Here is a 72,089-nt window from a genome sequence, read left to right as displayed (position 1 = left end):
ATCAGGGTCCATTTTGTGTGTTATGATTTATTAGTGTCTTGATAATTGTTGGTAATATATAAACTTGAACTTTAATAGTCAGTTTTAGTGCTCTTCTGTTTTTCACAGGTAAGATATTTATGCTGTAAAATTTTCAAATTTCATATGCACACCCAGTTTAGTTAATGTAAAATGTAGAAAATATATGTAGAATTGTAATTTAAAATTTTTAATGTTATGCTTTGTGACGATTAATAATAAGGTAATTATTTACTTTAGTGGCACCCTCTCCAATTTTCACAAAATTTTGTCAACCTCCCTATTTTCGATGGTGCTGAACACGAATCTGCATTTTTTTGTGCGGTCGAACCTAGTTTTCGAGAAAAAATTTTTTCAAAATTCTAACCTAGATATTTCAGATAACACTACGTAGAACTCTGTATATTTTATGTAGCTTTCAGAACATCTGTTATGAACAATTAACACTGTTCACGAAACACATTTTCGTAAATTTCAAGTAAAAAGATATGTATTTAATAAATAAAAATTTTGTTTGAATCCGCCATTTGTAATTCGTGATGACAACATTGAGTTCCCCCACTCTCATTCAACTCTGTTCATCCCACATAAAGTTACTATAACAGGGTCGGAAAATCCCCATGGTTCATCGGCCGTTACGTGAGAGCGATAAAGTAAGTAATAGAAATCCGTGCGATAGAGAAAGATGGCTCTAATGAAGGCGTTTAATAATCACCGCCCATTTCGCCCTTCCATAAATAAGAAGTGGATCTTATTTGTGAAAGGGCGAAATGGGCGGTGACTATTAGACGCCTTCATTATAGCCATCTTTCTCTATCGCACGGATTTCTATGACTTTTTTTATCGCTCTCACGTAACGGCCGATGAACCATGGGTACTTTCCGACCCTGTAATTTTATTTATTAAATACATATTTTTTTGATTTCAAATTTGGGAAAATGTGTTTCTTAAACAATGTTCATTGTTTATTACAGATGTTCTGAAAGCTACATAAAATATACAGAGTTCTACGTATTGTTATCTGAAATATTCGGGTTAGAATTTTGAAAATTTTTTTTCTCAAAAACTGGGTTCGACCGCACAAAAAAAACTTCAGATTCGTGTTCAGCACCATCGAAAATAGGGGGCTAGACAAAATTTTGTGAAAATTGGAGAGGGTGCCACTATACTAAATTACCAATGTCGTGGAATAAGACCATTTGTATTGGTAACGTCGACATGGGCCCTCGGTGGAGACATCGGAAGTTCTAATCGAGCTCCACGTTGGACGCCATGTCGTGATATATGATTGTTTGTGCCTAATATTTGAGAATTGTGCGGATAATTGGCAACATGGGCTCGCCGCGAGGACGTCGAAGCAGGACTTCGAGCCCCACGTCGAGCACCATGTCGTGGATTATGATCGGATTGTTGTGTTTGGTCGGCATGGGTTCTTAGTGGAGACATCGGGAGTTTTAATCAAGCCCACGTTGGAAACCATGTCGCAACCTGTGATCTGGGATGTCAGTTCCCTTGACCGGGTTCCGCGGCAAAAACGCACGGAGTTCACGGGGATTGTCACTATCGACGCCTGGTCGCACTATATTCTCAGACGACTGGAATCTGTGGTGTATATGACCTACAGACGTGGTGTCTAGGACACGAGCTCGCGGGGGAGATCTCGACGAAGAATGTCGGGCCCCACGTTGAGCGCCGTGTCGGGTTAGACTCTCTAAATATGGACCACTTAGGCGGTGATCGTATGTTCGGGGGAAATCATGAGAATGGACGGGCGACGTACAAGTATTGTTTTGATAAAAAAGGCCGGCTTCGTCACCTATGACGTAGTCGGCTAAGGGGTTTTCGCTTACTATGGCACCCGAACGCGATGCGCATTGCTCCCGCTGGATACCACTTCGTAAAAAAGCTGAATGAACTGTAGCGTCGTCACCGACGGCTAGCTCACGTTCCGAATCACCCGACATCGGAAGTATTCCACTACCGGGGCCAGACCGTGAACCGTGGTTGGACTCATGGGATTCCCCGGACCCTACCAGTTGGTACGTAGGTTGAACCTCGTCCCGAGTATCTGTGGGTGACCCACTTCGTGGTAACTCTTGGTTGCTACTCGGATCCGCGAGTGCGTCGTGAGGGGTGGTCGAGATGGTGCCAGTAACTCGCGTAGCAGCGGACCTCAACGCGTACGGCGCTGTGGCTGCGCCGTGCCGCGTACTTCCGCGAGCCACCATCTTCGGTCCCTCAGACTCTTCGCGGAGCATCGATATAGCGTTGGCAGGAGAGGCCATTTCCTCTTTCACCCCGAATGTCGAGAGATCTTTCGCCGGCAAACAGGTGTGAGGGCAGTTCGTGTGACCGCTGGTCTCTCCGATTTGGGACGAGGTCTCGTCCAGCTCAGTCTTGATCATACTCACACGATCTAATTTATTATTCGTAGTATTACCTTCGAGGGCACCAATCCTCGTAGCACTGGATTTCGTAGTCGCGTCGCAGGGGTTCATCTTCCCCGTACGACAATGTCGGAGCAAGCTCTTTTGCTCCGAAAGTCTTGTAGACGTCTTGTAGTAAGCACTGACTCTACTATTAAATGTGGGTCTCTCGAGGGAGCCCTAGAAGTAAGGATAACTTCTTTACTAAATTTGGAAGTACGCCGCCACAATAACGTGCGTACTATTGCTTTGTGCCCGTGGGTCACAAAGTAAATGCCTCGTAGGGGTTTGACGAGGAAGGTTGCCTCGACGAGTGACCGCCTAGAAGTTTGACGAGGAAGATTGCCTCGGATTTGCAGATCTCAATGGAGTCTGAATTGTAGGTCTCGTAGGAGCCTATGTGTGTACTTTGTACCGAGGTGCGGGTCTCTCGATGGAGCCGGCACAGTCGGAATCAAAGTCTTCGTCGGAGGGTCGCAAGCCTCGGACGGTATGCAGGTCTCTGGAGGAGCCTGAAAGTATCGCTGTTTCGTCGCAGGGGGCGATCGAACAGGATCTTCGCCTCAGGTTGGGCTACCTCGGGCGGGACGCAGGTCTCTGGAGGAGCCTGGAGTATCGCTGTGTCGATGCGAATGGCTATCGCACAGGATCTTCGTCGGAGGTGGTCAGTCTCGGACGGTTTCGCAGGTCGCAAGTGGATCCTGGAGTTTACCGCTGTTTCGATGCAGGGGGCTATCGAACAGGGTCTTCACCTCAGGCTAGGCTACCTCGGGTGGTTGTCTCGTTAAGCGAGTAGTGGTTGCAAAGCACTATCAATATCACGTCGAGGAATGGCAGCCTCGACGGAAGCCTCGTGAAGCGAGCCTGTGAGCTTGAGCTCCAAAGTTCTTGAGCTTGATGACAGGGTTTTTTCAATCAAACCGTGGAAGATATGTTAAAAGTATATATTGAACAGAATTAACAAACAATAAAGATTCACAATTAACATATACAAGTTATTTACCATGAATAAGATTTGTTACACAATTGCTCTGTATCGCTTTCCGTCTCATGTACTCCCACTGAAGTACTGTAAACGTCAAAAGTAGACGTTCGATCACTTTTGTGGGATTTCCATACTTTTGGCGGACCGGGCCTTGAATTGTCCGCCAAAATCTCGAACCAAAATCATCCATCGTCCCCATCAACGCCGGGACTCGTTCCCCTCTGGCCTCTCCGGATAGTCGATGTCGGCGTCGGGGATTTTGGAGTTTTTTCCCGGTTTGGGAAAAACTCTACCCGCGGTCTCGGCTTAGGCTGCCGAGCATCGCATCCAACCGCCAGAGCGGTGGAACCTTCGGAAGACGGTCCTTTCGGCCCAAAGACGGGGAAATTGGAAACATCGGTGAAATTTTCCCCGTCTTCGTAAAAGGGCTTACGGAGGTCTTATTTCTTGATGGATTCATTTGAAATTTTGTCTGTTGATACACGGCATGACATAGTGCCGTGGTTGGAGGGTTCGGCCGAGATCGCGCGGATACTTTCGGCGGCAGCTATAAGGACGTGAAAACCTATTATGGCTTAACTGGCCGTTAGTAGTCGCACGATTCGGCTCGAATTAGGATATGACAACCACCCAGGGTTACTCTAGTGTGGTTGGATGATTCGGCCGAGATCGAATGAGCGGAACGGCTGAAAACGCGGAAAACGTGAATTCCGCATTTCCCCGTATAACGGCGTTTTGGCTCATTCAATTCGGACGAAAATTTAGTAAGATAATGCTAGCGACTTGAGGAGTGCTGCATTAAATTTTGACACCGATCGCTCAATAACTTTTAGAGTAATTGGCGATAGCGTCCTTGACCATTTCGAAAGAGTGGTGAAATTTCTGATGCCTTTCCAAATGTCATCGTGAAGCGTCCCGGGGTTCGACTGCAGGTTGCGAGAGAGCGGCAGTGGTCACTGCGCGCCGGGATGGCAGACCCAGGCGAGATCGGTCGCGATGCGGGTGACACTGGAAAGGTCGGTGAAATTGGTCTTAGCGCTATCGCCTGAGGATCGATGTCTGAAGACTCTCATAGAGGCTTTTTCATTTGCCCGGCCGACGGCGATTGATTTCGCAACCGTGGCGGGTTTTTGGTTTGGATTGGAAAGGTAGGTGAATATGATTGTTTCGCCTCCTTTCAATTCAGCGGTCTCCGGCATATCCGTAGGTACAAGACTACTTCTATAAATATACTGGGTGTTCTGAAATCCTGAAGCTCGCTCGAAGGGTGGAATACGACACCAATAATAATTATAAGCTTTTCTTTTCACTATTAACTACCCAAAATACTGAAAGGATAAAGAATACTCTATTTTGAATTCATTACACGTAACTATATTTTATGCATTATAAACAGTTAATTATCTTAAATTATTACAAGAGATTAAAATAAATATATAACTGGAATTGATTGAACATCTAGGCGTTGTCTAAAACATTTGATACATGTATATAAGATATCCATAATTTTAATAGTGAACTTTTATATAAAATTCGATAAAGGTACAATTTTTATTAGGTTATACCTGCTACAGAATGGTGAGATTTAGGAAGTGTGCTGTGAAAGAATGTGAAGTCACTCAGTCTACTTGGCATCGATTTCCTAATTCGAAAAAGGAAATGGGTAGAAGCTTGTGGCAATCCAGCTTTAACAACCTTAGCACCCAATCTTATATATCGATCATATAGGTTGTCACATTCACTTTAGAACTGAGGATAAATCCACAAATATGTATCTTCAAAAAGGAAGTAAGGTAGTCCCTATGCTACACTTACCTTTTCCTGCACCACCAACTATTGATAGTTTAGAAGTTGACATCCGCCGTTACCCATGGTAAACAATTTGAAATTGTAATATGAAACTATTTGTTATATATAATTTATAATTTTCAGAAATCATAGAAGAAGCATTACTGAAGAGCAAGATGTATCGTTACATGTCTACAGCAAACAAACAAAGATAGCCCATGAAGAAGCCTATCTAATATGTATTTTGTGAAAGATCTGACAACGGAAAAATGCACCTTTCTTAATTAATTGGAGGACTACATTGGCGGGCCTGGAACATTTATTGTATGTTTTGAACAAGAATGGTATTACTTTTTTTAAACCAAGAAATGTGAACCAAGATCCTGTGAAAAACGTTTTTGGCCAAAGGCGAGACATGGTGGTCATAATATCAATCCAACAGCCACTAGTTTTATGCAATATTTTAAAACATTACTGATTAATAATCTTGGCAATATTTTAAAACATTACTGATTAATAATCTTGTCACAAGACACTCGCTTTCTGCAAATTGCGAGGATGATGAGGCAACCCATATGATTACACAAGTCAAAGTTTTCATTACTCAAGGTAGAATACAGAATGAATTGGCACCAAATATAGACCTTTCAAAACTTGATATACCTCCATGTAATTATTCATATATTGACAGTGTAAGTGTGGGGTATATTTGTGGTATTTTATCGAAAAAAATTAAAACAGTTACAACATGCAACATTTGCAAACATAATATATTGGTCAGTAACACTGAAAAATGGGGACAATTTAGTTCTTCAAAAAGAATATTTGTCTGATGTGCCTAACAAATTGCGATATTGTAGCCCAAATTTTATAGAATTTATTTGTAAATGTAACAACATAATAATGATATTGTTGCCGAAAATTTGTCATTTGGAAAAGTGTAAACTTTTTAATTGAATATACGGTGGACTTGTTTTAATATATGTTGCACAAATTGGAAGTTGAGAAATTTATAGTCCAATATTTTACATTTTTATGTGCCAATAATTGGGCAGATGGGTTCAGTTGTAACCCTTTCTTTGGAATTAATCCCTTTTTTTTTGGCTAGTTAGCTTTTCAGTGAGTGATTTCTGTAATTTCTAAGTACCCTCGATCGAAAATTTACTTAGAGAACTATAATGAGGAAACCACTAAACATTCAATATAGATTTATTATAGTATGCTTTGAATATTTATACAAGGTACTTTAAATTTAAATGTATATAGACATTGACAGGTAGACAAGACATAAATACACATCTAAAAAAAATTTGCCAAAGGAGTCTTGCCCTTGCAAAATTGTAACCGGCAACTATTTTAAGTATGGTCGGATAAAGGAAATTCTTATGCTAAATAATCTTAACCTAATTTTATTTACAAAAGTACCAACACTTATGGCTAATATTGATCTGTCGAATTGGTGGAAAAATAAAAAGGTTGAATCTTCGAAATGATTAAGTGTACTTATCTGGGATGCCTTAACAGGACACGCGATGAGGTGGTACCTTTTCCACAAGACGAGGGATGGTCGCTGGAGTGGATTGTATTTAAATTGTAGCGGTTTCTTTTCCGACCGATGACGAAACTCTGGCTTATAGAACTCGTTGGGGGTTTTCCAAAAAAATTATCGTAGGACAAAAAACTACTACCTCCCAGGTAAAACGTCTAAAAGTGTAGATAGAAACAAATAAGTAACGTTGTTCTATAATGAGTTAGCACTTGAATTATATTTTTATAGAAATATTGTGCACGCTTACCTCCAATGCCGAATTCCCTAACAATGGAGACGTAACAGACAAATATGGCTCAATTCAAAAGAAATTCTGGCACGCTCCTCAACTAAAAGTTTCTAGAACTAAACAGTGATGCCTTTTATTGTGAATCGTGGATTTAATCCGTGCAAATCACATATAATAATTAGCAATAGTAATTATTTTGCCAACACCCACGACAGCTAGCTATTTTATAAAACTCGAACAAAAACTCTACGAGAAACGCTCTTTACTTTACGCGAGGCAACGTTTTTTGGCAACCGGTAGTGTTATCTTCTTCTTTTTTTAAAATTTAAATACAAATACCTTTCCACTCTCCCATAATGTCCCTCAGTGTCCGAAAATATTATTTATATATTTAAAAGCGCTTATTATATATATCAATAGATATATACCAAATAAAATAAAATCTTAACACAGTAAACAATTAAAAGGTTTAGATAATAGGAAAAACCTAGAAGACGATATGTATATACAGGCAAGGCAATATTTTATAAAAAAAAAGAAAAATTGAATATCGGTCAGTGATAAAATTAGACGTTATTTTTGTTTACTTTAAGTTTTGTTTTGAAAGTTTGTTTGTGGCAAGATATAACTACTAACAATAATACATATTTATAATGTATATTATCGTTTATGTTTACGATCACTTTAAAATTTTAATAAAGCAGCTATATGAACATGCGCGAAGTTGTAAACAAAATCAAAATAGTTGACAATGACAGACAAATCTGAAAATATTTGAGCCATTAATTTGAAATTAAGATGTATATTATAAAATTTGGTTACTTGTTAGGTGCGTACTTTTAGGAATTTTTGGAATCTCGATATATAAGTTTATATGTTTACGTAAGTGCCCTTATCTCTATTTTAGATGTGTGTTAATTATAATATAATGTACTGATTATCTACTTATAATAGTGTGTTTGTACTGTTTATTTTTTACAATAACAATAAAGAAATTATAAATTCTAATTGTCTCTTTTATTAACATGAATGAATGATCCAAGGAAATTAGGACTACCTGCAAACAAGAATAATGTTTGTTTTAATAAATGTTGGATTTGGTAATTTACATAAAATTAAATAATTAGTTCTGCCTATAGGTGGGGGGTTTAATTGGAGAATTTCTAATGCGCTAAATGCATATTTATCTTAATACATGGCAGATTCCTATCTGCTCTCTGTAATCTATGAGTAACACCCTTAGTCTAAGGAATAAGCGAATGCTTATCAAAGTTTTTATAATATAATTATTACTATTTGTAAATTATATTAATCATACAGTTATCTTGTTTTTGTAATTGTATTTTACTCTAAAATAAAATGTTGGGTTCACACTGTAATAATAAAAATTTGCAATTTTTTAAGTTTGATTCTTTTCTTCTCTGTAAGTAGAATTTTAGGCTATCTTGTAGCTATATTTTTTTCCCAAATAATACACCTGAACTCTGCTTTCATTGGCGGAGTTTGCAAGCTAATTATGCATTTTGGAAAAAACGATTTATGCGTGAGGTTAGGTTAGTTAAGTATTCATTATAATACCTAAATGTTCATACCTTCATATTTTCATTTTAAATTGGAATTTAAATCGTCAGCTCATGGGAAACTGTGTTGCCCGCATCTAAGGGGCACTTTATAGCTATAATTTTCCCATTTGACGACTTATTGGCTCAATAATATCAATCAAATTTCACTGAAATATCCTAAAAAAAGTGATTGTTCAAAGAAAAAAAAAATGAATTATTATTGTCGGCCCGGAAGAAGCAAAATTGTACTACATTATGGTCCATTCCGTTTGCATACACCCAGTAAATAAAGCAAAGAAATATTGAAATAATTTTTAGTTATTAATACAATAAAAACAATAAAAATATATAGCTACTTATTTACAAATAGATATAACAATTTGTATAGTGTATAAGGCTCATTGTTGGACGGTACTTTAGGAATGTGTATAGTTTTTTTGAAAATAATTGTACTTAAATAACTAAGCAGTTAACAATTTTAGTGTTAAATCTACCTGGTAGTTTAGTTACAAACTTCAATTAAATAAACTATATCTATAAAAAACAGTGGTGGAGTTCAATTAGTGGCGGATGAAGCAAAATGTTAATTAAAAAGATTTGTTCTATATTTAAAAAAAGCTTATCTTCAGGACTCACTACTCCACCACTGAGACAACATTTGTATATCAAATATATATATAAAACAGAATAATACTAATAATTTTCACAATATTCATTTATAAAATAGTTCTAAAACTTATAACCTCTTTTTCATCTTTAAACTTGAAAAATTGTATCCTAAGGACACTATAACTTTTTATAGTTTGTTCATTTGTGCATATAATATATATAAGTAAAATATAAAAGTGCTATGATTCTTTGTACCTTAACAGACAAGAAAGTCTTGTATAAAAAGATAAATACAATATTTATTTTCTATAAATGAAGATAAAAAACCACAATCTCATAGATCTAAGTGGAATGTATTATAATTACAGCATTGATATAAACATAAACCAATAAATTTTCCTATACATTTCATCAATATTTGGGAATTTTAAAACTATTTGAATTTTATAAGTGATGTATGTATGTGTTGTCTGCAAATTGTCAACTTGGAAAAGAGAATAAAAATATAATTAATAATTTCAATAAAATGAAATACAGAGACAAAAAAAGGATGTAACTGGTACAGTACTGTCAAGAAGTTTAATTGCATACTTGTGAAGCTGAAAATAATTATTGTCACTGATTAGTTTTTAAATTTCAAGTTGTTTGAGATTATGGATACTATTGTAGAAAAAAATAATTTTTATAGCTACTCATTGTGTATCACTGTTAGAATAAATCACAATACTCTTTAAGCTGCAGCTAGAATAACAATGAAATAATGGTATCACCCATGGAAATATATGAATTTTAATTTTATTATCTTTTTTAAAAATTATTATCTTTCTTAATAATTACTATCTTATAGTATGTATAAACATTTTTTTCATAGTTATAAATTGGCTACAAATATTTTTATAACTATTTCTTGGCAAGTAAATTTAATTATTTAAGACTAAATAGCTGGTCCTTGCTGTTTTTTCATTTTTTTTAACAATTCAAATCTCATGAAATATAGATAGAAAAGTTTCACTTTTTGAAAATATCCAGGATGTGCAATTTTTTTTTATAGTTTTATGGATTTTCAAAAAATATTGTATACTCTGTTACTTTCCAAAATTTTAAGATATTTTATTTTATTATATTTTCATTCTTTTATTAATAAAACTGAAAGATTTTTGACAAAGGTTTCAAGGAACACTTAATTTCCTGAGTTTCAAAATCATCTTTCCAAAAATGAAAACTTTAAATAGGAATTTTTTTAGATAATATATTTTTCCCATCACTGTGATTTGTAAGTACCACTGCAGGAATAGAAAGTGATAGTTCATTTAACAGATTACTATATTTAGAAGAAGTACAGAGACAAGTAATTTTGTTTGTAAAAGTAATTTTATTTTCTTCACGTTGGCTATTAAATTTTGGAAAAATTAAAAATTATTAAAGCAATAGAATCAGGATTACGTTAAAACAGTATTCTGCTTCACCGACTGGTGATTGGTGTAATTTTTCACATTTTATTCAACCAAATCGAAGATTGTATTATTTCAAACGTAGACACAACGGTTTATCATTGTTCATTGTAAATTGTAAACGAATCATTAATATTGATGGTGCTAAGATTTAGGGATTTTTAGTTAATAGCGCCAATCCTGCAATGTTAGTTGTTTAAGATGGCAGTCATGTACCTTGTAATCATTTATCAAGGCTTAAAATGTGCAAACCTTAAAAATTTATTCCTTCAAAGTTTTCAAAAAATGATCTTTCCCAAAGTAAAAATCATTTCCCCTTTTTAAATATTTCTATCTTTCGGGAATGTTCCGAAGTGTCCAAACTTAAAAACTTTGTTCCTGAAAACTTTTCAAAAAAGTGAATTAGCAATCTGTTCTGAGAACCAGCGATTTATATGAAATCAACATTTATCCATGAATAACATAATATTTAATGAAATTATTATTTTACACAACAATCACATTTTAAAACTATTTAGAATGCTGTGCAAGAAATAGTATAGAATGTGTTAAAGAACATGTTTAAAACTAACTGTAACAATGAAAGCTGTTATTTGATAACTTGAATGTATATATAAATTATTGCCCTTTCCAAAATGTGTTCTTTGTTAGTTTTTTTATGAATATGTCAAACATGTAACATAAATAATGTCTACTCTACTAGGCAATATTATACTTGTCAGTTCTTTTGAATCATCAGTACAGTTGAAATAAATTCAAAATTGATGATTATAAACTACCTAATGTTTTACCACCCTAAAAAATCCTTTAAACAAACGTTCTTTCAATATTAAGACATTCTCTGTTAAACCGAGGCTAGTTTGCATTAAATAATACTAATTAATACGAAATATGAGTCATAACTTGTGTTTGTAAAAAATATTACTTCAAGTATCGTGTCAAAAATCCAAAATAAAATTCGCAATGATTTTATCGGTATCGAAAAATACAATTCTTTTCGTTTTGATCTGCAAAAGCAAAGTTAAGAGAATTAATAAAAATTAGAAATAGTATAAACAACAGGATTAATAATGACTTGTAGAGGAACATTCCCAAAACCAAGAACAAAGTTAGAGGCATATTTCCATTACGGACAAAATGCTTTACCAAAATTTATTATTTACTGTATTAGTTTTATTATTATTAATTATTATTAATTTATTATTTAGCCTATTTATCTTGTTCTCATAAAAACACAATTAGGGGGAGCTATAAAGGAATGTTCCAAAATCAACCAAATAAAGATAAACACTGAAAACGCAACTAGAAATGTTATCATATACAGGGTTAGTCAAAATGGAAACTCCCAAAAATCTCAGCAGGAAAGCATTTTTGGGATAAATGGTGATGACAAAAATCTCACAGCGCATCCGATGGTAACCTTGACCTTGAGGTCAAGGTTCAAGGTCATATCAAGATCAAGTCGTTTTTTTCTAAATGGCGACTCTCGTTTTCCACCTCGGAAATGGAAAGAACAGAAAATTCTGCATCTTCCGACATTGAACGTAACCTCAAAGTCAATGGTCAAATGTTGATTTTTTACTGTAATTTTTTTATTTTAACTACGGAATCAGAGGGAGTGACAATCATTGAGTAGATACCTGATGGTACTCCTTAGTGAACTTGATCTAGAGGTCAAGGCCGAAAGAACATGTCAAGGCCATGTCGATTTTTGGAGTAGCAATCCCTTATTCTGACGCTAGAAAAAAGAGAGCGTAGAATTCTATATGTTATTATGATCTTAAACGTGACCATAAGGTCAACAGTCAATGTCAGGTAGAGGTCAAGTGATTATTAAAGCGTCATTTTTTTCGACAGTGGAATAGAAAGGACTCACAATTTTTTTGTGACCTCAAGATAAAGGTCACTAAGGAGTACCATCAGGTATCTACTCAAAGACTGTCACATCCTATGATTCTGTAGTTAAAACTAAAAAATTACAGTAAAAATCAATATTTGACCTTGACCATTGACCTTGAGGTCACGGTCAATGTAATTTTCGGATCGCCATTTAAAAAACCGACTTGATCTTGATATGACCTTGACCTCAAGGTCAAGGTTACCATCGGACGTGCCCTGACAAATGCTGAGACATGTGGGTGTTTCCATACTTTTGACTAACCCTATACAATAAAACCCAGAACAAGTTTTAGAGAAACATTACTAAAACCGAGAGCAAAATAAGGATTGATTCCATAAAGAACAAGAGGAACGTTCACCATACCTTTTTTGCTATAGGAATGTTGTGGTCTAACTCATTCTTGCATTCTTATTGAAAATAAAGTACTTGGATGATTTTGTCTACTGTGTAAAATCTCTTCATTTCAAGTTAAATACAAAAGACGTGAAACAAAAAAAAATTACGAATTTTGTTTTGGAGTTTTTTGGACACTCCCACAGGTTTCTTATATGAAATATTTTGGTACAAAACACGAAAATAAATACTATGGCACACCCCTATTTCATAGGAAGTAGTTTATGTGATTTACGACAGTTAAGCTGATCCATACCCACTTCTAAACTAAACATCAGTCTGTGGAACACCTTGTGGTATTGTCGATTGCGATTTGCTCTTATGTCTTGAGGTAAGTACGGGCGTACCTTTTCTAGGAGGGTCTCCGTTTGGACTGCTGCTCATGAAACCTTGCATTTCTTTCAAGGAAACACTTTGGAAGGAAGAAGCACTGTTAGTCCTAGGTACTACTTTAGAAGAGCCGTATTTGTTTATGTAGTCATTTGGTCCCCTAGTATTTTCTATTCCTTCATTGTCCGTGTCGGCGTCAGGCGGATACAAGTATGGGTTATAGTATCTATCAGACGATCTGTCAAAATAATAAGAAATATTTATTTAAGTTCATTTACCACCATGTCAAAGTCTTATACTCAAATTCAAGTTTTTCGAGTTAATAGTGCATAAATATTTTACACTAGTATGAAGAATAAATTATTTACATGAACACCGCCAACTATTATGATAGATATTGCCTCGCTGCCACGATGTGTTTTGCAATTTAACTACGTCATAAAATGAAAATAGATTTAAAAATATTAGACCCCTATTGTTTCTTTTTTCTAGAGATATGCCGCAGACATGTCAGCTCGACATGTCCATCGGACATGTCGTGAAAAGTGGACATATCCTAAGGACACTTTTCTAGATTGAAAAGTTGTATGCGCATGCGCGGAATTATTTGTTGCATTCATAATTACCGTAAAAAATTTTTGGGGTTGGTACATGTAAAATTAAAGATATTTAGCCATTTTCTTGTAATTTTGATGGTAATTATTTAACTGACACTGACATTTTAAAAATAAAACTTCTTTTATATGTCCATATTTTATTATTTTTGGCAAAGTTAACTTAACGATTAGTAAATAGTTGATTCTTAATTATTTAATACACAAATAGTTTATAAATGAAGTATGATGCCAAAATCAACAGTTTGGTTATATTTTTCTGTATTGAGTAAAAATCATTATAAATGTAACTTCTGCTGAAAAGCAATTTTTAAGAATTCCAGTAGGATGGAAAAACATTTAAATAAGTGTACTGGCTGTCAGGGGAAAATTAGAAACCAATTTATAAAAGTTTAAAGGTAAGTAATAAGTAAAATATATCGACACATATTCATTAGAATAAAAGTAATATTTTGCTTTGCGTACCCTCAAGCAGTGACCCGTGAAAACATGATGGACACGTCCAACAGATATGTATGTAACACACTTTTCCGAAAAGTGCCTATCTACTTTTTTCATTTTGACCTCATCTAAGTTCTAAATAAAATTAAAAATGTGCGCTATGACGTCACGCGCGCATCAGCATCATTGTTTTTTCATTTTTATGACCAATTCCTTCTGTGCTGAGAATTCATCCACTGGCAGACATAAATAACTAATAGCTAAAATATATGTTATAATAAAAAATCTATTTGCAAATAAAAAATAACAAAACATTGTGATTAGAAATTTCAGATATTAGTAATTGCTGGTTTATAAATGAAAAAGGTTACTTTGGCGAATATCGTTAGACTCATAACATGTTAATTAAGTTTCTAGTTATCAAAATTTTCAAATAATATGGATTTAATTAGAATTTTAGGTGTATAAATTATTTTTACAAGTATATTTTTGCAAATGAAAAATCATCTAGTTTGTGATAACTCGCTCAATCTGTGAATAATAAGTTTTTCTTCAGATTTTTCAATTATCGAGGAGACTGTGGGACCTCCAGCAGAAGACATTGAATTCATAGAATTTCACCAAAAAGATTGCTGCAAAAATTGTAAATAGCTATGTCGCCTTATTAGAGTGCCAATTAGTGAATTTCCTAATTTTTCGTTGATTTCATACACGTAAAATAATATTTCAAATTAAAATAAGGAAAAATTACGGATTTAAATAAATTAACTCCATCAAAAATATTTTAAAGATATTTTATAAAAAACGTATCCATGCTTTCACCGTACAACGCTACATAGGGAATTAGCTTCGTTTGAGTTCGTAAATTCGGAACGGTGGGGAGCGCTGGGTGCTGCAACCTGACTGATGTGAGATGTGATTACGTACGCCACAGCGCCGCACGGCCGCGCACCCAGAGATCGACATCCGCACCGCTGAAGCCACACGAGTTTGACCGACGCACCTCCTATATAGTGTTTTCCCGTGAAAGCACGGTATATTATTTTCCCACTTGGAGTCAACTTTTCAGCTACATACAGAGTGAACCAAATTGATTACCACTACAGGGATCTTAGGAATTCTTTTGGAGATAGTTAGAAGCTTGTATGGACAGAATAGGGCAATATGTCCACTGAATATCTTCATTTAAATTTTGTTACAAGTATTTTTTTATTTAGCATTGTTCGTTTTATTGTTTGACTGAATTTTTTTTTAACCATTCTGATGTAATTCTCGCTAGTTTAGACAGTTTCTTTTTTTAATCAACACTTTTGTGATGATAACTTCGTATCGATGTCACATTGGATTTTATTGGTTTTTGTTATTAAAAATATAACAAATTAAAAGATATTTAAAGGAAGTTTAAGTATTTTTTTATTTTTTCTGAGTAAAATCTAATTGAATATTAATAGAATTGAAAAATGCAAAAATTCTTTGAAAATTTAAGAAATTTCCTGATATTTCCCCGACATTTCTAGATCTGTAAAATTTCCTGATAACATAGCCACACACAAAAAAAAAGTTGTCTGTACTTTTCATGCGACATACGTCATCCGTAGTATTTTTGCCTCCTGATCACGAATCCAGTGTCAGAATTGAGCTATCACATCACAGGAATTTCCTAACCTCAAAAAACAGGTCAAAAATAGCAAAAATTCATGAAAAAGTGCTAGGAAAACTACAAAATTTTTTTTTCTATATTCAAATGTTCATTTATATGATTCAGACCCCGCCCGAACGTGAATCCGCGGTCAGAATTGATGGTTCTTTTTCTACCTTAAAAAAAACGGGTCAATTAAGGTCAGATATCAAGAATCTTCAAAAAATAGCCAAATTTGGTATACAGGGGTTTTCGGGGTCGCTGATCACATATCCGAGGTCAATTTTACAAATTTAAAAATGGAATAAATCAACATTTGAATATAGAAGAAAAAATTTTTTGTACTTTTCCTAGCACTTTTTTGCGAATTTTTGCTATTTTTGACCTGTTTTTTTGAGGTTAGGAAATTCTTGTGATGTGATAGCTCAATTCTGACACCGGATTCGTGATCAGGAGGCAAAAATACTATGGATAACATATGTCGCATGAAAAGTACAGACTACTTTTTTTTTTTGTGGCTGTGTTCTGTCTTTCTGCTATCTGTCTTTCAAAATTTTTTTGTGATCAAATGGGCTTAACGCAAGTTTAAATCCTACAGATTTCACCACATTTAATCCTATATATTTTCGATTGTAAGCCAACATATTCAGTCATAATGTTACCATTATTTTCATCCTTCTTTACGCCAACAACTTTTTTATTTTCTTGTCCAATTAAACAGACATTATTTGATTGTAATTTTTTTAAAAGACTGGATATTGCAATTCACTTATGTTTTAGAATTTTTACTATATTATTGGACATTATTTGCAATAGTTAGATGTTACGTATTACCATAAAATAATAAACAAATATTCACAAAACATACAACAGAGATAATACTACGGATGATAAACGTAGTATGAATGAATTCTGATAATGTCGCAAAAGTACAACTGCCCCTATTGATCTTTCTATACTGTGCTATTAGCATGCAATCCAACATCAATTAATTTTATAAGTTAGTGAAGCATGATCTAGCCTAATTTAACCTATGTTATGACCGCCCACCCTATGTTGAGTGAAAATTTTCTTTACCTTCTTACCTCTTTGCATTTCTCCACAACATGCAGCAGACAACTAGCAGTACGATCAGCAATAAACAGAAACCTGAAATACTCCAAAATGCTATCTGCAACGGAGCCTTCGGTTCCCACCAGAACTGAAAAACAACACGTTAATATTTTTCTTTAAAAACTTCACAACCGTACCTCTGTAGTTGGCGGATAAGTTGGCACGAGGTGGCCCACCACCATCGGTATATATTGAGTCCAAAATGCTGATTCCGTCTGCCGGAAATTCCACATGATTGAGGAATTGTATGTCGTATTTAAATTTAGGTATTTGAGCTGCCCATGTTTGGATTCCTCGAAATGCAGTCCTAAGATTTGTGTGTGCGAAGGGTTGCCGTATCTGGCAAAGTCTGTATAAGCTTTCATGAAAAAGTGACTCATATTTCTGTCGTTTCTTGTCCACTGGTCCCTAACAAAGTTTTCCCGACTTGGTAACATTTCGATATCTAAAAACGGTGCACCACACAATAAGTAATGTTCAATATCGTGAGGTACTTTTCTCCATTCTGAGAGATTGAATGATTCGATAGTGGTGTTTAAAACGTACATGTATACTGGTACGTTTTGTTCAACGAGCAGTTTAACCATTTTATCGTTTGGAGCAGTGTACAGAAAATCCGTAAGCAGCTGTAAAAATAATCGTAAGTGATGTCTTAAAATTAGCCATTTGTTATTTACCTGAATATATTTTTCCCTGATAAGTGTCACATTATGCGGATCTGGCCAATACGTGTACATATACTTTATTGCATCGAAAGTTCCATTTGAATTTAACGTATAATTATACCTTAATACCAACTCTTTCACTTTTTGATCAAAGAATTCCTGGTTAACTATATAATTTGGTGCCAAACTTGTGTTTGAGGCTGAAAAAGAGAATGCACCAAGAATTACATATTAAGAACCAAACTTTGTTCTCATTATTGTCCTTCAAGAACTGAGTGAATGAATAACTATAAATATTTCTATAATATAGTAAGTCAATAATGAGATACATAATAACATTTTACGTAATAAATGTAAATCTGTATTCGAATTTTGATTTTAGACAGTTCATCAATACATTCAATAAAAACTAATATTCTCTAAAACAGAACAGAATCAAAGTGAAAATGTTCCTTTTTGGGTTTCGTTGCTAGTAAGAACACATATTTTGTTTTTAATTTGTGCTTTACAACAAAAACCAGAAATATTTCTATGATACAAACAAAATCAAGAATGAAACACAAAAAAAAATTAGGAATAAATAAAATCAAATTTGAAATAAATATACCTTAATTTTTTAATACAACACTTGACAAGAACTGTCAATTTCAGTGTGCATTTTATAACGCATAATTATAAAATATAATTTTTCTATTCTAAAGGGGAAATCAAATTTTTATACCAAATAGGAAGTAAAAAGTTAAATAAATAAGCTTTTTTCCACAATATGACAAATAATTTTGAAACGTCTTCATGACAATGTTAATGGCCTATCTTCGCTGTTCACATCTGGTGATGTTATACTCTGTTATACACATCTAGATAAATTCACTGTTCAATTATTCACAAGGTTTTCAATACAGGTGTTGTGATAAACAATTTAGTGTTTTGAATATCAATCTGTACTAGTGGAGTGTTTTATTTTATTTTATTTAAAGCATATTTATACCATGCACGGATCCAAATGGTCCAAAAAAAATTCTTTTTTAGTACAAAAAAAAAAATCTTTAGAGCTCCATACCCCACAATATTATAAAACCGTCTAGAATTTGTTTTTTGAAATGACTAAATCTTAGTCATTTTTCTTGACGGCTTAACTTTTTTTTTTTTAAACATCAACTGTACAAAAGCCCCCTCCCTCCCCACTCCCCAAAGTTCATGTCTGCATCCGCTCCTGGTTTATGCAAAATCGAAATATGTATTTTTCACATCAAATTTAATATTGGTGAGATGATGTGCATTCACATGGGATGGGGATTATGACAACATTAGCTTGACAGGTTGTTGATTAAATATATTTTGCAGTAATTAATTATTTAAGTGCCTTATTTTTCGACAATTAGGTGAGAATTTATCTGTTAAATTTATATCTTCAGTCAGGGTTGGGCAAGTAGAAAAATGAGTGTAAAATACAGGTATTTTACGTTAGTAAGATACATGTATAATATTAGAACAATTTTTTACATAATACGCAAATATTAGTACCATATGACATTGTTCATTACAGATCAAGTTACAAAAAAGCAGCACTTTTACGTTATAGGGATTATAAAAATAACAAAATAAAAGTAACAAAAAACAAAACACAGCAAAACTATGTAACCCTTGGTTAAACCTTACTGAAAAACAGGGAAATGAATTTATTCAATTTATTACCTATACTCGACGGCCAAAATTATAGATAGTGATTCATCGCTAGCTCTTGGACTAGTAAGGGGGATGAAGCGTGGCGGGAACAAAAATCCATTGGCGTGTCTGCGTAAAAGGCTACAAGATATATAAAATATTGAAAAAACATAATAAAACATAACATCTAATATTTTTTACGGTTTGCTATAACCGGCACTTTGATCTATTTTAATTATTACAGCATTTTAAAACGTCCCAGTTGTGTTTTTTTAATTTGTAAATTTATTATAGCCATGGAATTAGACCCCTCGTCTATGCTTATGCTATGACGTTTCTCAGGTCGGGCAAATCAAGTCCGTATACACCCACTAAAAAACCATTTCCTTATTCCCTACCAAGTGCAAAAGACAGAGATAAAATATAGATTGACGTTCAGTGTAACTCAGTCTATACACGATTATAGATTCTACCGATGTGCATGGCGAGCGGCACAAAGATAAATAATATTGAACCGTATAGAAATCATTTTATATTTTATACGCATTATGGTAATAGTGTTTTTATATTATGTATTAGTTACTCTTTATAATTTCAGCTGCCGAGTATAGGTGTATATTTTTTTATAACACCTATAATATAGTAAAGTTAAATGAAACTAACAAAAATTCCGATATATTAATTGCTGCAGGTGGTTTTCACTCTCCAAGGACCCATCGAGGGTTTATTAAGCTTCTACGCGCGAGTTTCGTCCTTTCTTCGTCTCCACGTTTTCGCAGAATATTTTTTACTTTTTAACGTCGAAATTTGCTTTTTAAAAATATTCTGCACCTTGCATCTCTCTCGCGGAACCCCAATATTTTCGTAAAGCCCGGATTATTTCACCCAAAACGCAATTTTCGCGGCGTCATATTTTTCTTTATGGATACTGCCGGCACTCGCGGCGCCAGTACGGCGATAGGGGATTATTTTTATGTTTTATACTGTTCCGAGTCCTTTGTGGACGATTTTACGGCAGAAAAATGAAATTTTTAACATTGCGAAAATGTTTGTTTACCACGGCTATGAACATTCAATTCAATGAATTCAAATACTAATACGGACAAACTCTGTCTAGAGGCAATGATGGCTCAGTGGTAAAAGTGTCACGATTTGTTTTTTACTTATTGCCATATTTTACCTTCATTATGGAGTTTTCTTTTTAATCTTTCCATAAGAAAATATAACTTTTCAAATAGGTTTTTATACACAGGATGTTTAAAAATATTGCGTTGAACTTCAAACGGTTAAGAGATAATTATGAAATTACAAAGTTGATGACATTTATATACAGGGTGTTCCAAAAAGTGTTACATTTACCAATCGGCGAGGAGAGCACCGCGCAACGCGGTCCGAGGGCCGAAAGCCCGAGAGAAAGGTCAACTCCGCATCAGCGGAGTTTGCCGACCTTTCTAGTATTAAATATTTAATAAAATGCAGTTTCTGAAGTCCTACCTACACAGACAAAAAATTGTCATGTGACATATTCTTTTACTGCAGACTGCAGGTGTTTTCTACACTTTCTATGAATTTTTTACGTTGTCTGTGATTATTCTACATGTATTATTTACACATAAAATATGTAAAATAAACACAATATTTTACATTACATATTTTACATATTTTTCTACATAATTTACATATTCTACTTCCTTTTCTACATGTAAAGTATAAAATGATTTTCTACATGTAAAGTTACAACCCTGTTTTCAGTAATTTAATTTACTGAACTGATAAAGAATGAACACTTACTTATAAAAGTAGCAGCTTCTTGTAGTGTTACGCTCGACATATATCTCAATCCAGCATTAAAAGACCTTTTCTTGATCAAGGTTTCCACGCTTTCGCTGATAAAATGCCAGTCTTTTTCATACCAACCTTCGTAATGTGGCATAGTTATGTTCATGTCTATCACTGGAGCCCAAGGGAAAAGGCCTACTTCAGGTGGAAATTCTGCGTTGCCGATTTCAATAGCACTTCTTGAATTTTTCAAACAATTTACCAACTTCCAAGAGGAATCTATACTGCAACCTATCTGTTTACCAAAAACTCGACTTGTGTTTTGGGCTCTGTATCGGTCATGGGTCATGGCCCAATCTGCGACTGCTGAACCACTCTAAAATTAAAAACAATGCTCTCACTATTGTATGCATTTATGTAAACTATGAAAATGTTGCAGTAAATAAAATATATATACACAATAACATGCTCAAATGATAGGCAGGTTAATCAATGAAATATGCGTTAAAAAAAAAAGAGAAATAACCCTAATACATTGACAATTACGTAATATAATAAATTATACTCCAGTGCCAAAATAGTCGGCCGCAGAGTCATAAATAAATCAAACCACAATTTCTACTACTTCTTAATCTCATAAAATAATTTTGTGTATTATCTGTACAGAAATTGTAATGTGCCGTACATTTCCTATGGTGTTCTCATAACACTTTCAACTTGCGTGCCCGCACAAGAAAATTTGAAAAATGAATTTCTAATAGTAAAAAAAATTCAAACTGTTATCACAGAAGACAAAGATTTGCCTAGATTATCTAGAAAAGTTTTACTATGCACTATGCATGAAATGAATTTTCGGTAATTAAAACCAAACCCAAAAAGCATGTTAATAGAAAAGTACAAAATTGTAGTACAGGAAAGAGGTTTAGCAAAAATAATAGTGGCATACATTAAAACTGAAAATTTATTATCTTGACGAAACATGGACAAATTAAGGACATACAGTTTCAAAGGTTTGACAAGATTCAAAGTATTTTTAGGACCTTCTATGAAGTTAAAGGCACCCTTTGCGAAAGGACAGCAATTAATAATTGCACAAATCAGAAGAAAATACGGATATTTGAATCATGTGTTCGAGCATGAGAATACGGATAGTGGAGGATTTTAAAAATTAAAAGTAAGAAAAAGATTTCTTAGGACATAAATTCAGAAGTGATCTTCTCCATTCTATTTGCCGTCTTACCTGTGCAATAACTTTGGTGACCATGTTACTTGTTTGAGGTGCTACCATCAACAAACCAGCTGAGGCAGCACCGGCTCCTGGGCCGAATAAAGTAATACTATCCTTATCTCCTCCAAATTTCTCTGCATTGTCGTAGATCCACCGTAAAGCCATTGCTTGATCTAGAATTCCATAGTTTCCAGGCGAGTTTACATCTGCTGTACTGAGAAAACCTAAAGCTCCTAACCGATAGTTCAATGTTACCACTACAACTCTATAAAATGTAGCCATTATGTGGCCAGGAAAAGTGTTTGAAGCTCCATGGATAAAGTCGCCTCCATGGATGTATATCATTACAGGGTATTTCTGAGATCTTCCTGCCGTCTAAAAGAATTGTAATAATTAAATTAATATATTTATTTTGGCATAATTTTAGCTTTTTTATTTATTTGGACATTTTGCCATCTATACAAAATTTATTTCATTTAAGTTTTTATTAAGTTGTTCAAAGATAAAAAAATGCAATTTAAAATACATATTCTTAGTTTCGTGTAACATTCAAACATCATATTTAAGAATTTTAGAAAATACAAAACTAAAGTATAATAAACATAAGCTTAATCTGCAATGGTGCAGTAGAACTAACTGGATAGCAAGATTATAAAATCGATAAATTTGTAAATATGTCTGAATAAAAATTTCGAAGTTCACTGATTTTTGCAAAAATTGGTTCATACACGTCATTTTAAAAATGACTTGCTGGATTACAAAATGGATAAGATAATAGATCAACGGTCATCATTCACATCGTTAGAACTAATCAGTTCATGCGCTTTTGTAACCGAGTGAACATCATCTTCCGACTTCACAACCAGAAATGAAGAGATTTGGATAATAGAGAGATCCAGATCAGCAAGGTTGGATAATTGGGTTTATACTGTATTTCTAATATTTCTATATTATCAGAAAAATGTTTGAGTAATAAGTAATAAATTTAACATCAGAATAGTTTTCCAAGTACAAACAAAATGAAAATACTGATTTTTTTATCATTCATATTAAAAAATTGAAAATTATTTTTGGATTCTTACAATGTCTGGTGTAAAAACATTTAGGTACAAACAGTCTTCATCTACATATGTTATACCGAATGTAGCTCCTGTATATTTGCGTGGTTGGGGGCAAGCAGGACCAAAATCAACAGCTTGAAGAGTCTGCCATCCTCTATGCAATCTTGGAGGCTAAAATAAAAAATCTATCCTAAACAATACTCAATCATCAATAAAATATATTACTATACATTTGTTTATATTTTGGCAGCAACGTTTTCTCATTTAAATTTCTCATTTTAAATCACCTGATTAAAATTATAATTAAATGCACCTATTTTAATCAAATGTTTTTTTATCAGAAAAAAATTGAAGTAAAAGAAAATTTTTGATGAAAAATTTAACAATAAAAAAAACAAGTTAAAAAATTTAATTTTATCAAAAAAAAAGAATATTCAATTTGTTATTTCATTGTGTAAATAAAGTGGGTTTGCATCATGTACTGAGATTCGTTTTTTGTCTAGTGTCTTTTAGGTAGTCATAGGGACAGCTACGTCTAAAGTAATAAATGTAATATGTTTTCGTGGCTTACATTGTGATGGAAGAGTAATAAAATGTCATGTTTGTGAAACGATTTTGTTGCCTTGGAGTTTCTATAACTACAGTGTTTTTATTATATGACCTAATTTTTGTGTTCAGTAACTGTAATATTCCAATATGTGTGGTTAATATAATGAACTATTTAAATTATTTTCAGAAGCCATCAATTGCACTGTTACACACATCATGTAAGAGAAGAAACTGACAGTAACATATGATTGGATCTAAGTCGAAAAATGTAGATAACTTCAGAAAAAATTAAAGATGAGAACAGTAATAAAATAATGAATACGCCATATTATAGATCCTTTTCATAGATCTTAAATTTTTTGTAGATGTTTTTTATATAATATTTATAAGTTATACAGGGTGTTTCAGGATCAGGATTAAGTCGACAAACTTTAAGGAGATATTCCTCATAAAAAAATAAGAGAAAAATCAAGTATAAATTTTTTTCCAGATGCTTCATTTTCGAAATATAGGGCGTTAAAGATTTTAAAAAAAATTTTGAATTTTTTAAATAACTTCTAAATGAAGAAGGCTATTTAAGCCAAATTTATAAGATATAATTTTTCCATAGAAGTAGAAGTCCCACAAGCAACCAGTGGCGGAGTTATGGGGACTCAGACTCATTAAATTATAAAAAATAATAATACGGCCCTACTGAAAATAAAAAATGATGCTGTTTTTAGATAGAACAGTTTTTTATTGACAAAAAGTGTATATTCACCTTTTTTTCTAACTCTTATAGTTTCATGGCAAAATTGATTTTTCGGAAGGATGCTTCTGGATTCTGTCGATAAACTTTAAAATGAACCTCAACAAAAATTTTTGAGTAGGCTGCTGTCAAGCAATGTTAATTTGACGTTTTAAATGTTATTTTGCAAATTGTTGCATAAATTATCCATTAGATAAAGCAATCAAACTAATAATAAAAATAAGTTTAATAATGCTTTCCATATTTTTGAACAATGAATATGCTGATATGGTCTTTGTACATGGTTTTTGTGATGGAAATGCCATGGCGGCTCGCCGTGAATATGCAGTAAGATTTCTGCATCACATCGATTTTTTTCTTATTTTTTTATGAGGAATATCTCCTTAAAGTTTGTCGACTTAATCCTGAAACACCCTGTATAATGGCATTCCAATAGATATTAAATTATTGAATCCTGCAGCATTTAAAGTTAAATTTAAGGAATACATTTTTAGTCATGCTCAATGAGACAAATATTCACATAAATTTTTACTTATATTACCTTTTTTTCATAGATCCTCAATTTTTTGTAGATGTTTTCATATAATATTTATAAGTTATATAATGCCATTTCAATAGATGTTAAATTACTGAATCCTGCAGCTTTTAAAGTTAAATTTAAGGTATATATTTTTAGTCATGCTCAATGCGACAAGTGTTGTCATAAATTTTTATTTTATATATTTTTCCTATATTTGTAGTTTCTTGTTCGTACCAATAATAAGCCTACCTCATAATGTAGACAAATTTATGGATATTTCAGATATTCTAGTATTGGAGCTAAATTCTTGAACTTTTTTTTAAATTGATTTTAGCTTCATTTTACAATCTATATTAATGTAACCAATGTTTTCGTTGTCGTTGTTTGTACTTACATTGTAAATAAACATTATTATTATTATTATATTATATTACTGTGTGATAAAACTTAGTCAGCAATGATAAAATTTTCATAGAACATTATCAGAAACAAATCCTTAGGAAAATATGTGCCATTAATTCTTATCAAACATGTAGTAATATACATATTAATGGAAACAAAATATGTTAGACAAAATATTCATCATTTTACTAAAAACTCTATAACAGCCATTTTAAATGAAATAAAGCAATTTGTTGAATGTTTCTGAACACAAAACTACAAAATTCGAAATGTTTACTACGTAACAAAGTATTTTATTACAAACTACCACCTCATTAACCATCAAGAAAATATATTACTGAAGTATTACACAGTATTACTCAAAGCTTATTCACTTACTCCTATGGTTTTCTCTTCGCTTGACTCACAAGGGGAGGGCACGACCTCGGAAATTCATTTCGGGTTGAGACTCTATATAAAAATAATATACCTTTAAGGTAATAGTGTCCAATGGCCAGCCAATTCCGAGAAAAAAGCCTTTGAAAATTCAAACACTGCTTATATACTAATAAGTTTACTCATCATCCAGCGGCGAAACAGGCTAGTTGGTAACATATAAGCGTACCGACTGGACGCTCGGGGTTCAAGTCTCGAGCTCCGCTAACTTTTTTTTTGTTCAATTTGTCAATTTGTCAATTTAATTATTTTTACATTTAAATAAATCTGTTATTTACAAACATCTATAATTTAATTAAAAGTAATTTTAGTTTGTTTAAAAAAAGGCTTTTTCATTAAATATTAAATATTTTAATTATAGTAATTATTTTATTTTTCAAAATACTAAATAGCTCGACGCCATTATATTAAGGGGTGAACATCTTAGAGGTGTACTATGTTTATAGGGAGTCTCGTCCCAAAATGAATTTCCGAGGTCGTGCCCTCCCCTTGTCAAATAAAAAAATTATTTAAAGTGACTTTTTCATAAAATAAAAAACAAAAATGTTTTCCATCTTTCCAAGTCCATCTGTGGACATACTGCGTTTAAATGAGTCCCTTCTTAAAAATAAACTGATAAATTTTTACAAATTATTGTATGTTAGTTGTTACCTTAAACCTCCCATCATTCACCGGAGGCTGTGCATAAGGAATGCCTAAGAACACAGATGTCACCCCTTGTTCTCGTTCAATGAATTCAGCACCTGGTCTATAAAGTGAGTCGGGATCAGGATTATCAAACAAATATACCTGAAACCCTTGCACAGAACCATGTGTTGTTTCAACAAAAATATCTCGAATCTTCTCCCTAGTTTGTTCTCTTCGTTTTCCTTGTAAGTCTTCTCTCCAACCACCTAAAATCCCTGGCAATATGGGATCGGCATTGCCAGCCTGAAATAATATTATATTATCATTTGATAAGCAATAACACGATAACTACGCACCCTGTCGTATGAGAATCGTTCATCTTGACCTCTAATTCTAGGATCTCCAGGGCGACCCTGGCTGTAATTGTAATCAAAATTTTGTTGCCCATAACGTCTACCTTTATAAAGATACGTTGGTGTGTAACCATCTATAGGATTTTGGTAACTGTAAGGTAAACGTGGTCCATATTCATTGTAAGGGTTCTGTTTGTTTGGTGGAAATGGGGTTGGATAGGGGTAGTATTGGTCATATTGTCCCACTGTCAAATCACTCACAAATATTAACAAAAATACAATATTTTCCAACAGTTCAGTAGTCAGCGCCATAGTAGGCCCCTGAGTCATAAGTTTAATAACAAAGGCATCTTTTTTCCACTTTACACAAATTAAATGAATTAAAAGGTACAGGTGGGTGCTTTGGTCAATTATAACAGATATTTCAACTGTAAAAAGAGTAAGAGACGGTTTTCTGTACTTGTTTTCTTAGTTTAAAAGGTTAATCTCCTGTTGACACACACAATTGACAAATACATAGACACACCCACGCACCCCACGGAACACAAGATATAGAAATCAGAAGAGGAAAATAAAGCATAGGGATAACCACTGAACAAGATTATTTAGATAAGGCTGCTCCATTCCTTCTTAATAATTCGTAAGAATAATAGAATGGACGACATCTGTTACATTAAATTAATTAAAATCATCGACATAGGGAAAACTTTTATTGTTGCATTTGGTTGATTTCGTTTTTGTAGCAAAATTCTACGACTGTCGCCAGCTATAGCAATTTTCACCAATCAACGATTTCTATCCACTTTTCGTATCTCCCTCTGTCGGTAACTCGCTAATTGCGTGACTATTTTTCCTTAGAAAAAGGGCCTCCATAGAGTTTGCAACCTCAGGCCCCATCGGCCCTGTCTAAAAACTACTAAGAAGATAGAGATTCTAGTAACTTCTAAGGAATTTAAGACAACGAAAACTTAGGGCGATTCTTGGGATGCTGTCCCCAACTTTTAACACACGACTTACATAGAAAATATAGTGCTCATTACTTATGATGTTGTGGAATAACTTGATTGACAACCCGGATCGGGTTGACTTGCCGCTCCGTCTTCGGGCGATGGCGCATCGGGCTAAGCCGCGCCCGCACGTAACTTTTTGGGGTATCGGCGGTAGCCGCGCCGCGCGCCATTATTCCATGGCTAGAAATTGGCCTCAATGATTTGGGATCGAGGGGGATAATCCCTCTTTATCCTGCCTCATCTCGTGTAGGCCTGGACAGCCTTCGTAGGTGGGCCCCATCCGTCGTCTACCCCGACCGCAAATGCGGCCGGTGTAGGCGCTTTGTGGGACCTCCTTTTGTCCTGGCTGGGCCCCGCCGGCTAGGGCCCTTTCTTCTGGCGCTCTTCTTGCTTCGCCGGCTCGTCTGTGTAAACCCCGGGGGTAGTGTCATGTTTATGTGTGGTATGGTTGGGTAGGGTAGTGCGGCTATGCAGCCTGGGATGCGCTTTGCTAAGGTGGCCCTTAGGCTAGCGCGGGAGGGGAGGGTTAAGGAGGGTATGGGGGGTGTGTGTGTGTGTGTGTGTGTGTGTCGTTGTCTTCGTTTCTTGATCCTGGCTGTCTCTGAAACAGAAAAGGTTAGCGGGCAGGGGGGGGGTCATTGGGGTGGTCACCCAGGGTCAAAAAGTTGGTGTCTAGGTCTTTTGTGTTTGTCGGTCACGTCGGGTACGTAGTCAACGGCTTGCCTGAGGAGGGGATTGTCATGTCTAGCGGCTACGTCAAATCGTTTCTCCGCGTTTTGTCTTATTGTCTGTGTAGCGTTTGTGTATTGTAAGTCTCGTAATATGTCAGTGTTTCTTACGTACCAGGGCGCGTCGGTGGCCGTGCGGAGGGCTATGTTTTCCACAGCCTGTAATGACTTTAAGTGGCTTTTTGCCGCGTGACCCCACGCCGTGGAGGCGTAGGTTAGCTGCGGTTGAAGTACCACCTTGATAAGCGTTCGCTTATTCCTTAAACTGAGGGTGTTTCCACCTTTGAGTAAGGGATAGAGCCTAGCCCTGGTGGTCTTCGCTCGCGCCACCGTCTCCACGATGTGCGGTTTCCACGTGAGACGCTGGTCCATCGTCACGCCCAGGTATCGTGTTTGTCGATTCCAGGAGATGGGTTCCTGGGATAGTGTCAGTCTGTCAAGGTTTTGTGGGATTTTTCGTTTGGTAAAAAGGATAGCCGAACTTTTGTTGGGATTAATTTTGACTTTCCACCTGTTGCACCAGGTTTCAAGTTGGTCTAAGGAGCTTTGGAGGAGGTAGACGGAATATCTAGGATCTACGGATTGGGATGTGATTGTCAGGTCGTCGGCGTATAAGTATATGTTGGTGTTGGGGGGATGTGGGATGTCGGAGTTGTAAATGGTGTATAGGTGTGGGGACAGGACGGTGCCCTGGGGGACACCGGCCTCCATGGGACGGGTGGTGGAAAGGGAATCTTGGATTTGGATGCGGAATTTTCGGTGGTGTAGGTAGGATTTTATGAGTTTGGTAAAGGATATGGGATATTGGTTGGTGAGCATTTTCATCAGTAGGCCTTCATGCCAAACCGTATCGAAGGCCTTTGCGACGTCCAGGAAGACAGCACCAGTGTACTGTCCCCTGTTGAAGGCCGCCGTGATGTGCTCGGTAAGGCGAAGGATTTGGAGTTCAGTGGAGTGATTGGGTCGGAAGGCGAACTGCTCGTCTGGAATGACTTGCAGTTCTTGGGAGTGGGTTCTTAGACGGGTTAGGATAATTTTTTCTACCACTTTGCTCATAGCCGGGAGCAGGCTAATGGGCCGGTAGTTGGATGGGATGGTGTGATCTTTGTTGGGTTTTGGGATAAGGATTATGTTTGCTGTTTTCCAGCGGGTAGGGAAGTGTCTTAGTCTGAGTGTCGCGTTTGTTATGTTTAGTAGGGCCATGAGGCCCTTGTGTGGTAGTCGTTTAAGTGTCGTGTTATGTATATTGTCGGGTCCGGGGGCTTTTCTGTTTTTAAGTCTGCGTATTGTCAGTCTTAGTTCGTCAGGTGTTGCGGGGGGGATTATGTCATTGTCTGGCTCTCTGTCGACGCGTCGGGCCGCGCGCTCAGCCACTATCTCGAATTCCTCGTCTTCGTCGGGCAGCTGAGGCAGTCTACACTGCAGTTCCAGGCTATCGGCGAAAGCCTCGGCCTTTTCCTGGTTCGTGTAAACCACCCCCACACTACCGTGGATTGGAGGAATTTTACGGCGAGCGGTCTGTCGCAGGGCCCTCTGCGTTTTCCAGAGGCTGTTGTCTTGTGGATCCAGCGACTCCAGGTGCCTAGCCCAGTTATCCTGGGCCAGTTCATCCAGAGCCGCCTTCACCCGTCTGTTAAGTACGTTTAAGTCATGTCTGTGTCGGGGGAGGCGGGTGCGGGTGGCAAGCCGTTTCGCACGTCGTCTGTCACGTATTAAGTTTTTTATGTCATCGGGGAGGGTGCCCCGGGGGTTTGTCAGTCGGGGGACAATAGTCTCCGTCGTAGTCTGAGTCAGGGCGTTTTTAATGTCAGTCTCAAGGGAGAGGATTGCCGCCTCCAGATCATGGGTGGTTTCGATGACTGGGAGCGCCATGTTTCCTTGCATTACTGTTCGGAAACGCTCCCAGTCAGTGAACCTCCTCGTGAAGGTGCCTTCATATCTCTGTCTTCGCCCCAGATCCAGAAATATTGGATTGTGGGCGGAAGACCCTTCGTATTGGGTGGATATTTGGGCATTTAACGGTATAGATTTTAAGAGGGCAATGTCGATAACGTCGGGGCGTCCTACGGGTCCGTAATGTGTCGGTTCTGTCGGTCCGAGTATAGTCAAGTCGTCGTGTCTGTCTTGGTAATTCAGCAGGACGCGACCTCTTGTGGTCGTCGTCCCGCTGTGCCATATGGGGGACTTCGCGTTGAAGTCCCCGATGGCAATTGTCTGGGGCCAGGAAAGGATTTTGTCTAAGTCATTGTCAAGTAGTGGTAGTCTGGGTGGGTGGTAACAGGACACCACCGCAACGTCTCCATGCCGTAGCGATCTCACCGCTATCGCCACGGCCTCTGTGTTTTGAGTTTGGAGCCGCTGCAGCGGATAGTGGTCGATGCACTTCTTTACTATGAGTGCAACACCACCCCCGTTACGGTTTCTGTCATGTCTGTATATGTCATAGTCAGGGATGGAGGTACGGGATGCCTCGCTGAGGTAGGTCTCCTGGACAGCCATAACGTCTATGTTTAGACGGTTCAAGATGTCCACGAGTTCCGTTTTTTTGGCCCGGAACCCGTCAAGGTTCCAGGACGAAATTCTCAGCGAGGAGGGTTGGGAGGGCCGACGAGCCATTAGAAGTCGAATAATTTTTGCATATTCGACACCATGGTCGTCAGCTGGACGCAGAAGTCCTGAAGACGCTTTGTTGCGTCAATCAGGGCCGCCGCGCCCGGTTGGGAGGGTGTCGTGTCTGTGTGTGCGTGTGGTGAGGTGTTGTGTTTTTGTTTTTGTGTGTTTTGTGTTTTTCTGGTCATGTCAGCGTATGTGCGTCCTGGGGTTGTGTTTGGGGTGGGTAGGAGGGGCTGTCTGTGTGTTTGTGTAGTGTTTTGTGTCGTGTGTGTGTCTGTGTTTTGTGTTTTTGTGTTTTTAGCTTTGGGGTACTGAGGGCACCCCATATAGCTGGCGGGGTGTGGCCCGGCGCAATTTGCACACCTGGCGGGCGTGTCTTTGGCCTTTTTGCATACGTGCGTGCTGTGGTTTTCGCCACATTTTACGCACTTTGGCTCAGCTGTGCACCGGGTCTGGCCGTGGCCGAACCGCTGGCACCGGTGGCACTGTGTGGCAACCCGCTGCTTTCGCTGCAGCTCTACTCGAACCACGAGCGAGCAGCAGCGGGTTACCTTCAGGATGTCCTCCTGGTCCTGTGGGGCCTGAACTAGGACCAGGGGCATTTCCTGTTTATTTTGACGGCTCGCCATGCGGTGCACTATTGCGCCGGGGAACCCTTGTCTTGCGAGGTCGAGTTGGACCTCACTTGGCGAAACACCCGCAGGTATTCCGCGTATCACCACCCTCAGCGTTTTTTCTTCGCTGAGGGTGAAGGTGTGGTACTCCTCGCCTTTGTCTGTCAGTGTCTTTGTCAATAGTCTGTGGTCATTAGGTGTGTTTGGGTATATGGCTATACCGTCTTTAGTCAATTTGGCTTTTGTGTAGTTAATGTTAAGTGTCGTGAGTATTTTTTGTACTTGCGTCCACCGTTCTTGCTTTCGCAAGATTACCGGGGGGACTTGTTTGGTTTTGTCTGTCTGTTTTTGTGTGTTTTGTGGGGTATTTTGTAGGGCGCTTGTGGAGGGTGTAGGTGTCGGGGGGCGCGTGTTTGGTGTTTGTGGTCGTGTTTTGTTTGTTTTGTCTGATTTTTTAAGTCTGGGGGCTTCGTCCTCGCTAGAGGATTCCGCTGTGTGTTTTTTGCGTTTCTCTGTGCGTGTGTGTGTGGGGTGTGTGTGTGGAGGGGGTGTGTGTGTGCCTGTCTGGGGTATATTGTCTGTCATTTGTTTGTCGATAAGTTTGTCGAGTTTTTGGTGTAATTTAGTGGTGTTTTCGTCCGAAAGTTTAATTGTTTTTTGCAAATCGACGATTTGCTGTGTCATGGTTAGTATTTGTTGGTATTGTCGGGTGTTTTGTTCTGTGAGTTCGTGTATTTGTTGTTTTAGCGTCTCATTTTCATGTTTTTGCGATAGTAGCTGTTCGAGCGGTAGCCTTTCACCCTCTTCCTATAGTATGTACATGGTGTCGGAGGGAACCTTAGAGCATATACTACTGGAGGCAAACTCCCAGTGGCCGAGAGTGTAGCGGTGGTTTAGAGAGAGAGGGGTATAGGAGTGTATATGCTATCCCTCTCTAGTAATATGCAATCGCGTGCTGCTAGAGAGAGAGATTATATACCCTCCTATACCTCTTTCGCTCTCTAACTCGGCTCGGCAACTGAGACACTGCTTCCAGTAGTATATGCTCTAAGGATGGAACGATCTGCTTTGGCTCCTTCTTTACCAACATATGCTCTAAGGGTGGAACGATCTGTTTTGGCTCCTTCTTTACCAACGCTGCTAGGAAGTTAGTCGCCTGCTTACAGATAAGGGTCTTTCCATTTAGCGCGTGCGTTTCCTCCATGACGATACGATACCCGGAAGAGCTGACAGGGCTGAATGGCTCTGAGCGTCGTTCTTCCTCCATGGAGGACGAGGACGAGGTTGTTGGCCTCTTAAGGAGGATGATTATTATTTGTCCAAGACATAGAATATTTGCACTTACTTTGTTAGTTAAAATAGGGTTTCAACTGACCCTGTATAAATTCAAGTTTTAGGGTTTCGACTTACCCTATAGTCTTTTGTGTGGGTTTGATTTCAGGTCTCCATGGAGTACATTCAAGCTTTATGAGTTTTGGTACTGCGCCTCGTAGGAGGGCTAGTGAGTGGCAGCTTTAGGAGCTACTTTATCCTTGTTTAGGGTTTTCGCCGTAGGTAGGACGGACCTAGGCGGAAGGATTGATGACCGGAGCTAAAGAGCTCTTAAGAGTAAGAAATAATCTAATTCGAGTTTATGATTTTTTAGAGAGAATCTAACTCGAAATATTTGTGTATTTGATTGTTAATTTTGGTTAAATAAAACAATAACGGCATGTACTGCTCTTTAAATACAAGGACTTAAGCCATTTTGAGCGTCTACAGACATTGGCCAGGATTCCGTTACTGATTACTGAACTACGGATATCCAGGGTAGACGTTCGATTGCACCCACAGCAGTTTCTACGTGCATCTCTCTCGTAGGGTTCGATATTCTTTTGGGTTGACGAGATTAAATGTTATACAGGATGTTATCTTGTATTCGGTCCTAATTTCGTCGCATTCGGAGAATTTTTTGTCTCCGAAATTCGAACCCAATTGCGACCGTCAAATCGAACTGTTAGGGGTGGAGGCTGCTGCATCAGAGTAATTTGGGCTGTATGGAGCGGTTTTTGGACGCATCTTCTAGAAGGAGCTGTTGGTGGCATCGGTCCTCATCAACGTCGATTATCTTGGATAGTGTTTTGGGGCTACTTGGAGCGGTTTTGAACGCGACGACGAATTTTTGGAAAATAGGTGAAATTTTCATTTTTCTCGCCGCACTGGGACTTTAAGACCTTTGGGACGTTGTCCTTGATCCTGGTTACGGTCAGCCAATTTCATCTGGTCGATGAGATGCGCAAACGTGGGAGAGCGCGCACTACATATATAGTTAGAAGATCGAGTAATGGAAAATAAAGCACTATCGGGAGAGAAAGCGATAATGGCTAAAATCCTTGTTATATTTCCTGCTAACTTTAAATGCAACAATTATTTACATAAAGATATATTTATTTATTATTTTATTATTTCTCTGCATTGCTTGTTTGAAATTTTTGATATGGGCTTCTTTACTTTTGCGAGAATGTGCAACATATAATTATATGAGTTTTTATAACGATATGAGCTACGTGGGCCCTTACTACACTTTACCATTACGTATCCGACCTTCACAGCCAAGATGAAATAAGTTGAACTGTATGTATATGTTTGGACAAACACAGAATATACATATATGATTGTAAAATATGTATTAAAAAACAGTGGCGGCTCGTGACATTGAGAATAGGTGAAGCATATTCATTGATTGAATAAAAAGAACAAAAAAAGCGCCATTGGCGCTGGCGAAAATTTTCAAATTTTCAAGGTCAAACGGCTTTAAATGAATCTGGAAATTTTTAGTTGCATTTGCAATATTACCGAAAAACTGACGTTCGTGAGAAGGATTTTCATTTAGATTTTATAAAAAATAGAAATAACAGGTTATCCATTTCGAGCTTGGGATAGTAAAGCCCTGCCAATTGATATTTGTCAAATTTCATCCAGACTGGTATTTGTTTAGTTAAAGGTTTGCCATTTCACAATATGGAACGTTTTACGACCGAACAACGCGTTAACGCCTTAAAATTATTAAATTATGCTACGAAAATGGTGGATCTTCGGTGACACACAACGTGGCCAATTATAGCTCTATTGCGTGAGAAATTCCCAGGACGCGTAATTTCGAGAATCGGCTTGGCCACCAAAATCCTACGATTTAACGCCTTTGGATTTCTCTTTGTGGGGCTACGCGAAAGACCGTGGTTATGCGAACAATCCCACAACTTTGGAGTAATTGAAGGACGAGATATATCAAGTTATGGCCGAATTATTGCCCGAATTGTGTGAAAAAGTCTTCGAAAATTACCTCAAAAAGATTGAGTCCTGCAAACGGTTCCGTGGAGAACATTTGAATGATATTGTTTTTCACGCATAATGGCATAGTCCACACTTTATTATGAAATAAAAGTTCCATCAAAATTTAAATATTCAGTGTTTTTTTAAATTTTACTTTCTCAAGGAGAAAATGGATAACCCGTTATATTAGTTCGGCTTGCGGACTTCTGCGAACATTAACGCGCACCGTACATGTCTGTTCCAACGAAACTTTGTGGTTACGACAGCCTTGCGTGACGTTCCCAAAATTGTTAAATCCCTTCTTATTCCACACGGCCGACTTTACACTCGCAATTAAACACGACATACAGAAAAGTTTTTTAAATGAACACTTCCACACAACACAATGACTTATATTCCGAATACCATTCATTCCGAAATTTTCGAACGTACACGTTGTCTTTTGACTTCCACTTTTTCCCACATCGAGGGAAACAGGTCTCTCGCAATTTAAAAAATCCTTTTTGTCCTCAATTTTCCATCTGGAAAATAGCATTTCCAATAAAATACATACTGGATCCTACATAGAAAACATTTCTACAATTATTATACAAAACAAATATTAACTAAGAACCGTTACAATCGTGCACTGGACGACGCGTATCGTATGAACTGTTAAAAGCAGGCGATGGGCGATGTTGCTTCAATTTATGCGTCACTCGTTCCCCCACGACGTAGTTTAATCCCGAGTTGGTCGCCTCGTTGCCATGACAACCGCCGTAAACAACTCTACGAAGGGAAGCAGAATACAGACTGATTTCAATCTGCGTCATTTGCGTATACTATACGTGTGGTATGTACGAGGTTGATGTTCGCGCTCAACGAAGGCAATGTTTTTTTTAGAAGGCGTTCACCGCGCAACTATTTATTTCTGCTGTTAAACAAACAAACACAATACATTTTTAATATAGAATTATATCTAAATTATAAAATTTATATAAAATTAAAAATAATTGTACTTGCGTCACCTGACGAGCCGCCACTGTTAAAAAATTAAATTTGATCGCCTGCTTCGCTAAGGTTAGTACCATATTTGAAGATCATAAAAATGTCGATTTACATACTTTAAATTTTTCCTTAGAACATGCAAAAGGAAACAGACATCTATCTATTCGGTTACATATTACATTTTACATATTGAAAATTACTGGTAAATAACAAAATATTTTAAAAATTCCACGTAAAATATCCGAAATATTGTCTCTGTAATTAATTATTTATGTGCAGCATGTTTTCTACGAGTAACTAGTACTTTTTTCAGGTGTTTCTGCTGCATTGAAAAGGAAATTAGTCAAGATTGTTAATTATCCTTTTAAATACTACACATTTCCATTCATTTATTACGCCAGTGTTAAATTGTATCCAGGACATGTGTAATAATTTTTTGGGAAAATGTAAGCAACAACTTTTTTGATTACGTAACGCTTAGAGTTTGGCATTCTTAAAAATGGTACATTTTGAAAAACTTACCTTGGTGAGAATTTTGGTTAAATGTCCTCTTTAATTAATTTATCAAAATACTGAAAACTAGATAGAAATAGAATATAGAAATTTTAAAATGGTTATTTAATATTTTATAAATACGGGTGTGCCATTTAACACTCCCGCTGTCAATATCTCCGAAATGAAGAAATTTATTTTAGTGAAAATTGGGGTTGTTAGATCCCTCGAATAGCTTCAAATTGTAGTTAGAATTGTTAGTTCAAATCTTTCTGTATAGTTGGCGTGGCGATACTAAAAAAATTTTTGATCCCTGGAATGTGGAAATGCAATCAATCTGAAAGATCATTAAATTTTGACTAATTTTTGTAATATAATGTTTTTATTTACCTGTTTTCGAGATATGTCGACTTCAATATGCAATATATGATATAACAGGAAATCTATTATTTTATGTAAATCACACCGAGACAAAATATTCTTTTAAAATAATGTTATAATGACTTTATTCACACCACATACTAACTAACAAACAATAAATTATAAAAAAACAAATGATCGTATAACTAGTATAGCTAAATTGAAAGATGCAAACTGATAAAACTGTAATTACTGGAAAACTAATCTGTATCATATGTCATTTGTCACAAATGACACGAGCCACCAATGACTGCATTTTTAAATAACATTTGATAAAATACGGTTCGTCTCTGCTCCTTATAAGATTTACCATTGTACAATTTTTTTTCTGTAGTTGACCGTTCTTTTTTATAATTTATTGTTTGCTAGTTAGTATGTGATGTGCTAAAAGCCATTATAACAATATTTTAAAAGAATATTTTGTCTCAGTGTGATTTAAATAAAATAATAGATTTTCCTGTTATATCATACATTGCATATTGAAGTCGACATATCTCGAAAACATGTAAATATAGAGAAAAACTTTATATTACAAAAATTATTCCAAATTTAACGATCTTTCAGATGGACTGTATTTCCACGTTCCAGAGAACAACAAATTTTCTAGTATCGCACGCCATCTATACAGACAGATTTGAACAAACAATTCTAACTACAATTTCAAGGTATTCGAAGGATCTAACAACCCCAATTTCCGGAACTAAAATAAATTTTTTCATTTCGAAGATAATCGCAGCGGGAGTGTTACATGGCACACTCTGTATATGTATCCGCGCATGCACTTTTTTAATGAGAGAGAACTGCATATGGCATGCATTGGAAAATTTGTAATTTTAGCTTTCTGCAATTCTTTTATTGTCAAACAGAAAGCAAAAGAGTTTTTTTACTCTTACTGTAAAACTAATTTGGCTGTTAGACTAGATTTCGTGAGAAATTGGGAAAATAAACAAAACCGAATAAATCAATATGACTTATCCGAGGAAGTTGCAGTATCCGGAGTATCCCGTATATCAAAACTTTAAAAGACCCTTTTTATCTGTAAATGAGTTCGAAAAATGCAATGTTTTCATAAATTTTAACATGGAGGCTAATACATGACATTATTTCTGAAAACTTCAACACTCTGTACCTCAAAAAATGAAGACTGCAAGAGCAAATGTTTATTTAAGAAAATATTCTTAAATCTGGCAAAATAAAAGTACGCGTTGCAAATATTGCAGATAACATTTTTTTTGCTTGAAACCTTCATCGAAACATGATGGAAATCAATTAATTTCTAAGTAGGTAGTGCATATTTTATGTACCGCAAATAGAAAAAACTGAAACTGAAACTCGAATTTGTGGTTCCAGAAAGTAAATTTTGTAGATATTGATATAGGTACTCGTACATTCTCCTATCATAACAACGCAGTCTATATACCGTTAATCCAAATTAACTATTAAGCGAGACCATATAAACAATAAGTGAAATTCTTCTGGCTCTCAATGAAAGTAAAAAGCAATACGAAGAAACAAGTGGGAGAAATTTAATGAAAGAAGGGAGTAGCACTTACAGTCACTTTCTTTGACTTGTCTTCACTGAGCAAATTTGGGTCAACGTCGAGTCTCAGTTAGGTGACTTGAATCCGTGAATGTTGTGTTAGTGTGAATTATGCACTTGAGGATGTATTTGCGGATCACATTGACTGGTATGATTTATATTCCACGGAGTATCTTACAAAATACTGCAAATCTCGTTAACACAATATTATTAGTATAAAATTAAATACTTTTCAAAAAATTTTCAGAAAATGTTTATTTTCATAGGCCATTACATTAACATAGAGAAATGTGTAAACAAAAAAGTTTCCGATCTAAAACGTTAAAGAGGTTTAAACGAAATAAAGAGCCTGCTTTATCGAGGACCATGAACAGTTTAAGTTGGAACCTTTTTATTGTTCGCAGCTGTACAATGCTTTTCTGCAAACGTTGATATTTTCAATAATTTTTATATTCTGCTTCAGTAAAATTAAAAGAAATATACATAAATATTAAAAAAAAGATTTTTAAAAACGTATTCTTACCTAATCAAAAATATCTCACTCAGAAACTTTTCCTGTCAAGTTTTTTTTTAAGTTGTCCGTCATACTTCCGCTTTGGAAAACTTTGGAAAACTGTGGTAACTTTATTATTAACACTTTTTAAATGTCCGCCAAAAAGTACATTTTAGATGTCATTTCTCTGTACAGCCAGTGTTTTTTTCACAATAAATTTCATTTAAATATATAACGTATAATTACAAAAAGTTTTAATATAAATAACTTAATTCAATCTATTACATATTATATACTTTAAGTAAAGGTATTTGACTCCTAAGCATAGGTTTTGAAAATGTCAGGGAGGTTCAGCTAAATTGATATGCTACATAACCCAGCTACTTAATTTTGCAAATATTTCAGGGGAGGCTCGAGCCCTTCAGTCCCCCATAGTCGGCGGCTATGGTCCTGACTTACGTTAATTTTAACAAGCATCACATAATCTTGAAATAGTGTAATTTTTATGTAGACGAGACTGTAAAGATTGATTATATTAATTTAATAGTATTTCAGTACGTATTTATTGAAGCTTTGTAATGGATATGTAATTGAAAATTAATGAATTGAATGATTAAAAAATAATTATATTTCTGTCATAGACGATTTTAGATGAATTTAAAATAAACATGTGTGTTTTTGGGCATGCATTTTTAATTATTTTTATTTGCAAATTTTCAATATACTTATGTATATATTTTTTATTTATCTTTTGAAAATTTAACATTTCAAAGAAACCAGTTTTGCCCAATTATACAGGGTGGTCCGAAATTGTTTCCCAAATTTTCAGGACGGATAGTATATAATAAAATAAGTATCTACCTACCTTTTTTATAAACTTTTTTACGAAAATTAATGAATTTTAAGATATCTTATTCGTATGTTAACCTTTATCATTGATAGTTAAGACCATTTATATATTTATCATCGTGTTTCTTAGGGAGTGACTATCACTATTTCATTTCCAACTTTTTTGTTTATCCCAATCTAAATATTTAAAAAAAATATCGATCTCAATATTATAAAGAAAAAAAAAGGTAATATTGTTTATTTTTAATAAATTGAACCGTTTTCGAGAAATTCGAGTTTGCAGATAAGGACGTGTCCATCAAATTTCGTTAGTCGCACATGTTTTGAAATGTCTCACATTTTGAACAATTCCCATAAAACAAGTACATTACTTTAGTTTAGTTATGACTGGAAAAAGTAAATTTGCTTTTAAAAAATATATTTTAAAATTGATATACGTACAGAGTCTTCATAAAGGTTTACAAGCCACATGACCGCCGAGCTTAGGCAACCAACATTGCAGGGCGGGTACTGGTAACGAAAAATCCCAAAATCTTGGCGACACCAATATTAATGATTCATCTGCAATGAATAAACTACATTCGAGATAATGCGATCGCTGATTGGTTGAATAGAATATTGTGAAAAATTGCACCAATCATAGCCGGTTCAACAGAATGTTGCGTTTCAGTGTAATCTTGATCTTATTGTTTTAATTTTACCGAAATTTTATTGCCAACTTCGGAAATAAAATTACTGGTCACGTGGCGTGTAATCATTTATGAAAGCTCTGTACAGTATCTTGTTTTATGTAAATTTTTGGAAATGTGTGATATTCCATGTCGAGAAATTTGTTATTACGCTACAAACGCAAACTTAAATTTATCAAATATGATAAAGATTGATTAAAATAAATTAAACAAAAGAACTGTTTTTTTCTTTAATAATCTAGAGATCAATATTTATTTATATATTTATTTATTTTTAATAGGTTCATAATATAAAATTGAAGATGAAATCGTGGCAGTCACCTCTTGAAACTAACCTTTATGTGACATAGGATTTGAACAATAAGATTTGAATATAATAAGTGTACTATAAAATATTAATGAGATATTTCGAAATACTTTTAAAATATCACAAAAACTGTAATATATGAAAACGTTTTTGTAAAAAGTACTTTTCCTTCGAATTTTTTCAGTGTCGTACTAATTTTTTTAATAATAACGTTTTCGATTTATTGATCAGTTATATTTTTCAAAATCGAAGCCATTGGTCATGGCCTAATTAAAAAGAGGGCAAAATATTAGTTTGTCTTTCGTTGTATACTTAATATTACATTATATTACATTCATGGAAGACTTCTGCATCAATCGAATTTGGAATTTACACGAACTGAAATATCTAATATTTATAGAATTGTAAGAAATATTTTACACCTACTGATTCGTATCACATCAAATGTGGACAATGTCATTACATTTTAGGTTAACAGTAATTTCTAGATATTAATAATTTATTATGTATGTAAAAGTATGATTCGTAAATAGTTACTATAGTTTCACATTAAATGATAGTTCGTGAAATGTTGGAAAATGAATTTTAATTTAATTTTAAATGTTTGTTTAACTATTTTGCACTAGCGCGTAAAGTAAATATTTTAGACAGTAATGCGTCAGGTAAACTATTTTTGTTATAGTGATAGCAGTTGCTGACAACTGTTATTTTAGATGTCACTATTATATTTCATTTTAGGCACTGGTACGTAAAATGAAATATTTTACGCACTAATGCGTTTCTAAATTGTTGTGGGTGTCTATATTTATAAAAAAAATATGGTGTAAATAATTATACTTATGGTCTCGAATTTAGAATTTAAATAAGTAAAAAAATGTTTTTCTTTATTTTTCAAAATGTATTTGTAAAAATTATTAAATATAACTTCATTTTAATTATATGTCCGGAAATTATAAACAAAAAAATTAAAAAGATATTTTACTCGTAATTATAATGATACAATAATAATATTGAGGTAGTTTCAGTTTCTTTAAATAATATTTTGCCATAAATTTCCTTTCATACATTTTATTTAAATTTGGTGCACTTCTTATTGATAACAAACTGTACTTACAAAATCCTTATGCCAGGAATGTTAATGAACAAAATTAGCATTTTATTTAAAGTTTCTGAAAATTAAAAGTTACAATGAAATACATTACATTAAATATCTCACTAAATATTTCTTGTGATAACCTCAGTAGTAGATTACCTACTTATTTAAAATTTAATTAATGTTACCAAATAAACTTAAAAGCTCAATGCTTGTTAACAACAACACACCTTATTTGTGAATTAATTACGGGCTGATAAGCAACAATATTTGTGAATAATGGACCTTGCCAGTCATTACATAAAAAATGTTTTCTCTTTGATATATCTATATGTTCCACAAGAAATTTTATTCTTTCACCAAATCCAGCTTGCCACTTTCTAAGATAATATTTGTTGTTGATGATGACGTTAGTGTACCCATTTAAATATGTAGAAGAGATACAATCACTGCATACGAGTTATTTAAATTAAGGTAAATTTTTCCTAATTATTCCTTCGGTTTTATAACGGAAATTACCAAGCATGATATGAGGTGTTTCAAAAATAGCCATAAAAACTTTTACAGTTGATAGTATTGAAATTAATAAGAGAAATGCTTCGCTTTCGTTAAAATTCTTCGGTTTGCAGGGTGTCAAATTCGCCTGCCCAAAATGATGAGTGACGTCAATGGTATTATAAATCGAATAACGTCATCAATCATTGTTATCTTTGCTAATAAATTTACTAAATATCAGTTTTGATCTGTATTTTTGGAGTTTCTCTGTGTCCTGTATCACAGGAATTGTTCTTGAGTTTATTTTTACTGTTAGTACGTTCTTTAGGTGGTATTTTTTCTTTGAATGATGATCATATCTTGATAATAGTTTCTTCAAGTGCTATTTATTAAATAAGCGGTAAATCGTTTTGAAGGAAATTTTGACTTGTGTATGTATGAGGTAAAAATAAAAAACTATCACTTCTAGCTACCTACTTGATTTCAAATTTTCAAACAATGAACTTCAGCATATAATCTAATATTTTTATGTTATTACATATATGTATATAATATATTATTTAGAAGCAAATTTAATTAAAATATTTTGTTATAGGTTCGAGTTTGATAAGAATATACAAAACTAGTACACGCGATATTTAATTGTTTTTTATTTAGTTGATATTGCTTGGTAACCGATTGTGTATCGCCAAAAATAATAACGAGGTCGACATAATTTGACACATTGTATATCCGCCACTGTACATCTTAAATCTAATAAATAAAAAATATATTGATGTAGCAATAATTAAGCTTAAGTACCTGGTATTGATTCGCAATAATATCTGAACTTGGTTTGTTTTTTGACATTACATTTGTTGGGACACACTTTAGGACAGGTCATCGACCTCGGAGGGTCGTATGTTATTATATCATTCACTTTCCAATCCGTTTTAGAAGTCATATGGAAATTTATTGTGTTTAGAAACTGTATTTGAATTAGGCCTTGACAGTAACTTTGTTAAATATGATATGAAGCTGCTACTAGAGGGCAAGTGATGGTAGTTATATTAATTAAAATACTTATAAAGCAACGTTTAAAGAATGACGTTTACTGAACTGGTCTCCAAGAGACAAGATTTAGATTTATTGAAATTATGTTATATATGTTACATTTTCTCGACATATTTATTTTTGCAGATATATTCTTCTATCACTTTAAACAACTTTTGACAATCACAACATAACGAATAAATTATCGATTTTTTTCAACGTGCCTTGTTACAAATCATAGTTAAGTAAAAACAGACGGCTTTAATTTAACGTTCCTTTCATGCATCGACTGTATTACAATGTCAAGATGTCAAGGTAGAACCAAAGTAGTTGATTTACGGATGTTTTCACTTTCACCGACTTCGGCTAAAAGAAACCTCTTACAACATTTCTTTCTAGGAATTCCCTTTTCGTGTGACGTACGCTTCAGGACAGTCAATTGAATTACACAAGCCTCCAAGAAGTTAAGTGTTTGTTGGGCACAATTATTTGAATTAAAAGTTAATTAGGTAGAAATCAAGTGCTAGTTTTTTCATTTTTGTCTATGCATTATAGTATATGATTAAAGAGAAAATCGAATGGATGTATACAAATTAAGTTTTTGATAAAACCTATAAAAACTTAATCAAAACCGAACAAAGTACCAAAAAAAAAAAACGTAATAGACATTCGAAGTTTAAAAATAACGTAGAAATATAATAAAATGTTATTTATACAATTGTAGTGAATAATTTTTCTTTCAAGCAAGCTATTTTACACACAGTTACAATATTTTAGGTACGCAAATATATACCATTAATTAAAAGACGTTTTACAGATAAATAACATTACCAAATGAACGTTTGTATAATTTAAACATGGAAATTGAAAGAAATATTGCCATATTTCAATATAAATATATTTGAAAATATTAATTAAAAAAAACAAATTATAACGAATTTATGTGTACGCATGATTAGTTTACGTTTCGAAATATTTGAAAAACATCGAAATTTTGGAAATCCGTTTTTTGTTTTGGTTCAGCCTTGTTTGAGGTGATATTGAAAAAAGAAAAATTTTTATGTATAACGTTTCGTCTCTCCTGGACCATCATCAATTTCATATTTTTATACAATCCTGGAAATTTTATTACATTTTTGAAATTCCCGAGGTTTTTGAACGCATTGAATTCTAATCCGATGTCAGAATTGTTCCATCACATTAGGTTTTAAAGATATCTTAACCTAAAAGTAGAAAAACACGGTTAATCACTATATTTGAGGTTACGTTGCGTGACGAAATAATTTTTCTGCACAAAACTACTCTTCTACAAAATCTCTTTATTCTTGAAAATTATTTATTTCCTGGAATACTGGGCAAAAAACCACTTAGTTTATAAAACTATTTTTCATTCAAAAATTGCTTAATATACTTAATTGTTTCGGATTTTACCCCGTCTTCAGATAACAGCATCAAAAGAAAAAGAGTTATACTTTCAGATGCTATAACGAGGAGAAAAATAATTTCGTGGTGTAGGTAACATAACTTCAAATATGGAGAAAAAGCGTGTTTTTGATAATTTACGTTAGAACACATCGAAAACTTGACATGATGGAGCCATTCCGAGAGGTTGGATTCGGATTCAACGCGTCAAACATCTTTGAAAATGTGCTGCTGTAAATAAAGCGGAAAGAGTGGAATAGAAAATTGTAAGCGCGGATTTTTATGGCATGATTGTATGAGTTATTTGTTAAAATTTATCATGATAAATTTAACGTCCTAAAGGTTATGACGTCATTGAAATTATTTTTCCCATTTTCATAAATCAGACAAAAAGAATATCTTTTTATCTGATTTAATTTGTTTGTTAGTTACTTTCGTGAAAACATTGAAAACATTTTTTGGCAGACAGTAATCAAACATTTCTTATATTTAGTATCATCGGAATTTCCTGATGCATTGCATAATGTATATTTCTAAGAAGTGTTCTGATTTTGAAAAAATCTTACTTTATGTATTAACTAACTCTTCAAATTTACGTTATGTAACGCGTACAGGATATTGGGAATTCCATTGATGAAATATTGTTTTAAATTCCAGTTGGTTTCTTGTATCCATCTAACAAAGGTGAAAGCGCAAATAATAATATGTACCAAATTGAATGTGTACCTAATGTTGTTTCAGGATTTCCCAAAAATCGTTTAGATTTTCAGATGTCTCAGACAATTCTTTTAATCTGCTGAAATTTTTGAATTTTTAAAATGAACGGTAAAATAAATATAAATAATTGAGTTATATTTATTTAATTTCTCTGGCTGTATAGTATCGAATTTGGGACACATAAATGTTACGTAAATATCATCGTCATCGTCAATATCAGAAATGAAAACTTCGATGGCGCAATGTAATAACTATGAGACATCAAATTTCACTTCAAAAGAGAAGCAAAAAAAATAAGTTATTTATGCAACAAGTAGGTAAAGTACCTAATTTTTTTTCGCATGAACAAAAAAGTTTGTTTTTCACACGAGTTGCATCCATTATTTTTTCTACAAAAAATCTCGTTGTAAACGTTGACAGAAACTTAACTCCCAGATTTAAAATACACCTTCGGTGAAAATAAACTCAAATTCCGAAACAATTCCAAACTTACCAAGCCACAAAAAAGTGGGTCGGGATGTAGACCAGACCAGTGTATCTTATAGTACTTTGAATACGAATTTAGAGTAAAAATTTCCGAGATCAATTCCTGCTTTGACCCTAACGCCAAGACACTCCTCTAGAAAGAAGTTTCAAAGTGACCTGAGTAGTCAATGATTGGAAAAACATTTGAATTCATCTATTGTATCATAACCAAATAACTCCGCAACCCCATAATCCCATAACTCGAGATGTGCGATAGTGTAGAACCATGAAACTCTGTAGGAACATGGATCTGATACATCAGTGGTCCAAAACTACACGATTTTGTGTTGGCAGGTTTCTCTAACCCCATAACCCAGTATCCCCGTAACCGGGGTGTGCGAGGATTCCAATGTTTTTCCAATCACTGACTCCTGAAGTCGGTTTAAAATCTCGAAAACCGCTTTCTACAGGAGTTTCTTGATGTTAGGGTGAAAACACGAACTGCGTTTACATTCGAATTGAGCGGGTAAAAATACTATAGGTTACACTGATCTGATTCAAATATTTTTTGAATTCAAGTCAGTTTGGAATCTCGAAAATAGTCTTTTAAAGGAGTGTCTTGATGTTAGAGTCAGAACACAACTTATCCGGGAATTCTGACTTCAGCGAGCCAACATTAAATAGTTTACGGTCTAACCCACTTTTTTGTGACTCTGTCACTAGTTTCCTTCGCTTTGAGATTTCTGATTAGCGCGTTTGCTCTCTCGAAACTGACTCTTTTTATATACATTTTTTTATGATCCAGAAATTTCTCGGCCAAGGAAATGTATCTCGAAAACTACCACTTGAAACACACTGTATTATAAATGTCCACAGAATGTTTACATTCAAAATACTTTGGTATTTAATGTGAACCTCTTTGGTAGAAAATGAGCAACACATTCTCTATACGACGACGGTGCATTTTGTTCTTAAAGTGAAATTAGTCGACTGTATAAATATTTTAATGAATGTATTATTATTAATAGATGCGTTAAAAATTAACTAAGTAATCAATTAGTCAAGCAAGTCTTGGTACTAAATCTATAACCATCAAATACTGTTTTCTTTTTCAGGGAGGATATGTATGCTGTGTTTTCTATTTCCTTTCTCATATCAATACTCTCCACGAAGGTATTACGATCCATGGTTCGATTCCGTAGAAGACCCACGCGCTTCTTTTAAAATTGTGCAACCTAGAAACATCGACAGACAGACCCTTCCACATGTCTACAACGATGGAACTGATTCCGGGAGGCATTTTAAACCAGAAACTATACATAAAATATCAGAGACTTTAGGAGCTTTGAATACCGTCGGGAGGTATTTAGTTAATATGACAAGAGGAGGTGGAGAAACAAATAACAAACTGTCGCCTGATGTGCCAAGCGCGCTGTACACTCTCAGCAAAAATGTATTAGGAAGGAATGTAACAGATACTATAGCTCCATTGGTAAGAGAAGCTTTGCCTATTAACATTGAAGAAAAAGAACCGATCGATTCAAGTCATAGCAACAAATATAGTGAAAATAACAATGATAAGGTAGATACCATTGAAGATTCTGAAAATTCGAGAATCTGTACAACGCCAGAGGGACAAGATGGGTAAGATTTTAAAATATGTGTGAATATACAAGGGTGTTTCTGAAATAAGTGCGTTCCTTGAAAATAATGATAGAAGGCATGAAAATAAGCAACTGATGGTTTAAAACGTTACGTTTTAAATTGAAAAAAAAAAATCACATGAAACTTTAAACAAAGGTGGGGGTCTCTAAGGCCGGTTTTTGACCTAAATTAGATCACCAGACTTGACTAGGGTATCCCGGGGTTTTTGGAATCGCTGATTCCGAATCCGAGGTCCATTGACCTCCATCACATCAGGTTCAAGGTCATTTGAAGGTCAAACTGTAAAAAAGCCAATGAAAAATCCAAAAAAATACATCCATAGGTTTTTGGGGTTGCTGAATCCGAATCCGAGTTTCGTTGACTCCTATCACATCAGAGTCAAACTCATTTGAAGGTCAAATCGTAAAAAAGCCGATAAAAAATGATGAAAAATATATACTTATATGTTTTTGGGAAAGTAGAATTCGAATTTGGGGTTTATGTAACACCCCGCTCCAGCGTACATATTTTATATGTACATGTCCTGCACATACATAATTAATAAAACTACCCCCTCTACTCTCCTTAAGGGGGGGGAGGTAAAAAGGCTAAAAATGGTGAACAAGAGTGAAAGTGGTAGTTCATAGAGTTCATAGTGCACTTTATTAATTAGGTCAAAAACCGACCTTAGAGACTCCTCCACCTTTAAAGCCGTAGCCTGCTGTACCTTTGGTATCGAAGCTGCCGCGTGCTGCGTGTTCGAAAATGCTGAAATTTATTCAAATCTCGTTTAAAGGTAATACAAAAATTAAACGAATTGCTTACCAACAGACGATATACTCTACAAAAATTGTTCCATGTGCTAATAAATATGCTTCCAAACGCCGGTCAAAATTCTGCACCAAAAACACCACGCCACAGATTCACTGAAAACCGTTGCATCACACAAATAGTGAATGTTGTGAAAATCTAGTATACCGTCTCCAGTAAAACAATATTCATCCGTAAAAAGCACCTTGCTTGTAAAATCCAGATCTTGTGCTATTTGAAGTCGAAACCATTTTCAAAATTCCACACGGTGCTAAAGACCCTTCTTATTTAATGTCTCAACACTTTGTACATGATAGGGTGTAATAATTGTTCCCGTAGTACACGCCACACGATACTGTTACTTATATACGCCGGTTAAGTAATACGGCAACTCATAACGTACGTGCACAAGATGCACAGGGTCGGCTTACATTTATGGTTCATTTTCTCGAAAACAGAAGCATTTAGACCATCAGTTGTTTAATAAAAGTTGTTCATTTCAGTGCCTTCTATCACTCTTTTCAAGGAACGTACTTATTTCAGAAACATCCTGTATATAGAGGATCTATGACTCTGCATCAAAACCTATTTCTGCTATAACTTTTGAATTGTTTACAGAAATTAATTCATTTTTTACAAGGTTTAACTTTGTATGGAGGTCATATTTTGACTTTTATACATAAACTTGACTTTTAGAAACATATGATAAGTTTGCATGGGCGGATCCAGAGATGGAGTTTTGGGGGTGGCGTTTGTATAGTTGATGTCAAAGAAAAAAAAGGTTAGGTTAGGTGACTTTAAAATAACATATCGCAAATCAAAAGCAATCTGCTTTAAATTATTTTCCATTGCAGTTTCATTTTCTGCGACTCTGGTGCTTTCATACATTTGGTTTAAAAAGGTAACAACAGGCAACACTGATTAGCGCGCAACCGTGTTCGGAAGTTACCCAGTGGCGGCGTAGAAAGTGTTTAAGTGAAGTTTAAAAAACGAACTATAATTCGACTTTTATTTGATTTAAAATAAAATATTTTCAGAATAGTATTCTGGGGAAAACATACTATTATCCCTAAAAATCTGACCCCCACTTAAAATTACATCCTGTACACTGAAGGTCAGGAATATAGTGCATTGAGAAAAACATGAGGCAGACAAAAATCCTCATTTTGTTGATTAATGACAATCTGATAATATACATATTTTATAATCAGCTTTTCGATAATATTTTTACAACAAAAACAATTATTATTAGAGTTAATATTTTTGTACTTGGCGTTCGGTAATAACAGTACCACGACTTTCTTTGTATTGTAATTACAGAATTTAAAAAATTCCAGCTGTAAAGGGAACATTTTATTCAATTGCCACATCGGAAAAACTATTCTGTGTATTTTTTCTATTATTTTACATTGAAAGGATATGAACTAGTGATAAAAATGCATTTGATTTTGTGTTACAATTTCCTCGCCATTGACCCATTTATTAATCAACTTTTTAATATTATTTTATTAGATTAAATTGATATATATTAATTTCTGCGTAACGTTAAATAAGTACGTGTCATGTAACGTTATTTCTCATAATCATTAAGTAAAGCTTAAATCTACAAAATTGTGTTTTAGATACTGTAACGATTTGAGTGACTGCCCTCAACTGTTATTAAATCTGGGAAATTTAAGGCAATCGCTGTGCTTCAAAAGCCTTTTTGTCCCAGGAGTATGTTGTCCAAATACTAACGATGTTGCAAATCCATCCTTCACAACAACAACTAGCACAACGACGTCGACGACAACGACAACAATCCGTCCAGTGACTTTTGCTGCTATTTATTACAATACAGAGAAGACATCTGCAGAATCAAGCCACTCGTCAGAAGTCAGCAAACCGTTAAATAAGCCGGCAGTTTTCAATAATTTTGTGGATCCACAAGGTATTAATAGAAAAAATAAAAGTTTACTTTTTAAACGTACAAAATAATACAGAGCTTTCATAAATGTTTACAAGCCACGTGATCGACGAGGCGCCGAGCTCAGGCAATCCAATATTGCACGAAAATTTCCTAAATCTTGGAGTCACCAATATTAATGATTCGTTTACAATTAACAGTAACAAATCGTTATGCCTACGCTCGAAATAATGCGATCGCTGACTGGTTAAATTGAATCTCCTGAAAAATTATACCAATCACAGCCAGTGAAACAGACTGTTGTGGATCGGCCACGGACAATAATTACAAACTAGATTTAATAGTGAAAGAACTGAAAGAAGTAAAATATTTCTAAAATCAGTTAAAATTAATTGGAAATTGTACAAAATTAAATAAATAAAATAAATTTGGCATATCCATAAACTAGTTGGAAAAAATAAACAATAATTCTCTTAATATTTTGTACATTACGCATTAGTATACGACAAAAAATAAGAATTTTTTGCTTTATGAACTATATGTCTACCTCCTCATGTTTTCGAGATACAGGGCGACAAAATAAACATTTTTAAATAGAATTTTTACGAAAATTTCCAAACAATGCGAAATATTTTTATGAAATTTGGTATTCCGGGGTTTTACAATCACTAAAATTTTTATATAAAGTTAATTAGAGTTTAAAATATTTCTGAAAATGTATGCGTTGTTTATGAGACATTCATTAATAAGTTTTGACATAAGCCTACTTTGAGAAAAGTCACGTATTTTATACACCGTAATATTGTGAGAGTTCAATTAAAAGCCTTTTTTCTCGAAAACCGTCCACATTAGGAAGTTTCAACAAGAGTACATTATTTTCAGACAATAAAATTGTACATTAGAAATTGGAGCCTGAGTCATTATTAACTACAGTCACTAACAATCACTAAAATTTTGATATAAGGTTAATTAGAGTTTAAAATATTACTAAGATTGTATGCGTTGTTTATGAGACATCCATCAATAAGCCTAGTTTGAGAAAAGTCACTTATTTTATACACCGTAATATTTTAAGAGTTTAATTATGTCTTTTTTTCTCGAAAACCTTAAAAAATTAGAACTAAAAATGTAATAGAAATGTAACATAACTAGCGCCCTCTATGAAATATCCAAAAAATAATTAGACCAGCCTATTTGGCATCCTTAAAAACCCCGGAATACCAAATTTCATAAAAATATTTCGCACCGTTTGGAAACTTTCGTAAAAATTCTATTTAAAAAATGTCATTTTGTCGCTCGAAAACAAGAGTAGGTAGACATATAGTTCATAAGACAAATCATTCTTATTTTTTGTCGTACTATCACCCTCTGTATTTACGGGAGATCTTTCTGAAACACCCTGTATAAAACATTATTTGTAGTTTATAATGTAATGTTTTTAATTTATAATGTATATTTTACACATTGGCCGCATACAATATGTTCGTCGTAACTACATATTATTACAATAGTAGGTACTGGGCCCAGAACATTTCATTTTGGATAAAATACCTACTGTGATAGGTACTCTTTATTGTCTTGACACTTTATTGGTTATAAAAATCACCCCACCTATATCCTAAAGTAAAGTAACGAAAAAGTGATAAAAATAAGTTTTTAATATTGGCACTGAATTTTATACAAGACATTCTCAAAAGGCGTGGAAAACTAATCTCATGATTGTTTTATTGCCCTGTATATTATATTATATTTGAAGAGAACGTTTTTTCAGGATTGCAATGATAAAATATTTAATGGATTTACACTACTTCTCATGCGAAGATGTTAGAAGTTTAAAAAGAGACAAAAATCAAAAGGTTGTCACGCTTTTAAGAACACTTTATATGGAATTCAATGTCTTCGTAAAAAATTTCTAGTTGTTAATTACAACTTTCATATTTTAAAGTTTAAAATATAGAAGGCCGATTTTTGGCTGTTCTTCTGTAACGTCGAAGGGCACATAACTTACCAACATAATATGTTATCTCATAAAACATAAACATAAAACACACCACAGAAATGAGACAACCCCCAAATCCAAAGGCTTGTGCGGAAGGGGGCTACACTTGAAAAACGCGGACAAACACCCATTATCCATCGACATTGCCAGTGCCGACACCGGGGATCGAACCCGGACCAGAGTAGGAAGCCTAGCCGAGAAATGCTTGCCACCGCACTCTCGACCGACTGCGCTAGCGTAGCCATATCTCATTAATAGATACCATTTATTTTTTTCTGGAATAAAAATTGTAGCATGTAATGCGTCAATTTTGTGAGGTGTTGTAGGTACTTTAAATGTAACCCACGGATATTGATGCAGTCTAGAAAAATAAAAAATAATATCACAGTACATAAATCATATTATGTATTATCGTTGGTCGTACTTTGCCTAATAGAGGACAATCAATTTTTATTTGTGAAAAATATATTTTTTTTTTGTAGAAGGGGGTTTTTGTTAAAGTTTTTTTGTGGTTTTTATATGGCCTATTTATATATTTTAAAAAAGGACAACCTATATTCGATTCTTCGATTTTTTAAATTGTTTGCAACCGTAAGCACATTGAATAGACTCTTTTAGTGTGACGTCACATATTTATAGGCAACCTGCAACAAATTGTCATAGTTGAAATTATACAGATCGAATCTGACCCTTGTTTACATAGATACCTATTATAAAAATGAACAACTTCAAATTAACTTATTTCTATAGGGATTTAGAAGTATTTAAGAACAACCAACATAACACGTGTTTTGTAAAATTTAACATTAGGCGTGTTATTTATTCTTAATTCGCATGCTTCTTTTGTTTAATCTTGGTATTTTCTAGTTCTACCAAGTATTTTTTATTGTTTTTCTCGGTGCTCTGCTGTGTCAGTCAGTTTATCAAGTGTTTTTTTTTCTTCAAGTGGTTTATTATAGACGTACTCTTAACCAATACCAAACTTTTCTTGAATGATATCCTGTTGCGAGGCTACTTCGCCTGAACATGAAACTATCTTTAATACGCATGCTCAGTAACATTGATATAATTTTAATTTATTAATTACTATACATGTCAATATTGTTCTATAAATTTAAAAATATAAATTCTATAATTCTTTTAGTTTGTCACTTAGAGTTTGAAACTTCTTAAATATTTCTAATATTGCCCGAATATCGCGATATTTAAGGTCATGAGAAGACATTTTTTTGGCACTTATGTCTAAAGTACCTACATAAGGTCGAAAATCGATCTATACTCCGCGGTCGAAATTATAGAGAGTGATTAAGACATAATATAAATATACACACACACATTACCATAATGCGTATAAAATATAAAATGATTTTTATACGGTTCAATATTATTTATCTTTGTGCCGCTCGCTACACACATCGATAGAATCTATAATCGTCTAGAGACCGAGTTAGAGGTCTTTTAATATCTCTTGAGCCGCGAAATGCGCGAAAGGCGTGGCGTATCCCCATAATTCTTCTAATAAGCACGTTGTGAAAACATTGACTCAGATGTGCATCATTACAAGTAGACATGAATTAAGGCGCTCGGGCATCAATAAAGTCAACTGGCGAACGTTCGTTATATATATTTTTATTGTTTAAATTAAAATAATAAAGAATAGGGCATTTTATTATGATATTTGTAATCGGATCAAAGGCTTATTTACGCTAGAGCTCGAGACTGTGAATAATAGGTGTAATGTTTTAGGACGTAGAATAATTTAGGCGACGGTTGGAATTATGTTTCTGCGCATATGGTCAAAGCTCATAAGATTTTAAAACATCTCTACACTGAACGTCGATCTATATTCTATCTCTGTCTTTTGCACTTGGTAGGGAATAGGGAAATGCTTTTTTAGTGGGTGTAAACGGACTTGATTTAACCCGTCCTGAGAAACGTCATAGCATAAGCGTAGACGAGGGGTCTAATTCCATGGCTATAATAAATTTATAAATTAAAAAAACACAATTGGGACGTTTTAAAATGCTGTAATAATTAAAATGGATCAAAGTACCTGTTATAGCAAACCGTAAAAAATATTAGATGTTATGTTTTATTATCTTTTTTCATTATTTTCTATATCTTGTTGCCTTTTACGCAGACACGCCAATGGATTTTCGTTCCCGGCACGCTTCATCCCCCTTACTAGTCCAAAAGCTAGCGATGAATCACTCTCTATAATTTCGACCGGAGAGTATAGTAAAAATACTGAGAAATTCTTCATGACAGTGTGTACTATGGGGTTGCCTATTATTTGGCGTATGTGACGTCACTACTAAAGAGGTCTATTGGAGATATAATAAGTTGTCTTATAAATAAATTTTGATATCTTTGAAAAAATTGGTTATATAAATATCTAGTCATACATCAATTGAAAGGGAATTTTACAGATTTCCATAATTGAAACATATGCAATATGTTAAAACATAGTTAAAAAAAGGACTGCAAAAAATATGAACAATGTTTTTATAAATATAATGTCCGGAAATTCTTCGTTTCCGAGATACAAGATGTTGAAGTATTCATAAAAAATATTTATGTTTATATTTTTTGCTCGAGATATTTCGGATGTTAATTTTTTTTTTGGTAGCGCTTCTATGCCACTTAAATTTTCTCAAAAATTGTGTTAGTTTCTGAAAAAATAGGATAATTTACATAGAAATGATACGCTTACCTCTGTTCGATAGTTGCAAAACGTGATTTTAAAGCTGTTCTTGTAGATGATGACACAAATTGTAGGTAGAATGTAGTGCTCACTGAGTTGAAAAAAAGGAAGTAGTTTCATAAATTCGTTTCATGTGAGGCGTTAAATATTAAAAAAAAATAAGTGGTTATATCGAGCTGTCTCTCAAGATGCCAATCTAAAGGATTAATGTAGCTAAATAAAGATTTTTAGTTCTCACAAAATCCACCATCGAAATGTTATATTCGCGTCAAAATCTGATGGATCGAGTGCTTGTAAATATTAGATGAAGTAGAAGTGTTGCAGAGTTTTTGAATGAATGAGATCTGGTGAATATTCGAGCTTCACCCAAAGCCCGATTAACTTATGGCGAGGCCCCTAAAAAAAATCGATATAAAATTTCAAAACCTAAATATTTGGTTTGATTTAATATTGATATAACATTTTTGAGATCTTATATACAGGGTGGCCAAATGAAAACGAAACAGAGCCATTTTCAGGAACTGCGTCAAGATTGTGGAAGAACGCTCAGACCCGTCGATTTTCGATTCAAAGGTATTTTTGACTCCGCCACTTTCACCCCCCAAGCAAGAGGGTAAGCATCACCCCAAAATATTTAACTGGCATTGGGGGTTGAGTAATATTTCTTTTGAAAGCTCTTACAATTCTCTTTACAACAGGCTTTAAATTTTATAATTCCGCCCATTACTTTGAAAAAAAATTTACATTTTAAAATTTAAATTATGTTTAGTTGGTTACTTACTTAGTTGATTAAATGTTCAAACTGATGACCGCCCGCTTCCATACAAGAATAAAGATTTTGCTCGAAACGTTCGCGCACATTCCGAAGCATTTCCGGAGTGATTCGACGGCATTCGTCGACGATTCTTTGACGCAAATCTTCCAGCGACGCTGGCTGTGTTTTATAGATTTTACTTTTTAAGTATCACCACAAAAAGAAATCAAGGGGCGATAAATCCGGTGATCGAGGAGGCCACTCAATGCTGCCTCCTCCCAATCCAATTCCGTAGAAAACGTTGGTCCAAATACTGATCAAATGATCTTCATCATACTCTGGAACATTTTCAACAATATCAGTCAAGGCAAGGTCAATAGCGTCCAGTAATTGCAAATACTTTTGGCCAGTCAATTTACCAGGTAGAAAAAAAGGACCCACCAGCCGGTCACCGAAAATTCCACCCCATACATTTAATTTTTCCGGTTGTTATGTATGCACCTCGAGAAAAACTCTTGGGTTTGAATCGATCCAATAGCGGCAATTGTGACGATTTACCGTCCTGTTCAGGAAAAAATGCATTCATCAGAAAAACAGATGTTAAAAAGGAACTGTGGATCGTTCCCTGCTCGCTCACTCATTATTTCGAAAAATTGCAAACGGTGGTCATAATCATCCTCATGAAGTTCCTGGATTTTGTATGGATGGAATTTATTCTTCTTCAAAATGATTTGTATGCTAGTTCGATTGATCCCAGACACAGATGCCAGCTGTCTCATACTTAATGTAGGAATAAGATGAACTTGTCCCAAAACTGCAACTTCACTGGCTTCAATAACTATAGGTTTTTCAATTTCTTGTTTTTTATTGGCTGCGTTCCCTGTCTCTTGAAATTTTTTTACTAACTCTAGAACATACTTCCTCCTGATATGTCGATCTTGATGTTGTTCATTAAATAGCTGAGCTGTTCTATTCGCACATTTATTGTTCATAAAGTAAAGCGGAATGATATCTACCCTTTCCGCAATGGAATAAACCATAGTGTTTAATTTTCAAAAACACAATTGAATAAACTACCAACCAACGCTTCCAAATAATACTAGAAAATAATATGGAATCCACTAATTTTACGTTCATTGTCTGTGTATAGCATTCATTTCTGTTTTTTACAATTGTTTTTTTTACGAAAGTGATAACAAATCGACAAAAATTAATGTAACGCAAGAAATACTAAATTTATACCATCGGCGTACTTAACTCCAATGACTGACATATTTACCGTTACTAATTGTTTGTACATAAGTTTCAACTTTAAAATCCAAATTCTTAATAAATATTGGACGAAATTATAAAATTTAAAGTCTGTTGTAAAGAGAATTGTAAGAGCTTTCAAAAGAAATATTACACTCAACCCCCAATACCATTTAAATATTTTGGGGTGATGCTTACCCTTGCTTGGGGGTGAAAGTAGCGGAGTCAAGCAAAGAATGTCCCCCTTTAATTTAAAATCGACGGGTCCGAGCGTTTTTCTACAATCTTGACGCAGTTCCTGCAAATGGCTTTGTTTCGTTTTCATTTGGTATAAACCATGTTACTATGTAACTCGGAAACAAAGTGCTTCAGGACATATATCCGTGCGATTGTTTTTCTTATTTCTTTCTTATTTGTAACACCCTGTATAGAGTGTTACATTGAAAAAAATTTTAGCTTGGGTTATTACTAAAAAACTAGAAAGTACAGCAACATAACGTATCGCGTACCAAATTGAATTCCACTCAAAAAACTGAACAAAAAAGCCTTACTAATAAAAAATTCTCATAAATAAAAAAAATTCGAGCTTCTAACATTTCAGCTGCTTTTTGCTTTTTTTTAGGTAGGTAATAGGAGAAAACCCTGACAAACGTCGAATTGGGTCTGTTCTGTACACAAGTATTTTTAAATAATGCCTGATGAGTAAATAGTACTTTCAATAGGTATATTAACAGATGTCATGTTTTTGTAGAATGCGGCCAACCAGAAAACTCAAAGTTTCGTGTGATCGGTGGAGAACAAGCTTTACCAGGGCGATGGCCATGGATGGCAGCTATCTTCTTACATGGGTCTAGAAGAACTGAATTTTGGTGCGGTGGAACGCTAATAACGGCGACGCATATTCTTACAGCCGCTCACTGCACCAGAGATTCTCGACAAAGACCGTAAGTAGAAGTTATAAGTATCTACATGGGGTATATGAGTAAAACATTTATAGGGTGATTCTATTTATTAAATAATGGTACAAGTTTCTATCTACATACTTCAAAATTATCTGTTTGAAGGTTTATACTTTGTTATTCATTTAAGTAATTCTGACTCACTAACTAGATAACTGATTATAATTGTTTTAATTATGGTTTTTCAAAAAATTAAAAACTTGTTATCAAATGCAATTAGAAAATCTTAACACAAAACTCCAACTCCTCTGTCTACTGTTATTTGCGATTTGCGCACCTACAGCAATTTAGATCGGCGCCTATGAACGTAGGTACTGCCTGTTGTGAGTGCATTTGTATTATTTTTGTAGGTTTGCTGTGCATCAGTTTACAGTTCGTTTAGGAGACATCGACTTAAAGCGAGACGATGAAGCTTCAGCTCCAGTCACGTTCAAAGTTACAGACGTTAGATCACACACACAGTTCTCCAGAATTGGATTTTACAACGACATAGCCATTTTGAAGCTCGACAGGCCTGCTAGAAAATCAAAATATGTGATACCTATTTGTTTACCACCACCACACCTGAAAAATGAAAAATTTGCTGGAAGGAAGGCTACAGTTGTCGGTTGGGGTACTACGTATTACGGTGGAAAAGAAAGCACCGTGCAGAGACAAGCGGTGCTGCCAATTTGGCGAAATGGAGACTGCAATGAAGCTTACTTCCAGCCCATTACTTCCAGTTTTATCTGCGCTGGTTATTCAGAAGGAGGAACCGATGCATGTCAAGTAAGTCTATAACTTCAGTGGGCTCATTTAGCATATTCTTTTAATTCATATTCAGAATGTACACATCGTAGTTAGTTGATATGTGAGAAACCAGAATTTTATGCCAATAGCTTTGTTCGAAGAACGGTTAGCAATTATCAGAAATCATCAGGCGCATGCGCTTTTGTGAAATAACGTTCGAAGAATAGCAAATTACCAACGCTAACAACATATATTTGGTGTTCGTATAAACGGTTGGAAGTGATCAGAATAATTCCCAACGATTCAAAAATGCACAAGTTTTGTACAGTAGAATTTGCAACATTTTTTAATATTGTTAACCTATAACTTGGGTCTAACTTCTTATAATGCCGTTTTGTTCTCGTAATGTTCAGTCATAACTTTAATGAAAAAATTTTCCCCCAAAATAAATAAAATGTAACTTTTAATGCATTTGAATTGATTTCTTTCTACAATTTTACACACCTACCTTAAAATTTTGTATATTTTTTACAATGTAATTTCTACCAGGATTCTACCCAGGTTTTTATAAAGTGGGGGGACAATTTGATATTTCAATGCAACTGTGGTATTAGTAGATCTTTTTAGTAGTGACGTCACATACGCCAAATAATAGGCAACCCTATACTGCACACTGTCATGAAGAATTTCCCAATATATTTACTAGATCCATTTTCGACCTTATGTACTTTGGACATAAGTGCCAAAAAAACGTCTTCTTTGTCTTGACCTCAAATATCGCGATAATTTGGCAATATTAGAAATATTTAAGAAGTTTCAAACCCCAAGGGACAAACTAAAAGAATTACTGAATTTATATATTTAAATTTATAGAACAATATTGACTTTTAAAGTAATTAATAAATTAAAATTATATCAATGTTCCTGAGCATGCGCATTAAAGATAATTTCATGTAAGCGAAGTAGCCTCACAACAGGATATCATTCAAGAAAAGTTTGGTATTGGTTAAGAGTACGTCTATAACAAACCACTTGAAGAAAAAAAACACCCGATAAATACACTGACACAGCACAACACCAAGAAAAACAATAAAAATATTTAGTAGAACTAGAAAATGCCAATATTAAACAAAAGAAGAGAAAAACGCTAATGATGACAGCGATAACATATCAAGATCTCACCTGCGTATGAGGCTATTCTTTCCGAGCATGCGCATTAGGCATAACACGGCTAATGTTAAATTTTTACTTCATTTAAATTTAGGAATATTCTTTTGTATCATTTTTTGTAAATTTTAAGCACATTAGTGTATCTATTTTACCAAACACGTGTTCTTTGTTCTTAAATACTTCTAAATCCTTGTAAAAATAAATTAATTTGAAGTTGTTGTACAATTTCAACTATGACAATTTGTTGCGGTTCGCCTAAATATGTGACGTCACACTAAAAGAGTCTATTTTGCCCACTTATTTTTCAATTTCGCATCGCACCGAACGAACTGAAAACCCATGGAAAAAAAATCGCCCTCAAACTCAAATGAACCGAACATCCTTAATAGTCCAAGAGCCCGTGGCACATTCTAGTAACCAACAGTAAAGGCTGATTTTTATCCGTATGTAAGGTCTTTTATGGTTCATAAGCGAAACGACCTTCAGCTGCTGCTCTTCGGGTGGAGGTGAGGCCACCCGCTTTGAAAAATGTCAAAAAAAAATAATAGTACCGAAGCTGAGATTGTTTGTATACTTTGTTTATAACAATAAATGATAAAAAATCACGTTCAGCTGAAAAAATTCCGGTGGAAAACGCTTCAGCTGCGCGTATAGACTTGTATGAAAATCATATTAAAAAATGTATGTGTATGTTATATAAACAAGCTACACGTAAACACGCCTCTGGGGAATAGCCTTCAGCTGAAGAGTTTCCCCTCACATAAGCCAGCTAATTGTTATTTTCACTAATCTTATGCACATACCTATGATTTTGTAAAATTTAGGCTTTGATAGAAAAAAGTGAAGGTTTTTTGCAAAAATTAAATTGTACAAATATGTTCATTGTTACTCGAATAATGCGGATAAATATTGCACAAAAAAGTGTTTCTATTAATTCATTATTATGTGGCATAATAATGTTTATTTAGTACCAAAGGTGAAATCGATTTTAATAATAGTAAAAAAGTGTATGTTATGAAAATAAACGTCGGCTGAGCACGCGTCGGGGGACTAGCTTTCAGCTTGATCAACAATAAATTGAACGTATCTATAGTAGGATCATATTCGATGCAAAGTAATAAATCATTGCCTGTCAAGGGAACCAATGAAGTACGCTTTTAAGGGTTTTACAAATTGAATAATTTCTTTATACATTATGAAGGGACGAGGGGATCAGTTCAGGTCTGGCACCCTTGTTCCTACAAAAAATCCTTTATTCTCATAAACTATTTATTTTAAATGTAATTTATTATAAATCCAATTTGTTTGCTAAATTCCACATATGTACTACATTTTACCTCTGTACGCGCCACTGTTGTTTACTTGTTTTTTGGAAGCGCTCTCTAATTGACGGCAAAGCTCGCCAGGTTAGTATTTGACGTATAACCGACCAGTTCGTACACTCGATGCACCTGGGCGACTACAGCTACTACCAGAACACAGTGCGTATGCAGCGGTATTTCAGATTTTACAATGAATTTCATTTTAAATTTGAAATGATTTATCTTACGCCTCCTAAAAATGATGACACGATTTTCCTTTGATAAAAGACCGACAACTTTTTGCTCTACTTTGCATCGAATACGATCCTACTATACGACATTTTTGTATCTATGACATTCATGTAAGTGTCCACCTATACCTGCTACAGTGGACGGCCGAAACTTATGTACCTACTATAGTCGATTAATATTATCGTACTTTTTATCGTACGTATTGTCGTACTTTTTTTCAAAAGCAAAGGAAAAAGAAGATATAGATATTAATTCGAGCGAATATGAAAGCGATATCGAGAAAGTGATGTCGAGGAAAGCGGCAATGAGAGCGACAAATAAAATAATACATTAATAAAAGCATTTTTTGTGCCAATTTATCCGCATTATCCGTCCTGTCGCCTATTCAATAATATCATATATTTTTTTACAGAGTAACAATGAACATATTTGTACAATTTCATTTTTGCAAAAAACCTTTATTTTTTTTATTCTACCAAAACTTAAATTTTATAAAATCATAGGTATGTACAGGGTGATTCACTATATTTTGACCCCCCTTTAACTTTTTTGTTTTGAGAGCTATAAAAAAATGTGAAATATAAAAGTTGTACGAGTTTTCATGAATTTTTCGAAAATGATAGTAGAAAAACAAGTTAAGTTTTCAGACATTTCTGCATTTTTATTAAGAAAATAAGACATCTTGTAATTGTTAAACCTTTTTCAGACATTTCTGCCTTTTTCCAATTACGTAAGGATTTACAGATTTAGTTATAATATATTTTGACAGATCATACATTGATATGATCCAAAGTGCGTATAGGTATTTTAACTAAATCTCACTAATTAGGCCGTGAGATGCTTAATTACTCATGGACAATGTTATATGGTAGGCCGTGACAGTGACAGGTAATGTCATGACGACATTGTTATTGTTTGATAGTTTGTATTATTATTTAATTAAAATGGGTTACACAGAAGTAGAAAATTGAAATATTATAGGAATTAAAATAGAGCAAAGTTCTTCTCCATACTCTATTTTAATTCTAAATAATTTTCTACTTCTGTGTAACCTATTTTAATTAAATAATAATACATACTGTCAATCAATAACAATGTTATCAAGACATTACTATCTGTCACTGTCACGACCTACCATATAATGTCCATGAGTAATTAGACCTCTCACGGCCTAATTAGTGAGATTTCGTTACATTACCTATACGCATTTTGGACCGTATCAATGTCCGATCTGTCAAAATATATTATAACTAAATCTGTAAATCCTTACGTAATTGGAAAAAAGGCAGAAATGCCTGAAAGAGGTCTAACAATTACAAGATGTATTATTTTCTTAATAAAAAACCTTCTTTTCGTTTTTTAAAAGTATCTTGCTTATTGTTAGAGATGGACCCAACAAACCCTATATGGCTATGCTCTACAGGGAACGTTCTATCCAAATATGTAAAAATATACAGGGTGTTCCATTTAACTTAACAAAGTTAACATCCGCGGCCATTTTGTTTGGACTTCATTTGTTTTTCTACTATCATTTTCGAAAAACTCATAAAAAATCGTGCAACTTTTATATTTCACATTTGTTTATAACTCTTAAAACAAAAAAGTTAAAGGGGGGTCAAGATATAGTGAATCACCCTGTACATAATATTAACGAAAATAACAATCAGCTGGCTGATGTGAGGGGGAAAACTCTTCAGCTGTGCGAAACTCTCAAAAAGGTACGGCCCGCCGAGCGGCCCGTTACCTGCCAGAATAAAAGTTAATGACCTCAGCTGGGGGAGAGAAGACTGTAATACTACTATTGCTATGTCGATCCTACGTAACGAACTACGTGTATTTTTTTTTCCATGTACATTTATAAAGCTTTTTTATCAGTTATGAATTTGTATTTACATAAAAATAATATCGTAACACCATATCAACAGGGATTTGTTAAAAACAAAAGTACAGGTAATAAATATAATACCTATGGTGCTTTTTTCGACTTTAGTTCTGCAATTGATATGGTGGATCATGATATTTTATTTGTAAAATTGGAAAATATTGGCGCATTAGGGGCATTGCTCTGAATTGGCTAAAATCATATTTACAGGATAGATTGCAATGTGTGCATCTCAGTGATGGCACACAATCAAAAGTTTTACTGAATAACAGTGGGGTACCACAGGACAGTTTGTTGGGCCCGGTATTATTTATTATTATGATTAATGATCTGCTTGATATAGCAGACAGAGATGTGTTACCGATATTATATGCGGATGATTCTAACTTCATTTTCAAAATCAACCAGGACAATTGCTCCACCGAACAGATTCAACATCTTTTACAAAATATAACGGAATGGACCAAAAAGAATAAGTTAAATTTAAATTGTGATAAATCTCATCTCATTTCCTGCAAGAAATACAATTTCTGAGCTCAGCCCATTAATTAAATTTGATCTGGTAAGTCCATGCCTGTGATAGATGAATGTAAATTCCTAGGGATACATGACATGAAATTATCGTGGAGTTTACATGTGACCCATGTCTGTAACAAATTAAACTCTTTAAGCTTCTTATTTATACAACTAAGACCGGTAGTTGCCGATTCAACGTTTCTCTCATTATATTATGGACATGTATATTCCTTACTATTCTTTGGGGTAATTTGTTGGGGAAACTCTGTAACTGCAAATTTGGTCTTGATAGCGCAAAAAAATATCATTCGTATAATGGCACAGGTCCCGAGAAAATCTACATGCAAAAACTATTGCTTAAATATAATTTATTAACATTCCCTTCTATATACATGTACTTCAGTGCTACGTAAAGAACAACTTAAATGAATTTATAAAACAAGAAGATATGCATATACATAATACAAGATACAAAGACGATCTGCGAATGCCACATCAGTGTAGGACAGATAAGGTATTCAGTCTATGTCTATACGTATATTTAATAAGCTACCAAAATATTTAAAAAATGTAAATTCACAAAATAAATTCAAACAAGAATTAAAAAAATTTCTCCTCCCTTGGGCCTTCTACTCGGTTGATGAATATTTTAAACATTAATGTTTGTATTTAATTATTTTCGGTGACGTATCCTATATTAAGAATTGTATGTTGTACAATGTCTTGATCTTTGGAATTAAAATAAACAAACAAATCTATACAATATTTTTCAATTTTGAAAAAATCATTTTATTTTGCTCCCCAATAGCTATACTTTTACCAAGTTTCATATAAAAATATTTATTTTTGAAAGAGATATAGCTATTTGAAAAAATTGTGATTTTAAGCGGTTTTTTTGCAATAACTAATTAATTTATTTATCGATCAAAATCGGTTTGGACTTATTGGATCCGTATTAAAAAATTCCTACAACTTTTGTTTGATATATTTTTTTCTAAAATGTTTAGTTATCTTTATAAATGGAAAAAACTGTTTTTGCGAACTTTGGACGCCATTTTGAAAGTGAAGCCTAAAAATTCAGGTGGGGTAAAGTAGTTTATTGAGTTTTTTCCTAATTTTTACATATTTTCAATTACTGAACTATTTTTTGACAAAAAAATGAGGTATTTTCGACAATTTGATTGGACTAATAAGACCTTACATATGTGAATGTCAGCTTTGGTAAAATGACTATTCTCAAAATGCCACGAGCTCCCGGACTGCCCAAATGTACATATAAATATGTACAGTTTATGGTTATAATTAATTGTAAACAGGATATTTGTGACACATTACTTAGGGGGGAAAATAATTATATAATTTCGGTACTGATATTCGGCGAGACGTGCAATATTTTAAACTAAACCAATTTAAAATAAATTTATAACTAGTATACCAGGGTAAAATATATGTATTAACATATATTTTCGGTTCAAACATTTTTATTATTCAAGGGACAAAATCCTACATAGAACTACAATTATGTTTTGTTGTTAAACCGATATATGTAAACTACTTTAGATAAATTAAAAAGAACTGCATACTATATCAAACGTTTCTAGGGAGATTCTGGAGGGCCTTTGATGGTTCTTTGGGAGACAAGATGGATTCAAGTAGGAGTGGTCTCCTTTGGCAATAAATGTGGAGAACCAGGTTATCCAGGCGTGTATACAAGAGTTACAGAATATTTAGATTGGATAGACGAGAATACGCGAACATGATACATTTAGACTTGTAAATATTATAATTATTGTAATTTCACCAGTGATACAAATTACGTGATTAGTTTTAGGTTAATATGTAACATATGTAGATGTAAGATAAATTATTTTATTATTAGATATTTGATATTTATATCAATAATCCTTTTTTACTACAATTATTCTTATATTTACTTATAATCTGTTTTTAAATAAGAGTTTTCACAATATTTCATTGCATGTATCATATAGAAAATAAATTAGAACCTTAGAAGTTTAATGAAGCGTAGTTTTTCCAGGTGGTTTCCTCAGTTTTCTTGGGGCTCATTTACTACTCATGCTATCAATTTCATCTAATCTCATTTGTTTTGGCTTATGATAGGTTTTATTAAATATATTTCTGGTAACAATATCAGTATATTGAAAATGGAAATCAAGTGTTGCCTATTAAAATATAATACAATAAGTACAATATAACTTTTTAAAAGAGTGTAAAAAGATTACAACATTCTTCCAGCATCACTAAGCAAAAATAAAACGAACTTACCCAAAGAAATTTTAAAATCTCGCCAGACTCATAGACTTAAAGAACAGAAAAAATTCTACTCTTATATATGGTAGACAAAGGTCACAAATTCTTTACCCCTGTAAAGCTCCGCTGGTGCGGAGGGGCTCTGTGGCGGCGCCTTGCCCTATAGAGATTTTGATAGTAAAAAAAATTATTTGGGTTTACAATGCTATCTGGATAATTAAATAGATTAGCATTATGAAACATTAAAAAGGAAATGTTAAATTTGTAATGTGCAGTCAGTTTAACTCGACTTGTAAAATTCGTTTAAAAAACCCCGAATACCTGGGCTCCGCGTAGCTCGTTCCTACGTCTGTAAAGTGTTTACAGCGGTGGTCATGGTTATCGTCGCGCAGCAGTGAAAGACAGAATGGGAGTAGTGCATATTTAGCATATTTACTATGCAGTTTGGGTTCTTACACCAGGAAAATTAGCGAAAATAAAAGAGAAACTCGAAAAAAGTCCTATCCACTAGATTATTGTAAAATTGTCTAAAGGAACATAATTAAACATAGAAAAAAAATAAATTTTAAATTGTATTATATTGCATTATTTATATCTATTATTGAAAATGGTTGTGATTAATATATTTTGAATTAATTTTGATTATGTTTATAAAATTAGTAATAAATATAATAAAAAAACTTTATATACTAAAATTTCAGGAAGTTAAAATTGTAATTTTATCGACCGCGTTATTTTTAATATTTTTTAATTTTGAGAATTTTGCAATAAATTCAAATGCTTTTTATTCTTTTTTAAATCTTTTAACAATAAATAATAATTTGAAAATAATTTGTGAATTTTTACTTTAATTTTACATTTAAATCGTAATTAAATAGCTAACAAAATATTGAAAAAACAAGTTTACTTTGCCTTAATATGTAAAAGAAATAACTTTTTAAATGAACGATAGCTTCATTTATTTATTTAATAATAGTAAAATAATTCCGAAATTGAAATTTTAATTAATATTTCGTTTAACAATAATTTTTGTGACATTTTTGTAAATTAAAAAAAATTAATTATAAAAGATGCATTTTTTCTGGGGTTCAGGGCTATTCTACGAATTCGTAAATATGCCCATTGTTATTTTTTCGTCGAGCTACCCCAGTTTAAAAAAAAAATAAGTTTCTACGATGAATAGAAGCCGAGATATTGCAAAATTTACAGCGCGCACTTCCCCCACCACCACGCCGCCGGCCGCCGGACAGTTTACTTAGCGAGTACCTTCTCTTTAAAGGGCTCGTGAGTCGTTAATTTTCCACATTTTTCAATGCAATTCACGGGAAATCGTAGTTTACGTCGTAAACTTTATTTTGCGAAAAATTCAAGTCTTAATATTTATAAACAATTGCCCTACGATTTAAAAAAAAATCTTATCTTGGCTCCTGTTGGTCGTAGAGGGTACTTTTTTTATTTTAAAACTGTATTTTTTTGCCAGCTATCCATTGCATCTATTTTCGGTGAGATAGCATAAATAGCAACAATGTTATTCAAATTGTTTATAAGCGAAAAACGCACGGTTTTTTAATGCACAATTTGAGAATGTTAATGTCAAAAAAACGGTGATATTTTTTAATAGGTCGCTTAATTGCGTCTTTAAGATTACAATGACGCTTTCAGAATCATGTTTGATTGAAAATTAACGTCTGTACAGAGGCTTAAAGTTCATAACTTTTGGAGCCTCCGCTATAAACAAATAGAATTGTGCGAAAACTATTGCACCTACAGCGCCCACTTTTGGCACACTTTTATAGTATGACAAAACCCTCAAATTGTCATAGGTTTTATAAAATTTTAACAACAAATCCGATAGTTATTGATGCTTTTCCCTGCAAAGTGAAAAAACTGTTTTCCTCACTTATTTGTTTAAATAGAAAAGTTAGCTAATAAAAGTTTTTGACTCACGAGACGAGAGATGTCTTGTATTATGTTCCTTTAGACAATTTTACAATAATCTAGCGGATAGGACTTTTTTCGAGTAAAAATTTTATTTACTTGGTCTATCTGTTTAGTCCGACCGTAATTAAATAATAGCTATTCAGGGCTTTTTTTCTTATAAACGTAATTTGTTCAGGTGTGGTGTAAAATTTTGTTACTTACGTATTGCTTCTTTTCCCTATACATACTTCAATAATACTTAAAATAAAACTACCCAATTTAATTTTTTTTCAATAAAAAAACAAAGCTAAAATATTATAATTATACTGTCACCTAGAAAACAAAACATAATACAGGAGTTCTATTTTCTATTTTCTTTAAATAATGTTTTTTATAGTCTCCGTTAGAATTTAAAAATGGTATGTGATGTGTAGAGACACTTAACTTTGTTGTGCCAATCATTAACTATGTGTCCCCAGTTCGTATTATAAAATAAATTATTAATAATTTAATTTATACCAAGTATTTTTACTCGCCTTATACCTTACAGCAGGGGTTCTCAATCTATTTCAAAGGCGGTTAAATTAAAAACACTTTTTACATCAAAAACACAATATATTTGAAACGCATTACAAAAAATTAATGAGAAGTACCACACAAGTATTCAATTAGATTCCATTATTAAATTATAACCTTGTGTGATTACGAAACGGAAAGAAATACAAATGGTTTAATTTTTCATTAACCTGCCCCGCGTACCCCCTGAAAATTTTTGCGTACCCCCAAGGGGTACGCGTACCACAGTTTGAGAACCCCTGCCTTACAGGATCGCCCTTCTGTGGATTTTCTTTTTAATTTACTGTTCTTGAAAAGGTGGCTGTAGTATCACGTACGACACAACTGGAAAAATTTTACTTGAACCGTGAAATGCGCAAATCAAAACGAGCGCACTAGATGTAGAATGAGGAGAAAATGCAAGTAGGAGGTAATAACCCCTAATAAAAGTATATCTACACTCCACAACCTTGCCATTGCGCATCCTATCTTCAGGGCACAAATGAATTTGGTTTGATTGTTAATAAATGCTTATTATACTCTTATGTTTAATGTCTTTACTCACTTGTTCTTACGTTGTACAAGTGAATTTATCGCAAGACGGGAAAATTTTTATATTTCTAAAGTATCTGTGATATCTAGGTTATATAGGGTGTCCGGAAATGATGAGCAAAAAATTCAGAGGACAATTCTAGACCGAAAATAAATCCTACCTCTTTCTATAACATTTTTTCCAAAACTGATTATTAACGGAGTTACAGGGTGTTAAAGTTAAATATTATTTGCAGTTTTTTTGCAATACCTTTTGCCACACTCATAATATTTTGACGAAATTTCGTATATGGGGGTTTTTCGGGATGAGGATTATAAATTTGCCCACCGTTTTTTCGCATTTTGTAGAGGGCGCCACATACGAGCCTTTATTTTGATTTGAATGGTTCCAACTTTTTTGTGCTACACTTTATGCGACTTTTGACTGAATATTTTTGTTCTCCTAACCTTTTGACATAAAAAAGGTATACTTTATTTGTTTCGATAAATCTAACCGTTTTCGAGAAAAACGCTAAAATAACATTGCTTGCATGTGATGAATACGAAATCATTTTAATTTATTTTCTACATTAAACATAGCATGCTTTGGAAACAAGCGCTTAGTTGCCTTGGAAACAAGTTTGTGGAGAATTAGTTTTGACAGATAGTAATTTTGTACAAGTTCTTTTGTAGTAATTGTTATCATAAAAATAATAATAAAAATGAACAACAATTACTCTAACGTGGAGTTGCGGGACATGCATTATTATTACGGTTTAGCTGCTGGCAATGCTCTTGCAGCACGACGTTTGTATCGCGAAGCATTTCCAAATAGAAACCTACCCCAATCGCGAATGTTCAGTACTATTCATCGAAGACTGGGAGAATTTGGATCGTTCAAAACTAGAATTTTTGATGTAGGTCGACAACGGAATACTAGAACAGCAGAAGCAGAAGCTCGTATTTTGAATTCGATAGAGAATAATCCCAATGTAAGTATAAGAAAAATTGCTATTCAGGAGGGCATTCCAAAGAGCTCCGTACATGAAACAATACGCGAACAAAACCTTCATCCGTACCACTACCAAAAGGTGCAAGCCTTATCTGCCGTAGATCCTGCTGCTCGTGTGAATTTCTGCAATACAATTAGAATACTTCATAATGGTGACCAAAATTTTGTTCGTAATATCCTTTTCACGGACGAAGCTGGATTTGGCCATGATGGCTTAATAAACCTCCACAATGAGCATTTTTGGTCTGATGAGAATCCTAATTTATCAATAGAGCGTGGTTATCAAAATAAGTTTTCCGTCAACGTGTGGGCCGGTATTGTAGGGGACTACTTAATTGGGCCACATTTCTTTCCACAAAGACTCAATGGTGAAGTTTACTTGGATTTTTTAAGAAACCACTTACCTATTCTATTGGAAGATGTACCACTCGGATTAAGAAATGCAATGTGGCTGCTTCAAGATGGCGCGCCACCGCATTTTAGTTTAGCGGCCAGAGAATTCTTAAATGAAACTTTTCCTGAAAGGTGGATAGGACGCGGTGGTTTTGTACAGTGGGCCCCTAGATCCCCTGACTTAAACCCAATCGATTTCTTTTTTTGGGGCTATCTGAAGACGCTTGTATACAGGACACCTGTGAATAGCGTCGATGAACTGAGAGAAAGAATTGTTGCTAATTGTGAGGTAATTAAGCAAAAGGAAGGAATATTCCATAGAGTTCGTCGGAATTTTTTAAGAAGAATTAATTTATGCATTGAAGAGGAAGGACGTCACTTTGAACCTTTGATTTGAATGTTTAATTTGTATTTGTATTGTTCTAGTAACTTATGTATTTTAACCTTATGATTTTGTTAGTAAACCATTCTTTATTTGTTGAGGACGTTATTTTTTTATTATTTATCATTAACCACCATCAGCGTAACAACAAATTTTCACAAAAATTACTATCTGTCAAAACTAATTCTCCACAAACTTGTTTCCAAGGCAACTAAGCGCTTGTTTCCAAAGCATGCTATGTTTAATGTAGAAAATAAATTAAAATGATTTCGTATTCATCACATGCAAGCAATGTTATTTTAGCGTTTTTCTCGAAAACGGTTAGATTTATCGAAACAAATAAAGTATACCTTTTTTATGTCAAAAGGTTAGGAGAACAAAAATATTCAGTCAAAAGTCGCATAAAGTGTAGCACAAAAAAGTTGGAACCATTCAAATCAAAATAAAGGCTCGTATGTGGCGCCCTCTACAAAATGTGAAAAAACGGTGGGAAAATTTATAATCCTCATCCCGAAAAACCCCCATATACGAAATTTCGTCAAAATTTTATGAGTGTGGCAAAAGGTATTGCTAAAAAACTGCAAATAAAATTTAACTTTAACACCCTGTAACTCCGTTAATAATCAGTTTTGGAAAAAATGTTATAGAAAGAGGTGGGATTTATTTTCGGTCTAGAATTATCCCCTGAATTTTTTGCTCATCATTTCCGGACACCCTGTATACAACTGCAAATAATTAAAAAGTAACTATTACGTAAGTATATGAAATAGTAATGGCATTATATTATAAAC

The 72,089-nt window shown here is 34.2% G+C and overlaps 2 protein-coding genes across 3 annotated transcripts; one reads left to right on the top strand and one right to left on the bottom strand.

Annotated features, from left to right (window-relative positions):
- Positions 1-12,558: 12,558 nt before the first annotated feature.
- Positions 12,559-27,604, bottom strand: LOC108910093 (neuroligin-4, Y-linked). Of its 2 annotated transcripts, none has more exons than XM_018714600.2 (9): positions 27,083-27,604; positions 26,751-27,029; positions 23,467-23,616; positions 22,397-22,759; positions 21,169-21,532; positions 17,725-17,912; positions 17,185-17,673; positions 17,020-17,135; positions 12,559-13,478 (listed from the first exon to the last, which is right to left on the bottom strand). In XM_018714600.2, exons 1-9 carry the CDS (start codon positions 27,407-27,409, stop codon positions 13,178-13,180), a joined length of 2,577 nt encoding a protein of 858 aa, XP_018570116.1. In that variant the 5' UTR covers positions 27,410-27,604; the 3' UTR covers positions 12,559-13,177. The 2 variants fall into 2 exon arrangements, with proteins under 2 accessions (XP_018570116.1, XP_018570117.1); XM_018714601.1 differs by having other exon boundaries at positions 13,400-13,478; positions 17,012-17,135.
- A 5,493-nt stretch (positions 27,605-33,097) lies between these two features.
- LOC108910088 (proclotting enzyme-like) lies at positions 33,098-66,081 on the top strand. Its single transcript, XM_018714595.1, has 7 exons — positions 33,098-33,191; positions 47,473-47,901; positions 47,956-48,001; positions 50,434-50,741; positions 58,177-58,369; positions 58,735-59,152; positions 65,836-66,081. Exons 1-7 carry the CDS (start codon positions 33,098-33,100, stop codon positions 65,992-65,994), a joined length of 1,647 nt encoding a protein of 548 aa, XP_018570111.1. The 3' UTR covers positions 65,995-66,081.
- Positions 66,082-72,089: the final 6,008 nt, after the last annotated feature.

Source organism: Anoplophora glabripennis, unplaced genomic scaffold (genome assembly GCF_000390285.2).
Source record: "Anoplophora glabripennis isolate ALB-LARVAE unplaced genomic scaffold, Agla_2.0 scaffold418, whole genome shotgun sequence".
NCBI lineage: Eukaryota > Metazoa > Arthropoda > Insecta > Coleoptera > Cerambycidae > Anoplophora > Anoplophora glabripennis.
This window is presented reverse-complemented; position numbering and strand designations above follow the sequence as displayed.

Excerpts from the sequence above, each read along its gene's own strand:
- LOC108910093 (XM_018714600.2), bottom strand. The coding sequence starts at position 27,409 with ATGACTCAGGGGCCTACTATGGCGCTGACTACTGAACTGTTGGAAAAT. Across the intron at positions 27,030-27,082 it reads AACGATTCTCATACGACAGG|GCTGGCAATGCCGATCCCAT; the intron begins GTGCGTAGTTAT and ends ATATTATTTCAG. Across the intron at positions 17,913-21,168 it reads AGAAGCTGCTACTTTTATAA|CCTCAAACACAAGTTTGGCA; the intron begins GTAAGTGTTCAT and ends TCTCTTTTTCAG.
- LOC108910088 (XM_018714595.1), top strand. The coding sequence starts at position 33,098 with ATGGAACGATCTGCTTTGGCTCCTTCTTTACCAACATATGCTCTAAGG. Across the intron at positions 47,902-47,955 it reads AAAAGAACCGATCGATTCAA|ATTCTGAAAATTCGAGAATC; the intron begins GTCATAGCAACA and ends ATACCATTGAAG. Across the intron at positions 48,002-50,433 it reads ACGCCAGAGGGACAAGATGG|ATACTGTAACGATTTGAGTG; the intron begins GTAAGATTTTAA and ends ATTGTGTTTTAG.